Consider the following 59,837-nt stretch of genomic DNA (forward strand, 5'->3'; position numbering starts at 1 on the left):
GAACTCCTACCTGAACATTCTGGGGGATGGTTTGTGCAGAATATATATCATGCCCACTTCAAGGACTGGTCATTTATGAACTGAGAGAATAAATACATATATTGAAGTATGTAACAAATAATGTAAAGTAGAGTGACATGTATGAGAAAAGAGTACTTGCAAAGTTTCTTTGAATCACAATATTTCAAGTGTTACTAACCAGAGTTCAGAATTGCCACAGAATTAGCTGTGATAGAGTCATGAAGAAGGGAACAGTGGGCTGACAATACATAGCTAGGAAGGGTGACTGTAATCTTACCTTATGGGAGAAAAAGAGGAAAATTGCACACGTAGTAATCTCCTTTCCTAAAAAACTATCAATAACTTCTCAGCAAAATAACAGCATAAATCAAGGTTGGGGTTTTTATTGTTTTTTGTTTATGCTTGGGTTTGTTGGGTTTTTTTTTTGGAGGGGGAGGGGAATTTCTTTTTAACAGAAAGATACGAAGTGCTATAACGGAATAGGAATGTATCACTTCTTGATGCTATATAACCAAATACACTGAACTGACAGACTTGGTGAAAAGCATGAGTTCAACTGCCTTCTGTTGAACAAGAATTCTGCTATTTAGCATATCTCTTACATAGGAAGGTAAAGTACCATTAAGGTACTCCTAAAATGATTGAAACCTTGTTTAAAGAGAACTTGGCCTAGTCACGGACTTCCCTACAAGGTTCATTATCAAATGCCCATTTTAATCACCCTTCTAAAGACTGTGGAGTTCAGCCAGAGGACAAAACCATTCAGTAAACAACAGCTTACTTCATTAAGTATATAAAAGATTTCAACAGCTGAATTCTTCAGCCTTTGACAACCTTCCCATTTTCCTCTGTTTCACCTCTTTCCTCCTCTGAAGGACACTGCATCATTGTTTGATGAGCCTCTACTGTTATTAGCCTTTCCTCGCTCACAATTACTAAGAGTGTCAGAAGGTTTCCTTGGTTGAGATTAGCCTGGCTTTACCATCAGCTTTTATGGTGCTAGGGGGAAGAATGAGCTTGATCACTACTGGATATTTTAAACAAAACCCTTGTACTTCAACAGCCTCTCTAAAATCACTTAGTTTTGTGTGTTTTGTTTGTTTGGTTTTTTAAGTCAAAATAACTAGTAATTAGGTTATGGCACATTAAGTGATAAATATTCCTACTCATTGCAAGTAGACTAAATATACATTTTCCTTGCAATGGTCTCTACTTTAAAACACATTAAAAAAAACCCTCCATGCTATGAGTCTGAGATCACCTTGTGTTACACAGTTGAGTTCTCTGTATTTTAGGAAGGACATAGGAAGATGATTAAGGGAGTGGAGCATCTCCCTTATGAGGAAAGGCTGAGGGAGCTGGGTGTCTTTAGCTTGGAGGACATTTATAAATGTTAATGAGGTCACCCCTCAATATGTAAAAGCTAAGTGTCATGAGGATGGAGCCAGGCTCTTCTTGGTGACAACCAATGACAGGACAAGCAGCAATGGGTACAAACTGGAACACAGGAGGTTCCACTTAAATATGAGAAGAAACTTCTTCTCAGTGAGGGTGACAGAGCACTGGAACAGGCTGCCCAGGGGCTTGTAGAGTCTCCTTCTCTGGAGACGTTCAAAACCCACCTGGACACATTCCTGTGTAGCCTCATCTAGGTGTTCCTGCTCTGACAGGTGATTGGACTAAATGATCTTTTGAGGTCCCTTCTAAGCCCTGACATTCTGTGATTCTGTGACATTGGCCCTTCAGATTCATTCCTACTGTTACTATATGTTAGAGCATTCCTAATTCTCCTTCTGGTTTGAACACCTGTCACATTTAGATTATCTATACTCATACCTATATTAATGTATATACAGTATTGAATAATTTGGAAAGATTTGGTTTTTTTTTTTTTCATTTCATTTCATTAGCATCTTCATTTCATTATCAGTCACTGGAACAAGCTCCTCAGGGAAGTGGTCAGAGCATCAAGCCTGTCAGAGTTCAAGAAGCATCTGGATGATGCTCTTAGTCATATAGTTTAGTTTTACATAGTCCTGTGAGAAGCAGGGAGTCAGACTCCATGAACCTTATGGGTCCCTTCCAGTCATATTCTATGATTCTATGATCTACTTTGCAGTTATGAAGAAGGTTAAATTCAGGCAGACAGTCATGAAGCAGAAAAAAAACTATACAGAAAAGGACAGAACACATTAACATAAGCAATGATGGAAAACATTACGGGTAATGTCTTTAAACTGTGCCTGTTCAAGAATGCTCTTTAAAAAGGGTAGCTTTTAAGTAAAGGAATAAACTAGAACAAACTATTTTCACGCATGATCATTAAGGAAAGAAATCATCTGAAAAAAGATGCAATTATCATTCCTGGACATGAATACTATACTTTAAAGTGCTTTTTTTTCCCCTCCCCTCTCAGGCAGTACACAAGCATTCAAAAGACTCCAAGTAAGAGTAATGGAAAAATTACAGGATACAACACACTGTAGCACAAATTATTTTTATTTAAAAATTGTACAAAGCATAAAGATATAATTACACTGAGTAAACCCTGCTCTTCAAGTAATTCAATATTTAAGCAATGATACTGTCATCAAAAATGCCTTTATTATTTCTCATTAAGAAGTTTTATCTTATGGAGCGATACATCATGAAATCAATTGTTGTACATCTAGGGAATTTACCAATAGAGCTCTCTTCCACTGGGGTGTACACTTTGATTTGTCTCATGTGGGTGTCTCTTCCATTTTGGTGATTAGCTAGAACAGCAATCTGAATCATAAACGTGCGAATAGGCTTCTTATGAGTATCTGTTAAAGGAACATGAATCCAGCCACTTGGTTCCACTAGTTCAAGTTGCTGCCAAAAACAAGACAAAAAAGCAAAACATTCAGAAAATGTTAACATGCTTAATTATAAGTGATCACATATTAAACCTGTTTAATAGAGCAGAGTCTTGCAAATCAGATTCTAGTGACTTTTTCAAATTAATCTGTAACTGTTCAGTTGAATACTCATAGCTAATTTACCACTGACGTAACTGGATACAAATTGATTCACAGAATAGAATCATTTAGGTTTGAAAACACCTTTAAGATCATAGAGTCTAACTGTAAACCTAATTCAGTTGAGTAGATGTGTTTGCTTTTGCCTTTCATAATGTACCTTTCATTTTGTGCCTTAACCTTAAAAAAAAATCAGTATGAAAAAACACAGATTTGAGTATAAATTCAAGAAAGTCAAAGCAATACTATTTGGATCTTATTACTGAAGTACACTGCTCCAAGATGAAAGATATGTTAATTTATCTAGGCACTCTGAACTAAATTACATTGTAGTGACTTACATAGAAAACTAAATCCACACAAAGCCTGAGTTTTCAAAAATTTGTTAAGCGAGCTGGGGAGGAGGAAGAGAAAGGTGACAGAGGAAAAAATACAGGATAACTCATGACACTCCCACCTATGTGTCAAAGCAGATGCCTGTCCAATTTATAATTGCTGCAGAGCCATTTATTCACATTCAAAGGTCCGTTTTTACTTTTATTCAACAAACCAAGTATAACATGATTTTTTTTTTAAATTTTAATCCTACAGAAACCAATGTCAAAGCAAGCAAGAATTGCATTTTGTTAACTCTAGACCACATCACTGACACATCATCACGCTGAAATCAAGCTAGATGCTACGCAGAAGCATGGTAACAGCTTCTGTTTAAAGCTAGTTGCCCAACTTCAAAGCATGGCTCAAAACATATATGGAAGAGAAAAAAAACACAAACAAACCAACACCATGCAGAATCGAAAACAGTTCTCCACAAGCGAGTGGATTCCACACAGCTAAGCAAAAAAGACTGCTGTTCTTAGCAGCCGAGTTTCTCTGTGGAAGACCTAAGCTTTGAACAGCTCAAAATTCCTGTCTTTCTCCTGAAAACACTGTATGACAAGCATCCTGTCAAATGCCTTGCCTTTGCTGAAGTTTTCAAAAGACCCATCTGAGATCTACTGCTTCACAGGCTGCAAACACCCTCAAGGAATGACCCAAGAAACAAGTAAAAGAGTTTGATCACTACTTCAGGTTTAAAGAGACAAAAAAAAAAAAAAAAACTCTCACATCTCCTAGGAAAAACAAACAAACAAACCAACAACAACACAAGAACAAAACCCACACAACCCAAACCCCTCCACTGCTGCAGGCTCTCTAACAAATAATTTCCAAAGCATTAAATTGACTAAACCTACCTATTCATTTCACTCCTGGTGCTAGACACTTCTACAAACACATTCACTTGTTTGTTGTAACCCTGTCTTTTCAAAAAACCTACAACTTTTTTTTGCATAGGAAACATCAGGTAACAGTTGGCTTTACAAAGTGATAAAAATGATGTGCTGTTGAAGCAGCTTTAAAAAGGGGAAATTTGTCATGGTGAGGTAGCAGTCAATAGTTTAAGCAAGTACACTTTCCATCTCCAAAGTGAACAGAAAGGAAGAAGATCGCAGTAATATTTTATTCAGCTAGTACTGAAGGTAAAGTGGCTATGATTTAGAAGAGAATGAAAAAGTTATTTCTAATGAAACTTGCATTTTAATATTATTCTCATATATTACAAATTTTGACTGCTCATTTGAAGTGGAAAATTTAAGTTCCCTAGCTAGGGTGGTGTTGTTTTATGCTTGGATTGAAACGAAATGGATTAGTTAACACAGTTTAAAAAAAAAAAAAAAAAAACAAAAAAAAAAAACCAAAACCAACACATGTACCACCTTCTATAGGTTGACATCATTGGTTTCAGACAGATCCAATATAGTTTGGGCTTGTATGCTTTATTGGGAAAAATTGCAGAGAGTGAAATATTGACTCCATCTCCAGAACGAAGAGAGCTACCAAATGACTGGCAAAAGTAGACTATTTGTACAAAAAGAAGTGAGATGCTTATTAAATTCACAGAGAAACTAACATTTTATTTTAAGACAACTAGTCATAAAGGTAAGCACTGGAAAGAGGTGCAAAGGTAATTTTATTAATGTAATAATATACTCTATGTGATAAGATACAATTTTTGTTTATATGTTTATCAGAGCCTTGTTTCATCCCTGATCAATGGGAGGCGGTCATAAACTTATATATTAACATTATATTTTTCAGTCCTGCTAGAAAGGCAGTCAATTTCTTTACAAGCCTTTCTACAGAGGTAGGGCAAGTAATTTCTACATCTGTAAAACAGGCAACATTAAATTAATTAGATTAAAATATTCCCTAGTTCCAGATGTCATCTACTTTGAAACTGATTTTTCCTCTCCTTAGTAACATACAGTATGTTACATGAGGTTTAGCTCCCACTGAGCTCACTTGCAGTTGTGTCTGGATTTCTGTAAATTGATGAGTTCAAACCAGCCACCAGAACAAAGTATGAACAGCCACCTAGGAACAGTTACTTAAGTTCATCATGTAAAAACACCATGACTAAGCACAGATCATACACAATTCATCGAGCAGCAGTCAAGCTGTCTCAGCCACAAAGCCTTTTTATTCCTGAAATGTCCTCTGCTTCACTTACTCCACATGTTCCAACTTTTGTAACACAAGAATATGCATCCTTTACTGTACAAATCCTGGACTCATCCTCAAAATAGACCCCTTTCCCAATTACAATCAAATAGTTGCCTCTTGGACAAAGCATGTGACACTTGTGATGAAGTTAGAGGTTGTACGACAATGCATTAAGTACAAGAGGTCTGAGACAAATGTTTGAAAAAAGGTAATTATTTTTGCCCTCTAAATAACATTACTGTACTGTGACATTTGAGGCTTTTTTTTTTAATTGATACCTACATAGTTCAGTAAAGTGATTAAAACCTTGAGACCCACTCAACTACTGTCGTTTAAATACAACAAAACCTAGCAATTATTATCCGAACATCCACTAAAAAGTGAAATAATATTTTGCCAGTATGACACACACATTTTCTGTGACCAAAGGAATGGTACAAACCAGACACACACATACTCCTGAATTCTTCTTCCTCCCCATCTGTCATGCTCTTTTAGATGAGTGAGACAGTCTCTTTTCCCAGAGGACCCAGGTCCCTCACCAGGAAGAAAGAATAGGACATGGGAATAGGCAGTGGTGGTACAAGACAAAATGCTGCCCACTCTGCTGCTGAACTCTAGTTCTATGTCAGCACCCAGATCCAGCCACTACAATTCAGCACAGAAGTGGGATGAAATATGCAGCTCAATTCTGCCTGGAGCATTCCCAGTGTGAACAGAATCTAAAGGAAACTTACTGTGAAGTTTGAAGAAATTCCTATTAAGCCCATGCAAATGGCAATCTTTCAAAGCCTTGTAAACCGGTCTGGAAATTTGGGTGGATTTTTACAGGGAGGCAAAAGGCACATCCTCAACACAAAGGCTGAACTACTGCCAAATTTCAAATCCTTGCTTCAGAGCTTGGGGGCACTGGAGCATCAAAGGAGGACACCAGAATATTCTCACACAAGCAAAATAGCATACTTTTCACTAGCCTTGTTCTTGGAACAGAACTGCTTTGGCTGAAACTTTCAAAAAACAAATTCAACCCAAGGCAGACATCTGGCATGGAAAAATCTCAAGTCTGAACTGAAATCTGGCAAAAGTTATAAAGCAGCTAAGAGTTACACCTTAAAATGGAAAGGGCCATGCAACCTTACGTACAGGTGACACTAGCAGCTCTGCCTACAGTAAATGCTATACTTTAAATTCATTTTGGTTGACTTTGCTGTCAACCCTGTTCTTTAAAAAGTATTAAACACCATATATGCATAAGTTTCATCCCAACTCTACAGCATAAGTCCACTATAAGAAAATACCAGATTAAGTTTCTTCCTGTATTTTTTCCTCTTAAGTAGGTCATAAGAATCAGTCACAACTAACTTACTTCCAGAAAAGTTTTAAAATCAGCTATATTATTAATTACCTGAGTGAGAATCAGAAGTTTTTCTGTTATGTGTTTTACCACAAAAGGTTAAGAAAAGCAAAACAAATAAATGAATCAAGGCAAGCTCAATATTAGTAACCCAGGATGGTTCCTGCAGCTCTAGACTAATCTTATGTACATTATACTAAAAGCCTAGCATTGATTTTGTTGGTTTGTTGGGTTTTTTTCATGTGTTTTTTGTTGTTGTTGTTGTTTGGTTTGGGGGTATTTTTGTTGTGTTTGTGGTTTTTTGTTTGTTTGTTTTTTAATTTGCTTCTTATACTATAAGAATTTGCAAATAAGAGCATGAAAGTCCTAATAAAGGAACAAAGGGATAAAAATTGAAATGGAAAAATCACTCACCTGTCCTTTGCTGCTGTTATATGCTCTTATCTATCTCTTCTCCATTGCTTTCTTATTTTTTCCTGTCCTTTGTGTGCTACAGCTTTACCTACGGACATAGACTCCCACTCCAGTAATCCATGTTATTTTGAAAGCCAAAGCTGAAAGTGTTCTCATTGGAAATCTTTTCCCCAGTCAATTTAATAGCCCTGTTTCTTCACTTTATTGTATAGTCCAGAGGGTCTACAGAATTCCATACACTTTTGGCAAGGCTACTAAAGCAACTAATGGGTTTTCTACCATAAATGATGCAAACCACACAACTAAATAAAAATTAAAATCAAGGCCAGAGCAACTTGAGGCTACACTTCAGAAAGATGACTGAACACAAGACAAGAACTTTTAAGAGGAATATTGTTCTACACTGGTATTGCCAGCATCCTTATAGGACAGGAAATTATTTATGCAAAGAAGGTTTTTCTGTTCTACTTAATCCTACTTACATTGAATATTGACGTCTCTTCCATACTCTGTGATATCTTACTTAAATTCTGTGGTGTCTTCAAAGCAGCACATAGCTCAAACTGCTCCTTCTACTACGCTTATAAGCCCAAAACAAGTTGTTTGCTATATTTACAGTAGACTAACATCCTTGAAACAATACATGACTTTTGCTACTCTATGTAGGTACCTTTTGTGAAGATACAGGAAGAAGAAAAACCCCACTGTAAGTAGCTTCATATTCAGGGTAATTACAAACACCTCAGAATGTATGCTAGACAAGGCTCTGAGATTTCAGGAGAATAATTTTTTCTGTGCATATAATGGAAGAAAAAGCAGCCAGTTTTCTTCTCCTGGAAAAAAACATCCTTTTCTGTATGCATGGACTTACAGAGAAAATTACTGCTGCCGCCACAGCTTCATCATGATAAAACATGATTCTCCAAGACATTGGTACCTCACCACACTCACATTTGATCATCTGTACTACTAGATCCAAATGACAACACATTTCCTGTGACTGCCTCTGAAACATGCTGTGAAACTAAACAGCATTTAATTTTGCTCCTACTTTTCTCATAGAACTGTCAAAGCTGCTTCTTTTCATTTTAGTGACTTACCTTTGAAATTAAAAGCAGTGGCTAGACTCCACAAATATAATTTTGCCTATGTGCTTCACTAGTTCTTGCCATACAGTTATATAAAAATCCAAAGCTTTTCAAAGGAGGTTTTCTCAATAAATAATACATTCTTCCAAGGAAAAGACGATCATAAAGTTCCAGAGGAAAAAAAAATGCTATTTTCATAATTGAAGTATTTATCAATATACAGCCTTTCTCCCAGTTGAGTGATCAAATATAGGAAGGGCTTTTCCTTGTTTAGATATTGGTTTTTTACAGCTACGCAAATGTTTCCACAACAACTGGCAAAGAGAAAGAAGGCTGGCTAAATTTCCAAAATTGCCTTTACATAACTGCCATCCTCTACCATATAGCTACCAGGATTCAGAATCAGTAGACCTCTGCATATTCCCAGTATTGGAACTGTCAACATATGAAGCAGCAGAGCTTGAGCCTCAGCCATCACTTCACTTAGGAAGGAAGAGAACCAGTTAATGGCAGTGATGCACCAGTTCCAGCAGAACGAAGCATGTCCAAAAAAAACTTAACAAGTTCCAAGTGAGTCAAAGGAGGGACACCACATTAGCAGCTTAACAAGAAATACAGAAACATACTCAAAGGACTCACTGTGAAAAGCACACTTCTTCTCTCTAATGAAGCAACGACCACCTAAGGAGGTGACTCTGTGGTCTTAATCAGTCACCTCCTTAAGCAGTCAAGAAATCTAACTTCAGTCTATTAGGTAAAAGAAGTTTTCCATTCTTCCAAATAGCAGTTCCTGAAGAGTCTAGAGGAACACAGTCCATCCCTCCGGAAGATTCAACTATGGGATTTGGGCAGACAGGAGACTAGTTGCAGAATAAGCAGTGAAACCTGCAAATACTAAACATTCCTATCATATATAAAAAGCTTTTTGTTCAAATGAGCTGCAAGAAATAACCTTTGGGAAGACTGGGAAGGTTGAAAAATAGAAAGGTCAAAAAGATCCCTGCAAAAAGTTTTATAGAACCTCCTTCTTCAGATCATTCTACTCTTGATTGAAACAGTAAAAATCAACCAATGTCCAGGTATTAGGAAGTTCTAATTAAAATTAAGTCTGATTAAAATAAAGACAATTAAACACACAAGCCAAGTTAGAAAGAGTAACTTTATAGATTACCAAAATAAATATTTGACACAGAATATGTATCTGAGCCTAGCAGTAGCATAGAAGTCAACCAGACCACAGAGACCCTGAAAATATACTAGAGGAGTGCTCGATCAGCTCAATAAAAAACAGGGAAACACAATGGAAAATGACAAGTATATTAGGCCAAATGTTCATGAACGCACTAAATTTGACTTCTTTTTGCACCAATCAGCTTTCAATACATCTTGACAAGTTCCTCTCAGAATCATTTGTACCTGTATAAATAATCAAACATATCAAGTGTGACAATTCAGTTTATGCAATTAAGTTGTTTGTAAGTGACAGTGTGTATATATCCAGAATCACCCATAGATTGTCCTCATTTCACTTATTTCTGAACTGTTGAATGAAGTGGTAAGAAGTCTGGCAAAAACTAAATATTATTGAGAAAATGCTTCGTAAGGTCACACTTCTACTTTAGTATGTCAAGCAAAAGCACTGTGGACTTCCTGCAGAAGATAAAAACTGGAGTTATCAATAACAATGTTATATCTCATTATGAGGATCTCATCCTTTCAGATATGATCTGTCAAACTTTAAATACATTTGACAAGTTGTAAAAGAGCAAAAGGCCAAGGTGCAAAAATGATACAAGCAGAGTTTTGTGCTGTTTTTTGTTTGGTTGGTTTTGGTGGGTTTTGTTTGGGGAGATGTTTTGTTTTGTTTTTTCTTTTAGTACTTGTTAAATACCATAAAACAGTGAAATTGCAGTCCAGTGCAATGCTTGGAACCAAAAATATAGTGCTTCTACACAGGTATCACTGAAAACTTGCAAGTAGTTTTTACATAAGACATGTGACTGGATGGATGGGGATCTCCCTGATACAAGACAAACACACCCCACGACCACAAAAACAACATGCCCACCTCCCCCCTACCCCAAAAAAAAACACCCCTTAAGCAGCCTGTCTGAAGTCTGATCTGAGATCTATTCCAACCACACTCCCCTGCCCTTACTTCCCCAGCTCTTTGCCACCATTACCAGCCTCAGCATCAGTATGAGTTTGTCATGACTATCCAAGAGAAACTGTGATAGAGAGGGCATCCCCTTTGGGCATCATCTCAAGGACACAAAAAAAAAAAATATTGAAGAATGTGAATTCCTCAAAACAGTGTAATGTGTAAGTCCTATACTGCCTAGTGATCCCCATACATTAAGAAAACCAATCTTGATCCATTCTCATTTCGTTACAATTTAACACCCGAGTTCCTATGGTTTCTTAAAACAATACCAGCTCAATCATAGCAGCAAAACTACAACACCTCCAAGAATCACAGTGTAAGTAAATAGCTACTCTACAAATATGTACTGGCAGGTTACCAGTGTGGGTAACCACCAAGCCATATCCTCCTTGCATGCTGGCCAAGGTTTAGCATCTATGATGCTCTAATAGAGATTCTTACACTGCCTTTCCAAATTTTATGTTTGGATTACAGAAGCAGCACAACACATGTTGGGCAATGTCAGTGGGTTATATCACACAGCCACCTTGTAGATTACAGGAACAGAAATGTTCCTTAAGTAGACAATGTCAATTGCACTAAGACAACCTAAATTTGATTCAGCAGAAGTGATTCATCAGCTAAGTCCAGAAGTGGTTTCATTGACTGGTCCATTTTGATATTCTTTAGAATAGAGGTGTCCCAATTAGAATTTTCCCATATGAGAAGCCACTTGATTTGATTCTGCTGATAAAACAATGCAACCTCTTCCCAGACATACTTCATTGATTCAGACAGAATTTCAATGTTACAACAGGAATAAAATTAGGAAGAATACAGTATTGAAATGTAATCGATTAAATGTTAAACAGGGAAAGTCAGATTTTTGCATTATTATAGCCTTCATAGTTTGTCTTCAAAATCTTCTGAGATAAGCAGCATATAAGAAGACAAGAATTAAGCCTTAGATATAAAGGGAGTCTCTGGTGAGTAAGTATGCACAGAAAACTACTGTCAGTTGGGAGGGAATGGGGTGGAATTGTACATGCTGTGGAACACCAAGAATTTTGTGACATGGACTCACAGAAAAAATAGCTGTTTCAAAAGTATCAAGTGATCAAGAATCGTAAGTACTGATGTCTGCAAAATGGTCAAGGCTGTGCCGAACCGCCCACATGGTAAAAAACCTCCAGACAGATGAAGTCACCTTGGTGGAAGTCCAACAGGTCAACACATGGATGGGTCTAAACAGGTTTGGAGGGGCCCCTGTCCATGGTACTTAATCAAGCACCACCCTGGCCATCACACTCACACCACTGCACCTGCTCACAGCCCTTGCCCGTGACACCAATCAGGTACATGCAGCCTGAGACAAATAGCCTTCCAAATGCTCAGCTACTGTGGATGTGTCAGCCAAAACTGTCCCAATTGCAATTTCAGGAAATATTGTCTGCTTAACTCTAGGTGGTGGAAAAAGAGCAAAAGGAAAGAAAAAAATAATCAGACAAGAATATTTGAGTACTTCATCCTCTAGAATTTGGATGAAAACAACTCTTCATTCTAGAAAACATATCTGCAGAAAATATCAAATCTGTCACAGATTGTTTGCTAGGAATGTCTCTCTGGAAAGAAAGGAACACTGTTTTCACATTTATTGTGCCATATATTTTTTTGATATCCTGTATCGGACAATGAATAGGCAGCTCTCAAGATTCATTACAAAGAGATGTCTCAAGAGTTATATAGTTTCAGAAAAGGCCAAAAATGTCAAACAGGCTTGGACAGTTTGCTTTTGCGTGCCACATCTGTAAAATCCTATTTTTCTGTTGAACGAGTTCATGTGAACTTTTACATATTAGAGCTAATGCATGACACATCAATAAATTAAATCTCATTAGAGAAGGACTGCCTCTCTATGTACATTTTAAGTGGTAGCCATCCTATCCCACTGGAACTTAATGAAAAAAACCTTCTCCCTGTCCCTTTGGCAAGCAGAGGGATTGAATCAGCAAATAGAGTGGCAACACAGTCTAACACAGCTTCGTATGTTCTTATATGGAAACAAGGTCTAAAACTTGAAAGCAAATCTTCGACCCACAGCAGGAGGTCATCCAATTTTAGTTTGGTTTCAGCTAAAACAGACTCCATCTTAGCAGGAACCTTTTGCTGCAGAAAAAATACTGTCTCTGACTGAAGTCAGTCATAACAACTGTGAAATTTTGGATCTCTGATTTGATGAAAAATGGTATTCATAATTTATTTAAAGATCAGTCAAGAGAAGAAGGGAAGGCAAACATTCTAAGCTCATTAGCATTCTCCTGCTGGGATGTACTTCTCATTAACCAGCTGTCACAATAGACAGGAATGCCATACCTTTGCAGGTGCACTGCTATTAAACTGAGAAGACTCCTGGAACCAGGGGAAATCCTTCAGACCTAGAGGGACTTGGCTCCAATGTGAATCTCAGTTACCTCCCTTGGGACTGGCAGATAGCATGCTGAAGCTGAAAAAGCAACAAAAAAAATAATCTTGAGCTTATGCTCTAGAGTGGTGGCCTGACAGTGTCAAAAATAGGTAATGCAGCCCAAAACAAACTTCCTGCTTCAGTCGGCCTACTTCTGGTACCTAAGTCATTTAAAGTCTAAGTTGCAGACATACTGGAACAGACTGCATCTGGAAAGTCTGGTCCTAAAAATGAATGGTAGAAAAAGCTACGGTTTGCTGCAAATCTTTAAACTTTCCAGAATTCCAGTATTCTGAAAAAAAGTGATGAGGAATTTTTTTATTTTATTTTTTTTTTTAAATCAGGGTACTATCCAGTTAAAATATCAGTAACTCAGAGTATTTATTATACATGCAGATGGGAGAAAGGAAACAGGACATAAAAACCAAAAAAAGTTACCAGAAAATATATAGCCAACATGATACATCTAGAAAGAAGTGCAAGTCTAATTTAGTGCAAACATTTTGTACCTTTTGGGAAGCATTTCAACCATAAAAGCTTCTCGCTTGAATGTTTTTCATTTTATGGACATGAAAGGAGAAGACCTCATATACACAAGGTAATAGGTAAGTATCCTACTAAGTAGGAGCCTGGCAGATGATGACCAACTGATACAGGTAATTTTTGGCATGTTGTGTGATGATAAAGAATAGAACCGGAAGATTCTCTAACAATTAAATGTTTAAATGATCATCTGTTGTAAAAATAAACAACAGCATTAATGTGGCAAATGTGATTAATGAAACTGTTTATTTGAAAACCCTCCCAGTAACTTTTACCTGATCAGAAGACAGGGAGACTGCTTTACAACACAAAAAAAAAAAAGCGTCAAACAACAACTCCCCCCCTACAATTTCCCAGGTTCATTCCAACAAATGGCACTATCTGCATTCAAACCTTCTCACAACCCAGAATACCCTTTAGTGTCAGAACTTTCAAATAAAGCCATCTGGCTAAGTACGTAGACCAAGATTTTCATAAAAAAGTGGGGCACAAAGTTCCTAAAAATTACTTAAGATGACACATTACTAGCCTTGTTTGCTTAAATGCTTATCTTAATTTCAGTCACTTTGCATCTCACCCAAAAAAAGCACTGAAAAACCTTATGATCTTCCAATTCCTGTACTAAGATCTAAAAACTTTAGTTGCTCTTCAAAGCAGTATCCATCCAAAATAAGGACATAATCTCCTACAACTTCCAGGTGAGTCAGGCTGCTCTCAGGGAAGACAGTAGCACTTCAACCATCTACTGAGGTAAGGGAAAACGCAGGAAGTAGAATAGCAGAAAGTAAAAGAGCAGACCGCCATATACACAGAACAGGAAACAGACTGAGCGAGAGCAGTGAAACATGTTACAGCAAAGAAATCAGAAAATATATTGAAAAAATATAACCTCTGAAGTTCAAGTGAATTTACATTACAAATGAGACTGTTGACTGAAGAATGGCACAAGTTATTACTACTGGCAGCTGCCTTTTATGAAAACTAACACTACAGAATCCTACAAGAACGGAGAAAATGAGCAATATTTCCTGTAAGCAAAAAAAACCAATGGCTTTAAAAGAAAATCCTACAATAGTTTCTTGTTAAGAGATGACTTTATACAAGATAAACTTATGGCAATTTGAATTAAGACATCAGAAACCAGGAGACAGAAGAGCATAAAGAAAGAGGTCCTATCAGTTTTGCTAACTAGAACTGCTGGGAAGCTTGAAACTTCACTTCTATCAAATAAAACAAGCAGAAACAACATAAATGGACTATATAGATGAACTGCACAAATTCATTGCAAATGGAAGCTAAGATGATTCTAAGCTCTACTGGGAAATAAGTAACCTTACAAAGGTGCAGAGGTTTGCAAAATGGATGAAAACTGTACTTCTGATGTCTGCAGTTCTCATTTATTCTAACATATATAATGGAATGATATTTTGTTTGTATGAAAGTGTAAAAAAAATCAGCTCATAATTTACCTTCAAAATTGTTTAGCCGTATCCAGGAAATATGTCTAGACATAGCCACAGTTAAATTATACAAAGAAAGTATTTGAAAAAAATCAGATTATGCAATGAGTACTAAAGATTTAAGTGTCTGAAAACTAGCCACACTGAGTTAATCCTATGTCAATGTCAAATCATCTTGAATAACTTTGTGGAGATAGCTTAGTGATTACACTTCATGTCTTATATTTTGCATCCCAGAGAATACTGGAATGCTTCAGGATAAATAATATGGGAAACAAATAAATATAAGAAAATGGGCATATCGTGTGATTTAAAAATAAGTCAATATTAGTAGCAGCCAACAGCTTTGAGCTCTCAAGCACCCTTTATAGGTGTGGGGAAGAAAGTACATCTAAAACAAAAGAAAACCATTCTCCACACTGAAAACGGCTCTTATTGAAGAGAACTAGATATCTGATCTTCTGCCAGATAGGCCCACAAAACCGCACTGCTGTAACATTTTATCTACTGTATGAAAATGTAGTTCCAGAGTGACTTTAAATGTTAGAAAAAGGCTGCAATAAGTCATACCTGAGTGCTACCCAATTTAAAAAATCCTACTTATTCTTTACCAAAGGGACAAGTTGTTGCTTTGTAAGACAAAAAATACTGGGGTTAAATGAAAGCATTTGTCTGGTTCCACAGGAATGGCTTGTTTCTGAGGAAACAGAAAATGAAAGCAGGTGGCCTTTCCTAAAAGCAAGGAATTTAAAGACCTTAAACCTATACAAATAATCCCAAGATCCTGCACAAGTATAGTATACAAACAAGTAAAACATTTTTTCATCTGGATAAAGACTGCAGATGCAGACACTCAGTAAAGGTGAGTGTGGCAAAACCTGACAAACTGTAACATTACTGAAGTTCATTATAGCATACCAGATTTCAGTAAGCAAATGCAGAGTAACATATCACAGGATCCAGAGCAGATGTAACGCTCAACTCAAGGAATATTTACTCATTGGAAACAAATACAAGAGACTGTTGTGAAAACTATTTGTGGAAATTTGAAATGCAATGCTATGTCTCATCTGAGAAAGATCCCAAATTCATAAACATGTCCCACTGGAAATATATTTTCAGATGAATGAACTTTAAAAGAGAAGAAATAAGAGTATATTTGTCAGAGGTTCAGCTGGGTAGTTTTCTATGAGCCAGAATACACTTTCATAAATTTGTGAGGCTGGAATCAGGACTGTTGCCCAATGGAAGCATTTAATTTTACATCTACACACAATTTCTTTTTATGTTGTGTATGGAACAAATGCAGTAGAGTTTTCACCTTTTGCTCATGCTTTCTTATGAATCCATATGTGTGTCCATAAAATGCAAGGCTATGTTTCATTGTTTAACATGGAGGTCAGACTCTGATCCTCTCAATCTAGAGGAATTCTATTTCTTGACTTCTTTCTAGGAGTCAAAGATTCCTGAAGTCACCATTTACTCAAAGAATGTACAGTTCAAAAAGGCATTTAGATGAGCTAATGACTAGCTTACTGCCACACCATGTCTACTATTAACAGCAGTCTTGCATAGGCTTAATGCTACATTCAACAGGTCTAAGAATATCATCTCTCCAGCACAAACTGTGTGAGAATCAAAATAAAACTAATTGTGTATGTTCCTGAAGAATGAGGGGGCAGTGGGAAAAAAACCCAAAAAACAAAAACAACCAACCAACAAAACACAAGAATGACATAATTGAAAATTTGCTTACCAACGGGACCACTAAGTCTTAAATTTAGAGCTACTGTTGGATATCATCTTACTCCTTAGAGATGTAAAATCATCAACAAGCTGACGGAACTGGATTACAAATGTCTGCGACTTACTGTATCTCTTAAAGTCCCATGGGTACATATGCTCCTCTGTTTAATTTAATTCTGCTATGTGAGTAAATCTCTATCTCCTCATGACAGTACAAATAAAAAGAAGCCTAATAATTCCACAATAGAAGTTCTTACCCCAGCAGTGCTGGATTTACCCAAAGCCTATTTATGAAAATCTACCTGTTAAATATGGTGACTATCATAATCACAGAGACATGTTCAGACAGAGGGAAACCTACTTCAAAGTTTTATTAAATCATTGCTCCTGATATGAAACTACAACTCTTTTCCCAACAATGAAAAAACAAAATATTATTTAAGCTTCAACATCCTCAGCAGCATTGTTTGCTAAGAAGTAACAACAGAAACTCAATTGAAGAGAAACAAAATTAGGATTTTCTGCATTTGCTAGTAGAAATTATAAAAAAGTCCTTCATACACACAGCTGAATTTGACCACTAACAGATACTGACATGGATTTTTTTTTTTAAGAGCATAATACGTATAAGGGGCTAGATTCTCACGGTTCACTCAAAGACTGACTGAGAACAGCATTCATAAAATGCCTCAATAAAAATTGTATTTGGTAACATTCCTTTAACATAAGACACAAACGATTCCAGAACTCATTCTGAAATATAGTAGGAGAGATAAACCTAATTTAGGATTTGGACTAAGAAGGCTAAAGAGCACAGGCCCTCAAGCCAGACACATACGCTACATTATTACTCTCACTCCACCCTCTCTTGTGTGTTCCTGCAGAAAACTGGAAAAGCCTGGGAAAGGTTTCACCAATTCAAATGCATGATCTTTGTTATTTTATGACAGAATAAGACAGAGAACAGCACTCAAATAAAATAGAAACATTTCCATGCTCTCTTTGAGATAAGGAACAGGATAAAACTACAACTGATTCTGCCCCGCTATAAAACTTGGCAAAGAATACAATATAGATGCTCTCTAGAAGTATTCTCAAAGCTCCTACCAGAGGTGCAATCCCTGACCAAAATAACATTTCAACAAAGTAGCAACACCTAACTCTAGGGAGGACTGTCATGATGATAGCTCTGAAAAAACTCAATCCATTGCTCAAAAACTGTTTCAGGTATCTATCATTTACCAGGTGTCGTTTTCTTCTGAACCTCAAGGATTGCTTTAACTGGCCATGTGAACAGCATTCCTTTTCATATATTTTTGCCAGAATTCAGGTTATAAAACTACTTTCTTAATGATATTGTGAATAATCTCAGTTTTCCACTAAAATGTTAAGCTTCGGAAAAAAAAAAAAGAAAATGCAAGTATAACCTTAATGATAAAACCCCCTCAGATACCTACATGAAATACATTTGTCCATCTACTTCTCCCTGAAGAAAAAGAAAAAGCCTGTCTTTCAATTTTTAGAGATACAGAATAATATATTCTTACTACTGTTTATCCATGCTAACACTCCTTGTGAATTTATGGAAAACTGGGTTTTTTTTTTTGTTTTGCTGCTGGCGTAACAAAACATGACACACCCAGTGCGTTTTCTGGATGTGCTTTTTGGGTTTTGCTTGGGATGTTTTGAAAACTTACTTAGCAGCAGCGTTTGGTAGCTTTGCCACAAGGCAATACCTACAGTGAAACGTGTTTAAAGTTGTACTGATGTAAATAAAGATACTTGCCACATGGAAGCCATGCATAGGCCAGAAAATAGTAAGTTGTTGACCAACTGGCTCCTAAGTTGTTCTACACTGGGGCCACTTCCCCACTGTACCACTGAACTGTTAAAGATGAATGGTTAAGATAGTGACAGGATGTTCCCAGCTACTGTTCCCTAAGTCGTATAAGAGAAAATAAGGTGTGGTACGCCAGTTGACCAGCACAAGTTGATAGGACAGCACAGGACTTTCTTAGTTCTTGGATATCCTAGAGTTCCCATTCTGTTTATATCTTCCTATGCTTAGCCCAAATTAAATGTCAACTGCTACCTTAGAAAGATTTAAATACTGTGTTAGTAGTAGCCCCCAGAGAGGTCAGAATCAATCTTCAATTTGACCTTTCTGCACTTAGCACTTTTCACTGTTTGAAATAATCTAGCACTCCTTCTAAGAATTACTTCCCACAATTAAGTTTGTGAAGATAATCAGGTAAATCAAAGCTGATTATTTGTAATTCACTGGCTTTATCCTCCCAATCCTGATCCACAGTTTGTAGAAAAAAAATGGCTCAAATGCCACTGCAAGATATTTCCAACTGGCTAGCAACTGCTTCACTTCAGAAAGAGAACAGCAGAAGTTAGTGACCAACATCTTAGTGCCATCTTTGACACAAAAGAACTCTTTTAAACACCAACATCTTCCTTGAAAGATTTAGAATTGGACTCCCACAACATTATTTTACATATAAGATCCCAAAACAGAGTCAATGGCTTTGGATTTCTCAGGTTTGGGGAACTCCAAGGATGGGAAAGAGCCTGGTTATAGAACACAGGGCTGCGGGGTGGGGAGAAAGAAGGAGATAGGTAAACAGCCATCTATTTAACAATTTCTATGCAGTATGCAGGGCCCTCTACTACAGAGTAACATAATTTCCCTTTCAAGTACAGGTCTGCTGATATCAGAAGGCATTTCTGCAAGACTTCTTCCCTAGCATGCAGCTCCCTAGAGATGAAAGAAAAGTCCCTTATTCCAGACAATTTCTTCAACAGTACCTACCTTCTTGCTCTGCTAAAGAAATGGTAAAGTCAGATGTCTGGGTTCCTCGCAGAATACTCATCATTCCCGCTCACACTTCCCCAAAAACCAATAAACAATACAGCAGGCAAGCAAAGAAAGCAAAGGTTTTTCAGTTTTCTTTAACTTAAACCTTGAAGCCTAATATCACCAGGAGCCTCTTCAAATGTACAAGAAAAAAAAAAAGAAAACTGGCAATCCACACAGCAATTCCCCTTTGGGGTCATACACAATTAAAATTGTTACCAGAAGCTTCCCTTCAAATCTTTACAAGCAAGGAAAACTAAAGAAGATGCAAGATGCTGCTACAGCAATTAACACTGTATGGAAACTCAAAGTGCAAGCCTTCCTCTTGCCAATGATTAAAAAAAAAAAAAAAAAATCTAATTCTGCGCCCAGCCAAATTTTGACATAATTTCTGTCATGGATTGTAGCACAAGAAGTTATAAAAACAGGAATAAAATCTCCTAAATAATTTGCTGTTTAACATAGAACACACTTGGATAGAAAAGCATTATGCTTTAATCTGAAACAAGAAATTAAGATAACCTATACTGAAGAACTAGCCCATTACCAAATTAATAACAGTAAAACAGACATACACTTTTGCAGTTACTGCACTGAAGGAAAAAGATACACATGTATATAGTTCTCTGGTCATACGACCTTAACCACAGGTGAAGGGGGCAGGAACCGAAAAAACCACACCACTGAAGACAGACTATGTTATTTTTTTAGACAGATAACCAAAAGCATAATTTCTATACTGGCAAGTATACACTGACATCATTTGCCACTGGCAATTATACTATTAGAAGTACTTTAGCGGTGTTTAGACAGTCAGATAAATAGATAATTATCTTGAGTATCAAGGTAAACTATCACACTTCACCTAGCTTGAACCTTATAACCTGGTTTAGAATAATTTCCTTTTCTCTTAAATTTCATGAATCTAGCAAAAGACCAGAAACTGTAATAATCTCTGCCTGCATTAAACAGTTTGCCTAACAGGGTCTCCAACAATATGCCCAAGTGCAGACAGATTAAGAACTATGGAGAAAACAGATGTTGCTACATACTACAGTTAGCAAGTGAACAGTATTACATGTTTTGTAAACGATAGTTAATATGAATTCTGATCCACCCTGTCAGGGTGATCTGGTCAAGCACCATGAAGACATTCTATAATAAATAAGCCTGAACACTGAAATCCAGTATCAGTTGTAATGCTGGATGCACTTCCAGTTAGACAATATATTTGTATTAAAAGGAGGAGAGGAGAAAGAGAAGGAGCTAAAATATTGATATAGGGAAACTAAATATTTCAGTGTCTTCAGTCATGCCCTCATCTCCCTCTCCACCTAGCCACCTGCATCCTCACTCCCATGTTCAGTCTTCAAGCAGAATGCTTAAATGAAATGAAGAGCATCAAGTTCTTTTCTGATATGGTTTACATGCTGCCAAAACCAAATATCTGCTTGCTTCTCCTACTTCTGAAGCATTAACAATACCTGCAAAATTATCTAGCGAGTCTGCATTGGTGAACTGTAATTAGAAATCCCTACAAAGTTTGAAAAACCATTGACCAACAAATATTCCAGTGCACTATCCAAACACAGAACCTTTATTCCAGAAGAAACTTTCAGTAAAAAATGATGTGTGAACAGCAGACACTGATGTTCACACAAGCATATTGCATACAACCCAGCAGGCGATTTTTCTGGGTTTTTTTGGATTATGCCCTGGAGGTGCTGGCACAATGGAATTTCAATACCATAATTGCTTATTTCTCTGTGTGCCAGCCTCTGAAATAACAGGTAAAAAGGAAAAAAAAATACACGTAAAACAAATGTTCCTTTTTTAAATTACGGGAATCACAAGTAAAATGTTTTTAATTCTCTAGTTCAAACGATGTAATTTATAACCATGACACAAATAGAGAAGAAGCACAAAAGGAGGGAAAATACAGAAATAACATAACGTTCCCAAGGTTCAGTTTACAAGGACCTCACACAAAGTTGTTGGTTTTTTTTTTTTTTGCAACTCTTACTAGAAACAGTATTATTTGCTAAAAATGCAGTAGCTGCCAAAAGCTATGATCCATCTAAAGCAAACATGTTTAAGATGGAAATAGAGTGTTAATGCTGAAGAAAGACGGAATTGAGTATACAAGTTTTCTTTTCAAAAGTGTTGAAGCAACTGCAGTACAGTGTTAAGTTTGTTTTTCATCTTCTGAGCAAAAATTGATTGCATTTGCAGATAAGCACCTAAATTAGAGAGAAGTACATTAAGACAATAACAGAAGTAATCAAATTTCAAACTTTCTAATTAAACCTCTTTTTCCTGCAGAAGGTTATTGGGAATTCAACACTAGCCTTGGTTCACATGATAGAACAATGGGAAAATTTTCCGAATGGTTGAACACTAACCCTGACAAGTGTGGAGAGCCAACTACAATACATTATATGGTAGCATAACCTGCCACCCACGTTGCTGAGAGAACAGCTTTCAAACACATGCACCGAGCTGTAAAACCACAAAATCCCTTATTACACATTGTCCCTTACTTAAGGTGAAATACACTATTCCCTCCCTTTTACAAATCTTGGTGCTTTTTTTAAACTTTCATCTCTGAAGTTTATTTAGCAGCTAATTAGACTATTTTTCAGACTTTTTTTTTCCAAATGCCATTTTTCCTGTTTTGTTTTCTAACCAATAAAATCATCTTTTTATAGCGCACAGTGAAGCCTGTTATGTCTTTCAGTGGTGCTTTTTTTTTTTTTTCTTAAATACTGCTTCCACCTGTGTGACATTTCCAACTTTTTAAAAGGAAATGTCTGATATATGACTAACTCATTTGTGAAGACTTATTTCTGGAGTGAAATATTTTCCTTTTCTTTTAGTAAGATACATGACTCATCACTGGTAAAGTAAAAAAACGGTTCCATCATGCTTTTGATTGGAAGACCAGATATTCTGTTCTTTACTGTGATTCTTTTCCATTGTTACACAGTTGAATATATTCAAAAAGATAAACTGCCACAGTATGTGTGGTTATAGACACTTGCATTCATGTAAGTCAACCATTGCTGTAGAATGACAAACATACTCCACCCTCATTACAACACGCTGTGGTTACCAGCCAAATATCTTTGCCTTTTTTGAAAAGGATACATTATAATAAAGGCAGACTAGCAAAACAAATAATACAAAGGGACCTGAGATATCGTAAAACTAATAATGACTGTTCGGAAACATAATTCTGAAGATGGAAAGTGAACTACTTAACTATTTTATAACCTCATGCTACAAAAAGAAAAAATCATTAGAAAATGCTGATATAGAAAACTTTCTTAGTTAATGATTCCCCCCTTCCGTCCCCCAACCCCACATGTCTGCTCCTTGAATCATTGCATTCCAAGATAGAGGATATACACAGTTTCTTCAGGGGTTTTCAGTTGCAACTTTGCTGGCAATGGGAATTTTATTTGCAAGTGTTTCTATTCTACTGACAAGGTCAATTAGTCCAACGAACTATTGGTTGTTCTGTCTGATAGCTCAGTGTATTTATTCAAGCAAGCACTTTTATAACCCACAATTGAATGCAGACAGTTGCCCTTGTAAACACGATTGTCCACAGGGATTTTCACTACATTTTGGGCATGTAAAAGAAAAGCATGCTTTTCTTCCCTCAGCCTGATAGCACATAACTTTGATTACAGCTTGAATTTCAGGGAGCGAAGGGTGGGGGCACTACCATTTTAAATATATATGATCTATTGTATCTAAATATACATGTTTGGACCAATTCCTAGGAGCTAAAGAAGACAGACATTTGATTGATCTCTATAGGAGCTCCAAAAATTTGGTAATGCTATCAAAGAGACAGATCAGCATCTCCGCTCTATCCAGGCATTAAAAAGAAAAAAAGCCATGGTTTAAAAGAAACAAAGAGACGCTATATGTAGCATGGAGGGTTAAAGGCTACATAAAAAGCTTTCACAAAAGCCAGAAGCACATGGGTGTGGGGGGGTGAGGGGTGAAAATCAGCTGCAGAAGTTGCCAGAGTTAAAAAAAAGGAGGACTATTCCACAGCTCTAGCTAGAATTTTTGTAGGTCAGCAGCACGGCCACACCACTGGCAAAACTCACAAAGTGGCAGAACCTAGTCTCACACAAGTTTTAATACCACATAGCATGTATTGCCTTCACCCTTCATGCAGAATTTTCTTGCAAAGTTTCTTCATTTGTACTAATTAGGAATGGTAAAGTGACTATTCTATTATGCTCTTCATTATGCAAGTCTTCCCTGAATAAATCCTTCAGGGATATAAAGAAGCAAAGAAACTATCATGGAAAACAAGGAATCTTTCATGGCTGTATTCTACCAGGTTGTATATTATACAAAAATGGAAAAGCCTTCCAAAACCATCTGGGAAGTCTGTAGTACGGAAGACAATCACAGAGATCATCAATAAGGAAATATGGATTCCATAAAGCAATGAACTTCGTGAACAACACAGAAGTATGCAAAGTATATTAAATCTCCAATAGCTATTTAATCATTATCAAAGCACCACTGAAAACAAATAGCTTTTCTGAAAGATGTTACCAAGAACAGTTGAGTCACTATAACAAACTGATGAACAAATGGTAACAATAGATTTTAAGGACTGGAAGGACTATACACACATGTGTATGGTGCTCTACCTCAGGTGTTTTTTTCTTTTTTGTGAATTTGTTTTGTTTGTTTTGACTTGGGATATTGGTTTAATAGCACAGATAATCTGCACGGACTACAAACTAATCACTTAATATTTCTACAAGATGACTAGTACTATTGTAATTCTACAACAGTATTATCATCCTACATACTTCAAAAGAACATTGGAGAATATGCTCACCTAAATTTGCAGTTGGTTTCCTTATACAACTCTATAGTGCTATAAGGCCATAATTTTATCCCTACTTTAGAAAAAATACTAATATAAAAAGGTTTGGGTATTTGGCTCTGTCCTTCCGGCAGACAGAACACTACCTGCAACCTGCTCCTGCCCACCAGGAAATGGACTGGAATTTGTTTATAGTACTGTAATTAGAATACAGTGGTTGAGGCTTGCAGCAAAGCCTAGAAAAAATTCCCCCATCACATAGAGGGTAGTTTCCTTGCATTGATAACACACTTTAAAAAAAAAAAAAATCTGCAGTTTTAAGCCATCCATACCAAAGATTTTTTATAGAAGTATCTAAAACCTATGCTTTTTAAGAAATCCCTTCAAACCCTCCTACTAGAACTTCATGCACCACAAAAAGAAAAAAAAAAGAGAGATGAAAACATGTAATCAAACATTTGCTACAAAGAAGTATTACACAGTATAATGGTATAATGTAAATGATTAATGTCACATTGACTAGTAAGTGACCTTGCAGTTTCTCATTGGCAGTGGAAAGAAAAGCTCTTTCACTTTTACATGAGAAATCATACACATTTTCTAATCCCTTTTCCATGGTGGAACTTTGACTGAACAATCATGAAAAAGCTTATAATCCCAGGAGAGGCTTTCACATACGTAAAATGTAGTGCTTCAGTTCCTAGCCTCTCTATAGTTGAGTTCCCTTGAGGAAAACTTTGTACTTCATGAAGTTTCTGCCTTTCATGGAACTGTTGCCACTTTCACATGGCTTTTCCTCTGCTTCCGAAGAGTCGTGGTTTAACCCAAGCTAGCAATACAACCACAACAGCTGCTCACTCACCCCTTCCCCTACCCTGCCCAATAGGGGAAAGAATAAAACAGGAAGAGAGAAACTTGGATTGAGATAAACACAGTTTAATAAAATAACAAAATACTAATACACTACTAGTAAATACATATATAATAGGAAAAAAAATATACTCAAGGCAATTCCAAACTAATTCCGTCCACACTGAGCAGCCAGTCCCAGGAAACGATACCCCAGTCCTGAACACCCCATCCAAAAAGAGAGAAAAAGGGAAAAAAAGGCAGAAAAGCCCAAGGGCCTCTGCAAAATGGCAAAAGGCCCAACTAAACGTCCTAACCGAAACTCCCCTGGCTGCACCCCAAAGAAAGCCAGAGTCAAAAGTAGTCAAAAGACTATTTCAATAACTGCATTTCTAATGATTCCATAGTAAGCTCTGTTCCAATGTACTACACTACCAGGGTATAAAAAGCAAGAGAACTGTAATCCTCTTCAAAATTCCCACAGTTTGAAGCATATATTAGTTTATTTTCATAAGCAAAGGAATAATGAGTAGGTCATATCATCTACACTGATGATGAAATTTCCAGAGAACAGTGATGTTATGCCATTAAATTAGTCTTTTTTTTGCATAGAAGGCTTCATGTGAACACCCCAGTTGGTGACTTGCAAAATATCCTTTCTGTTGGAAGGTGGAAATAAGGAGTACCAGCTGCATCAAACAAAAATAACCTTGCCTCCTAAACTTGACTCCTACCCTTGACATCAAGCACAAGGCTTAATAACTCAAAAATACCAGGTGATCATGTTCCTCCCCCACTTTGCAGATTTCCAATACTGGTAAATTTCAGATGTACGAAAAAGATACTGTCTGCATCCTGATGAACTAAGTACATATCTAACCAGCAAAACAGCAAGATAACAATCAAAATGCACAAGCTGATGTGCTGACCTCATCTGCAGAGCCTCCTAGAGACAGATAAGACAGACTACAGTTCAAAATTCTATAAAACTAAAGCTTGCTCAGCCTTTTCTTAGCATCAAGTATAGTTTGCAGAAAGCAGACTGAATATTTTTATTTGACATTCTGAACTCAAGAAAAAACTTGGGGTCAGAAATACATCTTATAGGGGAGAAAGAACACAGAGGAAGGGTTTCTAATCAGTGTACTTGAAGCCTTGCCAGGAATCTAAATAAAGCAATAACTCAGTACTCCATATTCAGATGAGAGCAGTTTAAAATGCACCTTAGAGATGTTTGATCAGAGACTCAGCAGTAGTATACTTTCTTGATTCATTAGTTTGCAGCAGTCCTATGACAAGTTAGGATCTCCTTGTTCCTCGGTATTTAAGTTCACTCCACATACAGAAAACAGGTTGAGATTAGTAGCTGGTGAGTTTCAGAAAACATCTAGAAAAGTCCAGCCTCTGCACTACAACCACTTTACACTGTAGGAGTAAAGAGATTACAATAAGGTCAGACTCCCTTAAGTACCTCTAGGAAAAGCTCCCCAGTTTGGCCATTCCTCTGGGTGATAATTCCCTGCTCTAGTGCAGAAGGTCTTAAAGCAGGGAAGAAGTGGCCCTGTCCGTGGTGCTTGGTCACAACACTGTGCCACCAGAGACACTGCTGGGCTTGCTGCAGCTCTGGAGCACCTGGTTGCAAAACACCAAAGCAAGACTAAAAGGGCTAGAAAACAAACCAAAACCAAAATAACCAGCAAGTCAACAAGAGAAAACAAAAAGCTGAAACAAAGGATTCGCACTATTGCTGGCAAAGCTGTATTAAGATAACCAGGCTTTGAAGACCTGTCTTCAAAGTCATCTTCAGAACTGAGTCCTGTCAAACAGGCTTTTGTTCCAGGAAGAGAATATAGAGCAACTGAGTAAGAGCAGGCCTCTACCAAAACAATACTTGGTACCATTCTCTGATGCAAAGTCTGCTACATAGGACCTCCAGCAACAAAGTGTCTTTTCCTCACATTAGGTCTATTTACCACCACCTAGCAATAAGTCATATATCTATAAGGTTGTTAAGCAAGGGAGTTACCCTGTGCCAGCAGCACTGCTTCAGACAGAATGGCTTCCAAAAGAAAGCATCTTGCTTACCTAGGTTATGCAAAGCCGCAACACTGTTTGCAGATTTGCCCTGCTGCATAAAGAACACACATTCATAGGCAGCAGCTTCCTGTCCCCCACCTCCATTGGGGTATTTCTGATCATTCCCTTTTAGGCCTCAATGTTAATAGATCTTACCTGCCTGGTGGATAATTACTATCCTTAAGCAATTTGACAGACAAAGTACACATAGCAATGCCACGCACCAGAAATCGTTTGGTTCTGTCACAAAGTCTGCTAGTTTCCCTGAACTACACAAACAAGTAAATGAAAAACATGTCCTACTACAAATCAAAAATGATAGGAAAGTCTAAAAAGTGTGCTGGAAGAACTAACTCCTATTGGAATAGGAAGCAAATAATACCTGTCTAGTTGCATCTTACCTATTTACAGCCAAGACATGTATACCGCATTCTGTGGCTGGGTCCTCTACAGGGCACAGCAGAACAGAAGAGACTGTCTCTTTCTAGAAGGGGGTCTGCCTCTTAAAGCAAGTTTAATTTTGAGATTCAACACCAGTGGCTTGTCAGACATGAACTAATGTGAGAAGTGAGTAACTACTTTCAGAAAGCCTGACCCACACCTTCCCAGAGTGTCTCTTATATCAAAAGATGTAGAAGTAGCTAATAAGAGAGTTCACAGGTATCTTGCTTTGCTGTGTGAAGTCCCCACATTATAGGCTGACAGGAGAAGCCATTGAAACGACTAGATTAATATAACCTGAAATCCCACCTGCACTTAGCATCATAACAATTCAGTTTTTTATGGCAAGATGAACTGCTGACAACCTAAATGCCTTGAAGAAGCAGAAAGGCAACAAGCAGGTAAGCATTATTTGAAGAGACCAGAAATCTCTTGCAGCCAACATTTCACTCATATCCTGGGTTATTTTCATATCTTGAGAAAGTATAACAACCTAAATCACATACTGAAGTCTGGATGCTGTTCCAAAAATGCCTCTGTAGACTCATCGTGCCCATTCAGACTGTTTGCACCATTACATGGGAGAACTCTTAAGTATGGAAATGAGAAAATATTTGCTCTCCAAGCTTGACAGCTGTGATAAAAAGACACTTAAGTCAGAGGAGAAGGCTTACTGCACACATCTTAACTGTAGTTCCTCCAGCTGAGCAAGGGAATAATACCACCAGATTATGATGGCTGTTCTCACACACAGATGGGGTAAAAATGACTTGTTTCTCAGAGGGGGAAAAACTTTTATTCAGAAGACACGCCTTCATAACAGGCCATAAACTAAAGCTAATCTCATATTAGTGATAAAACCTACCCTAACAGCACATTGCATTGTTTTGAAAATTTCACCATTAAGGAGAAAACACATGGATGCATCATAGGACTTTCATTAAACACTATGAGCTGGGCAAGCATCCATGGAAAAATATAAAATGATTTAGCTGGATTTTCCACCCAGTTAATCAGTCCTGAAGCCAATGGAATCATTGTATAATTAAGCAGATTTCTCTAAAGAGCTCATAATAGTTCTCTGCCTATGTGTCAAAAGCTGAGGAAATTAGAAAGTTTCAGCACTGCATAAAAATTTACTAAACACATTCTGAGTATCAAGCAATTTAAGAAATATGAAAACGTATAGCACTATTGAACATTACAGTGACAACAAGTCACTTTATTTTACAGCATTAAAGTATTGTATCTCATTAGTAAGCAGCTTGGCCATATTTTTTTCTCAGTTTTGAAGTTAAGGCATATGAGTATGTGTTATGCATAAGGATTATTGCTCTCATGCAACATATTACAGCCATATTAATATACAATAAACGATACTAGCAACTTGTTTAATTTAGACGTCTTTTTTAAACTAAATACATTATATATAGAATCCTGTGTTGAGCAAGAAAAAAGCTAAATAAATACTGCAGAAGACAAACACACTTATTTCACATTTTATTGTTTCTGTAGATCTTTAGTAACACATATAACCTCTAAAGTGGAAGCCTACCACTGTAGAAGAAACTTAAGTTATTGTGGTTGTACACACAATGCTGTACTAAACATGATTATAAAAGGATAATCATGTACTTATTGCAAGAGCAGACTACATGCACAAAATCAAACTGATAATTAAGGACAACCGTGACATCTAGTGGACACTCAGAAAACAGACCTGTAGCCTAACAAAATATCCAGCTGCTTACTGTGTTACTGTGTGCAACTCCTTAATTGCTGCCATGCAATTAACATTAAAAGGGAGAATTTGCAGCTGTTGAAAGTCAAAGTAATATGATTATTCATTGCTTTTTGAAATATTTTTTTTTTTAAGTGCAAGACTGTTCCATTTAAGATTTAGTATAAAAGCATAGTTCAAAACTTGTGAGGACATGACAAATCATTGTAAGGATATAGACAGATACAAAGCACCAACATAACAGAGGCACATGTTTACTACACTTGCTATCCCCACTGCATCTACAGCCTTCTACTTTAAGTTGTTCTTGTTGGGACTTCAAACACTGAAAAACAAAGTGAAAGTAATAAAAATCCCAAAAGTAAAAATTAAGACCAGTATTTAGCACCTCCCTTTTCTCATCATTCAGATCCTTCTGTTACTGTAATTCCTGCCATATAAGGGAGGTAAGTTAAACCTTCCCAATATATAAGCCATTAGCTTCTGAGCTCCAGAAAAGAGGAATCTGAAACATTAGGCTATGGTAACTCAAAATTAGCAGATACCCACTCATGAGTAACCCAATTAGTTTGTAAGGTGGAGCTCTATCCAGATCACAGATTATTTTAAATCTGCTTTACCTACTTACCAAAAGGCTAGCAAAACTAAACAGTCAAGGCAACTCAAATCTGATCTCACTTGTTCCAACAAAAAAACTTTCTTCCGGCTAGAAGTATCACCATGAAAAATACTGGGTTTGACTACTACACTTTTGTAAATAAAAACATTAACAAAACACTAAAAATATATGTCCTATTTGAAGTCTTATGCATCAAACATCATCTTTACAGAAAAATAAATTGAATTTTGCATCATATTGTTAACAAAAACACTCCCCTTCCAAAATTTCCACATCTCAGTGACTGTCCAGAATAAAAAAAATTGCAAAAGATCAGAAACTATACTCAAAAGTAAAGCGTAATTTATGAACACATCTGATTGTAATTTACATTAGACTTCTAATTTAAATTGTCATCTTGCTTGGTTTATATATTATTTTTGGAAAAGTTAGTGTTGCAGTTCCCCTAGCTCTCAACATCAGTAGTGGTTAGAGTCACCTGTTAGCAAGTATGTAACAGACTATCACTTAACACGAAGATTCTCTAACCAGTAGAACACAAAGAAACCTTTGCATAACTGATGATTAGGCCTTGTGTCCCAATTTCTGTTTTGCCAGTCTCAAAGAGAGTTTTGAATCAAACACTACTAGTTCATAAGAGCACATGCAGCTTCCTGAAACTAAAAATCCAGAGTCCAAAGATATTGATGCACCATACACAGCCATAACTAAAGCCTGCAGTTTTAAAATCTGATTCCTAGTAAGACTCGATAACTGAGCAACCCATTCACAAAAACTTGAATTTATGTGTTTTTTAAAGTCTAAAAATGCAAGTATTTAAAAGCTAAGTCTCCCTTTTGATGTATGCAATGCATTTGTTTTTCAGATGTTTTAAGTGAGATCAAAGTTTAATAAAGTTTAATAAATCCTAAACAGTCCTGTTCTGGAAGACACCAGTCTTTTTTCCATTACAGGATCTACATATATCAAGCCTGTTATAACCACGTTGGTAAGGGAGCCTAATACAAACAGAAAACAGCCTAGTGAATTTACAAGATAAAAACTAAGAGTAAAAACCAAAATAAACCCAGTCATTTTCCCCCTACAAGCATGCTGCCATATTTTACCTTCAAAAATAATTTTACTACATCAGATGCCCTAATGAGAGAGGACAGTTTTGAGACAGAAAGCAAAGCATCATTGACCTACCCGGATTTCCTGGAGATTATGAAAATTATTTCCTACTCTTACAGAGATTTTGCTTGGAGTGTAACTTTCATCAGATTTGTAGTCTGCATAAATACATAATGTCTTCACTGTTGTTTTTCTTCTGCAAGAAAAAAAAAAAAAGCTATGTAAGCATCATAAATACAAATATTCAGGATGAATTTGTTGTTCATTTGTAATAAGATTGAAATGTTTTTAAACTAAATAAAAGTGTGTCTACTGATAAGAACCCTGTTGTTAAAGCAACTGGTGTTTTTTCACATGAAGTTATTCACAAAGTTGATTTTCACTTTTCTCCTTTGTCTGCCTTCACAAGTGTCAGTATACCAAGAAATACAACAAAAGGCCAACATGCCAAATAAGCACTTGTTATGCAATGAAGCATATGTTTAGCTTATCAAATACGGGCTCTATCACTGTACCAAAGAGATGTCCAGAAGGCAAATAAGGTTAGGTGCTTGTCACCTTTTTTTACCTGAAGAGTCTGAAAAGGAAAAGGACTGAAAGTATTCTAGAGCTAGTCTTGTCTGTCACAGCAGAACAGAATAAGAAAAGGTTTCTCAATCAGTTAAGTCATACAGGACTTCTTTAAAAACTATCATCTACCCTTCAAATTACACTCAAAGACAGAAAGGACAAAAATTTTACTTCAGGTAAGTAAATGGGAAACTGTTACAAATTACATACCATTAAACATTCCTTTTTGTTGTTTATTTGGGCATTTAGTAGCCATAATATTTGAAAATCTCATTTTTATAAATGCTATCTAACTGGCTTCTTACCAGCTGGGTAATAGGATTGACAAAGGAGTCCTTGCACTTCCAAAATTCCTATCTTGGTGAACAGTAATAAATAAATTATACAACACACCCTAACCCATATAGAGTATTTTTTAATACCTAAATTGGATGTTCACCAAATGAGGCTGTGATCCATCTGATTGCCAGTAAGTTTCTAGATTATCATCTCGTAACTGATCCACTCCAAATCCTAAGAAAAAGAAAAGGTGATAAGTCTTGAGTATCCCATTTCTGTAATGTAGACACAGACATAATTTTTCTGCAGCTGTTACAAACTCAAGTATGTATCCTAAATTACAGCATATAAGTAAATAAATCTAGATATCCCAGTTGTGCCCATGTTTTTGTGACATAAACAGGGCATCTGTCAACCAAAGCTCAGTACTAGAGTGTCTTTACATTCTTCTTTCCTACTGAAATCTATGGGGTTTGAAACAATTCAATATGTCCTGGAATTCCAAATGGTTAAGTAGTAATTCATACTAATTGCAAGAACAGTGCTTAACAGTTAAGCTTTTCTACCTATTCTGTAATTAAACTGCTAAACTGAAGGAAAATCATTAGCAGAGACCATTCAGGTACAGGTTGCCCAGAGAAGCTGTGGATGCCCCATCACTGAGAGCGTTCAAGACCAGGTTGGACAAGGCTTTGAGCAACCTGGTCTAGTGGAAGGTGTCCCTGCCCATGGCAGGGGGCTTGGAACTAGATCATCTTTAAGGAGCCTTCCAAACCAAATCATTCTATGATTCTATAATTTTATTTTCAAGTAGTTTACTGAAATATTATTACTTTTTCAAACTAATAGCTAGAACAAGCAATAGATGCCAAAAGCAGTATTCCTGAAAGCAAATGCTGTCACATTTTAAGAAACAATTCCAAATCTTTATTCTTCCATTCCCTCATTATCTGTCCTTTTACTAATCCTTTTATTGATTGCCTACACTAGCTGCAGCTTTATTCCAACAGTCAAAATTTAATCTGGAATGAAAAATTACCTTCACTCTGTTTGGAGTGACTAAACTATATGGTATTTTTCTCAGAGTAAGATACCAGGATACCAGACCAAAGATGTTCAGCCTGAGCACAATATTGTGACATAAAGGGATCACTGACTCTAGGCTGCAGGAAGATACCACATCAATTCCCAACAGATGTTTCCAAAATAAGCAGTTCAACCACCTCAAATAAAAAGAATACAGATTTTCAGATATTTTGAGCAGTTGTAAGCTATCATTAACTGCAGCTCAGGACCTTTTATGATAGTTTACTACAACAGCAGAGTCCAAAGTTTGGACAAAAAATTTAGGCTGCCAAGCTGCATAGTTTTTAAGTTAAAAAGTCAAAGATACCTAGGCAAAATGTCAAAGCATAAAACCAATTCCATAGTGTCAGCTGTGTTTCTGCTCACATGGTTTAGTTTGACCACTGTTCAAGTAAAAAAAAAAAATCAGTTTAGTATAAAGATCAGTAAAAGATTTGTTTTTAATATGAAATATGTCTTCATTGTAGGATTTCTGATATAGTTATAACTTGTGTATTGCATCAAATACAAAGTAGGTCAAAATTATTTGTACGGCTTCACTACAGCAGGTTTACTGCTACCTTCTGTATTGTCTTATCAAAACAAAATATTATGTATTCTAAGAAGAAAAATGTACATTCCGCTTTACACACAATTTGTTGTGATTTTACCTGGCTTACAGGATGAAAGAGACCAAACTGCTTGTGAGCCTATTTCTCTAACAGTACCAGTCCTCTCTAACTGCTTTGGATCAGCACCAGGTGGAGTCTTGTTTGGGGTAGTCATTTCTAGTAAAAGAAAACAAACGAGTTAGCTGACACATTTTTAGTTTGATGGGAAAATTAAAGGATTCTGTTCATTCATATAGAAACTTTAAATCTTCGGCATCACACTTATAGAATAGCCTATAGAATATGTTGTTTATACATATACACATACGTATACATTTTTGCATGTCTGTAGAACCTTTTATTTATATATAAAATAAAATATATTGAAGTAAAAACCAAAAAATATTTAAATAAGAGGTTCCAAATGTAAAATTTGTGTCCTTAAAAATTCAATACCCATTTGGAAGGAACATTCATAAGACACATTTTATCATTCTAATTCACACATACAGAATTAGGGTTTCAGGTTCTGGGGTTTTTTATGGTTTTGTTTGGTTTTAAGAAATTAAAACAGACTCTGTTGATTTAAAGGCTAGCAATACAACTTCATTTCATACACACACACACACACACACTTAAGAGTTTTCTCAATCTGCAAATTCAGAAGCTAGAGCAAACCTATACTCCTAGAGATAGTTCTCCTTAAAAAAAGGAAAGGAGAGTTTAAACAAATCACACAGTCCCTAAACTGGTATGGATTGGCTATTGCCACACCCATCCATGGTACAATTCCCTAACTTCACAAGTTAATCTGGAATCATTAACCTGTGACTTACACTGCTTAAGTAATCACAGTCTCAACAATTAGACTACTACCATATATACTACAACATAATCATGTTAGTTTTCACATAGTATAGAGCACCTGACCACTTCCTAGAAAGTAGCTTATAAGAATTTTCTTTTGTCAGAACAAAGGACTCCAAAGAAACATTAAGTTCCATGCAAGAAACTACATTAAAGCTTAAAATTAAACAAAAGCAACTCAAAAGTCAGGAAATTAGAGCTGACTTGTAATCCTTTGCTTACATGCATGATAGCATATTATGCTCAGCTAGATCTCAGAAAAAGTAGAATAGAACAGAATGGACTGGACTAGAAATATTTCAGTTGGAAGGGAACTACAGCAATCACCTAACTGACTAATTCAGGGTTGACCAAAAGTTAAAGCATGTTATGAAGGGCATTGTCCAAATGCCTCTTGAACACTGACAGGCTTGGGGCATCAACCACCTCTCTAGGAAGCCTGTTCCAGTGTTTGACCACCCTCTTGGTAAAGAAATGCTTCCTAATGTCGAGTCTGAACCTCCCCAGTGCAGCTTTGATCCATTCCCACATGTCCTGCCACTGGATACCAGGGAGATCAGCACCTCTCTCTCCACCTCCCCTCCTCAGGAAGCTGTAGAGTTCAACAAGCTCAATGAGCTCAACCCTCAGACTCATTTTCTGCAAACTAGACAAGCCCAAAGTCCTTAGCAGCTCCTTATAGGACATGCCTTGCACCAGCTTTGTAGCCCTCCTCTGGACACCCTCAGGTACCTTAACATCCTTCTTAAATTGCGGTGCCTAGAACTGCATACAGTGCTCACAGAGAGGTTGCGCCAACAGCAAATACAGCAGGATAATAACTTATTTTGACTGGCTGGTTATAGCGTGTTTGATGCACCCCAGGATGTCGTTTGCACTTCTGGCTACCAGAAGTCTTCTAGTACCTCTCCTAGATAGCAAATGAAGTACTGAACTACACTGGTATCCACAGGATCCCAGCCTTACCCATCACAGAAGTGACAAGTCAGAGACAAGATTTCCTATGCAAAAACAGCTCTGCAGCTAAAAACTCTTTGTTGGACACAAGTAATTTGAATTCTGTAGTGTACATTGCTTCTGCAACAAATATTTTCTACTGGCCCTTGTCTAAGTGGTTTTTTTTCATTCTGTAAACATGGTATTGAGACAGACTTCCAAGTTTCTTTGCTACTTTCTCACATACAAGACTGCAATCCTGACTACCATAAAAAAAAAATAAGGAAATAATTACATATGTAGTAAAATCTAAGTACTGATAAAAGCAGGCCACAAGCAAAGTCTTGCTCAAACACAGTCTTCTCAGAAAATTGGGTTAAACACTATACAACTAATCTGACAGATACCACATATATATTAATATAATACACAGATATACTACCCCTAATGCCGTCCAATTAGAAAAAAAACACACTCATGCAAAAAGATGTTTTAAAGTCTCGCCTGTCCAGAAGAGTTCTGTTCAAAAAACCAAACTATTAAAAATTAAACAGTCAATCCATTTAACAATTCCTATAGTGAGACACTAGCATATAAATCTTCCCTAATTACTGTATTTAAATATTGCATTTTTGGTTTTATAGCTTTTATCAGGTATTTACAATAGGCTCTTTAAAAATATAGCTGTTCTCTATTGAACTGGCTACACAATAAACCTGTTAATCTGTTCCACAGATTATACACTAGAATAGAAAATAAATAACTTACTCTAGTTCAGGGTTGTCAAACTCACTTTCACCAGGGGCCACATCAGCCTGACAGTTGCCTTCAAAGGGCCAAACATAATTTTAGGACTGTCTAAATGTAACTACTCCTACATTTAGACAGTCCTAAAACTACATTTGGTCCTTTGAAGGCAACTGCGAGTCTGATGTGACCCCTGGTGAAAATGAATTTGAATTTGACACCCCTGCTCTAGTTGCTGGTTAGCACAACTTTAAATGTAGTGATAGCAACTTCAGTAAAACACAATATGACAAGTATTCTAATCTAAAATCTCAAACAGTGGGGGGGGGGCATGGAGGAAGAGGGGAAAGGAATAATTTAAAAAAAAAAAAAAATCACAAAACACTTAGTTCACAGCTACCTGAAAAACAAACATTTTGCACAGAATGATTTGGCTTGCAAGGGACCTTCAAAGATCACCTAGTTCAACTTGCATCCTACATCAAAATTCAAATTACATTTATTAAGCATTGGGGAGACTATTTTCCTGTACTCATGAATTTTAAAGCTCAAATCAACTACTAGTCCAAACTCTGCACTGTTTTGTTGCTTTTGTGACAACAAACCAATAAAAAGCAGTTGAGTTACACTGAGTTGGGAAAAACTCAACTTTAAGACTTTTTTTTAGAAAAATTACTATGATTTTCAAGTATGCCGAATCCTTTAAGACAATGATGTTGGGATATCTTAGAAGCTTTACTGCACACAGGGAGGTCCTAAATAACTTTACACTGCCAAGATTTGCATTGCAGTGGTTCATGAAAGCTTGAAGCACACATACATTTTGGGGGTTTGCAATACACAGCAAGAAAAGCCATCCACATTTCCTACTGTCTTAAACTGGGTGTTTCCTTCTGTCTAACAGGCAAAGCTACTCAAGACCCAGCTCTCAACTCCAAAGCACTGCTGGCAAATAAGTTAGCCACAAATTGTGCATTAGTGACATGAAAGACTGAAAATCCTTACTATTTAAATGAATATGTTGAAATAATCATGTCAGTTTTTCATGACAACGTCTGTTAATGAGCTTTGTAACAATACATTCTGGATAGCTTTGCTGAAGCTTCCCTACTCTCTAATAATTTTTAAAAAGCTGATAAAAGTACTAGGGAAAAATAACACTGCAACAGGTCAGACTACTCAAGCAACACTTTTGGACATTTCACTAGCAGAAAGTACAAGTACCTCATTTTGGACAAAACACAAATATTTGCCATTAAAAGTAAAACCACACTTGCATCTATTTAAGTCACCAAATAAATAAACACAAAATAAAGGTCAACTCCCCCACACATATATTTTCTTAGCTCAATAAGATAATAGAATGAGATTTTTTTGTTTGTTTGTTTATTTTTTTCAGGCTGTGTAAAAATAAGTGATCGGTATAGAAGCTTTTTCATCCTTGATATGTGCTGAAAAATAGAAAGACACACTGCACCTATAGAAGCATTGGCTGGAAACATCTCCAATTTTCCAATTCAATTATTCCAAAATATCATTAATAGGCTGCTGTTTCCTTATTAACAATATTAATATATTAGTGTCTTAGTGACATGATTGATGCCACACTTTCATTTTGCCATTTTCCGTTATATGGTATGCATATCCTTTGATCAAGACAAGAAGGCAGCTAAGTTTTTGCCCCCCTCCTTCCTTGAACTCTTTATCCCTCAGGATCTTCCTCAGAGAAGTTTGCTCCTTTTCTGAGAACATCCCTGTGAAGTAACAGCCATTAAAGATGTTTTAACAAATACACAGTTTATTTAAAAAATGGACTTACATGGTTCAACAGTCTGTCTTCCACAGTCAAAGCAGACAGGTCATTCTCAGTATCCCAGTGGAAGACACTTTTTAAAAAGATGCATGCCTGAAAGCAAACCCTTCACTAATGCACACACTTCTTCCACAACACACTGGACAGGAGACAGAGTAGGATACATTGTGGTCCTTTTCCTATTAAACCTCCATAATAATCCAGGCTCAAGGAAACTTCTGCAGATTCCAAAGCAGTTTTCTGCAATTAAAGTTTCTCATTCCACGGCATTAGTAAGACAGAGAGTTGTTTAAGTGCACACCTGTATGGAATTCTGAGAGAGCAGACTGTCCTCAACAGATGTTTGTGCAGCCATTTACTTGTCTGGCAAAAAAGATTTCACAAACTTTGTGGACAGCCAGCTTCAGTGTTTTGTCAATGTAAAAGCTAAACATTTTGCTCTGAAATTCAACCTAAATATAAACCTCATATTCTTGCAGAGTCTAGAGATCTACATACTGTGGTTTAAAAAACGCCATACCATTTTAGCTAAGGCCCTTCGGCCCTTCTTCAACAGAGCAGAAAATCACTTTCCTTGTCCTTATATTTAATCGTGCCTGCTAACATGCCAAAATAACACTTGTCTAGTTGACAGGACATCATATTATGGATTAATATTTAGTTTACTAGGCACTAGAGATCTCAAATGCTTTTTTTGGGGGGATATTGTTTGCTGTTCAGTAATACCCTTTCCACTAATTATGGATTTGATTTTTCCTGTGTTCTCTTCCTCCGTCAGTTCTTTTTAACTGAGCTTAACTACATGGATCTCCAATCCACTATTAATCTTCTCAAGATCATTTTGAATTCTGACCCTGAGCTGTACAGTGCTTGCAAACCTTCCAACTCATCAACGCATCTGTTTTTGTATTCACCATTACAGAAAACAATGAAAATACATTCAAAAGAGAACTCCCCAGGAGGACACTTTGTGAAACCCCTGTTTAAAAGTGAATTATTTACAAATCAGCTTCAAAAGCAATTTTTCAAATAGCTGTACAAGACCTCACAAAAATTATATTTAGCTTGTTTTTAACAATGTCAACCCAGACAATGGCAGAAACCCTGTAAAACTCAAGACAAACCACTTATATTCCTTTTTCATTAAGTCTATTGTTTACTGTCAGAAAAAAAAAAAAAAAAAGAAAAAAAAAGCTTTGATCCAGACTGCTCTTAACATAACAAACCAAATTAGTCCATTTCCTGTTTGCATGTTGCTTTTATTTGTCTTCTACTTACTGACAAATTGTCCTCCCAACCCACCTGTGCAGAATCAGGGGATCAAAGTTTAGCTAGTTTTACTTTGTTTTTTTTAAATGATTGTTCTGATTGAATTCCCATCATATAACTTTATTCAATTTCAGCAAGTATTTGACTACAACTTTTCCATCAAAGCTGAACAAAAGCTGCACTGACTACTCCAGCACTTTTGCTATATCTGTGATTTACAAGACTGCCTTCCCCATTCTACTTAAGAGAAAGGGATTTCATACCTTAGATTCCCTGACTTTCATACTTGCATGACCCATTTTATCTCACAAGGTCTTTTTCCTGCTCTCATTTTCTTTGTACGGATCCTGGTTGATTCAAGACATTTAAAGATCTCAAGATATTTCCAGAAACTAGCCTCTTACTATGCTTCCTATTTTTTATTCAGCTGTTTCAACTACCTCACCTGTACATTTGATCCCTCAGATTATTCTCTCAACGCTTTTTTTCTTTTACTCTGCCTTCAGTATATTGCTTTTAGGCTATCAGCAAAAAAGACTTAGGTCTTTCATTGTCACAAAGATATCTTTAACTAAAAATAAGGTAATTAAAACAACTGTACAAAAGAAGTTACATTAGCAATTTTTATACACATATCCCTAACCAATCTAAATAAACACATTTAAAAAATAATTTTTGTAGAAACCCAGACTTCCAAAGTTACCTCATAAGGCTATAAGTTGTTCTTTAAAGGATGCAATCAGTTCTTTACGAGAGCTTGCATTAAATAAAAACATTCTTTAGAAAATACAGTAACCAGAGGATGAAAGCAGTTTGACAAATCAAGCTGCTTTCACTCAGGCCTCCTTGGTAGCTCTTCCCCAACGGTTTCTTTGAAGAACTTTTAATTACGCTTTTAAGCATAATTAACTAGTTTTACAACATTGTATTATGGCCGTGTCCCCCAGACCTAAACCCCCCTTAAATATTGGGAAATAAATCAGCAACACCTACGCACGAAACACACGGGCTGCGCTTAATCGCTAAATGCGCTTAATCGCTAAATGCACTCAACCGCATGCTCCCCGCTCCCAGCCGGGGGGTCCATGCACGCACACCGGCACGCACAGAGGGACAAACCCGCAGTACGTACCCGGCCGAGCAGCCCCCAGCCCGCACCGGGAGCCGGCGGCTGCTGCAGACGCCGAGCGAGCACCCCCCGTCAGCTAGCGCCCCTTATGCCCGGGCACGGCCGCAGCTCCGGCGGCTGCCGGAACACCCAGAGCCGAGCCGCGGGAGCAGCCGCCCCTCAGCCCGGTGCCGGCTGCAGCTGGCGCGGGGCAGACTGAGGAGAAAGCACGAGTTACACACCCTCCCGCTCCTCCCCCTCAGCCCCCGGGCCGGTCCCGAGCAGCGTCCCCACCTGAGCCTCCAAGCCGCCGCAGCGAGTGACGGAGCGGCCACGGGGCAGCAGCGCCGGCGCAGCGCGGGTCCCCTCAGCGCGGACGAAAGGCGGGCGGGGGCCGCCACCGTCGCGAGGGCCTGACGCCCGCCCAGGGCGCCGCGCCCACCACGGGAGCTGCCGAGCTCCGGCTCCCGCTGCGCCGCTGCCGCCCGGCCGCGCACGCGCAGAGCCACGCGCGCCGCGCGAGCTCGGTTTAAAAAAGAACGGAGCGGGGCGGGGTGCAGGTGCCCGCGTGCAGCCGGTGGGGAGGGACGGAGCTCGGCGCGCGCTGGGGGTCCAGGGCGGGGTTTGCCGGCTCAGGGATCTCCCTCAGTGCCGAGCCGGTAGGGGCCGGAACGGCCCGGTCCCCGCTCACGGACCGCCCCGGCAGGAGGGTGGGGACCTGAGGCAGCGGACACACCTCCTGCGTAACGTGTTTCTCTGTCGGCGTCACCCGGAGATGGCGTCACCAACCGTCGCGTCCGCAGCGCAGGGAGTGACACAGCCCGCGCCGTGCCTCGCCCCGCCCCGCGCCAGGAGGTGTCGCTCTCTCTCCCTCTCTCCGCACGGGCACGTGTTCTCTATGGTGAGCTTCCCTCCCTCCCTTCCTTCCTTCCCCTCCGCTCTATGGTGCGCGCCCAGGCCCCTCCCTGCGGGGGCGGCGGCCATCTTGGCCGGGTGGCGGCGGGAGCACGTTGCGCGCCGGCCCACGGGAGCGGGGACACCGTTCCCCGCTGTGGCTCGGCCGGGGAGCGGGGGCGCCTCGCTCTCTCCCCCACCTCCCGGTAAGCGGCCTCTGACAGGGCGGGTGGGGGGACGCTGGCGTTCTCGCACGGGGGGTAGAGAAGGGGCTCCCCCTCCCCCTGCCGGGAGCCGCCGCCGGCTTCCCGGCCTCCTCCTGGTGTTCGGCCCCACGCACCCCGGGAGAGGCGCCGGCCGACCGGCCGCTCCTCACCGCGGCGGGGGCCGCAGCGCCGTGTCCCTGGGCCGGGGCTGTGGGCGGTGATTTCCTCCTGTGGAAGCGGAAACTTGATCTGCTAGAGGCAAAAAGCCATGCTTTGCCTTATTTTGAGGAAAGTTGATATCCATATGTGTGGTGGGGAGATCGAGACTTCTTGCAGGTTTGATAAGGTGATAGGGCAAGGCTGGTTTTTACAAATTATGTTTTTTTTTAAAAAAAGCACCTTGGCAAGGCTTTTCTCTAGAACCACAGTAGTGTCTTCCCTCCGGAATGCACGTAGGTATTTCACCTGCAGGTTTCTGTGTCTGTTTTCAAATTCTAATTTAAGTCTCTCTGCTGTGGTTTCCCAAACTCCAGTCCTAAGCGAGTGGTCTTGAAATGCTTCTATAATCTTCGTCGCTAATTCGTGGGTTGATTCTCATGCTTTTCACTTTGTGTTAAAAAGGAATATTAAAGATTGAGTGATAATTAATGTTCAGCACCAGCTAAACACACCCACTCATTATGCTGCGTCAGTATGTTTGACCATATGCTTTTCATGTTAACGTTGCATTTATTTTCATATTCATGTTGTACCTTATGAGTAATATAATGAGTTAAATACAGTATTGAGATTTGGGACCTGTTTAAACTTCTTTTTGTAGCTCGTTGTAGTTTACAAAAGAAATGCCAAAACCTTAAGCATAGACCACTTCTTAATTTTTAGTAAATTTTGTTTGTACTTGTAGCATTTACTATTGTTTCTGCTTTGACATCTATAAACATAGTGATCTCCCATATGCAGGTTGAAAATATACTCTTTGTCTTTCATTTAAGTTTTCTTTGGGTGTTCTGGTTTGCCACATTCTTGTTATGGCGTGACTGTATGTAGTCCACTAGCAATGGATTGAGAGATAATTCTTGAGGTTAAGTATTTTCAGGGAAAAGCACAAATTCTTCTCATGCTCACTTCTTTCCACAGCCTTTATCTTTGAGGTCTGATGCAGTGTATTTTAATAAAATGTTAACTGTTTTTCTGTGAAGTAACTATGACTCAATTCTGAACACAGATCTCTATTGTCTGTGGTTATGTTTCAGTCTTCATTTACATTTTTTTAGTATCACAGTGTCACAGTATGTTTGGGATTGGAAGGGACCTCAAAAGATCATCTAGTCCAATCCCCCTGCTGGAGCAGGAACGCCTAGGTGAGGTCGCACAGGAACGTGTCCAGGTGGGTTTTGAATGTCTCCAGAGAAGGAGACTCCACCACTTCCCTGGGCAGCCTGTTCCAGTGCTCTGTCACCCTCACTGAGAAGAAGTTTTTTCTCAAATTTAAGTGGAACCTCTTGTGTTCCAGCTTGATCCCATTACCCCTTGTCCTATCATTGTTTGCCACCGAGAAGAACCTGACTCCATCCTCATGGCACTCACCCTTTATATATTTATAAACATTAATAAGGTCACCCCTCAGTCTCCTCTTCTCCAAACTAAAGAGACCCAGCTCCCTCAGCCTTTCTTCATAAGGGAGGTACTCCACTCAATCATCTTTGTTGCCCTAATGTTTTTGTGTTTAAGTCTGAATAATTCAACACAGCTACACATCCTTCTTGCTCATAGTTGACTTGACTTAGTAAACTCTAATATAACTTTAATGCCTGTGAAAGAAAGAAATATTGGTATTTCTTAATGCAACTACATTACATTTGTTCTGCAGACTGCGCATTACTTTCAGCTTTTGTGACAGGTAGCAGGGTCTGCTTATATGCCTTTTTTAAAAATTATTATTTTTTCTGTTGTGTCAGAGATGGCAGCAGCTATGTCAGATCGCCTGAGAATGCTGACTTAAAATTCTTGTGATAACATCTTTTGTGTCTGATTTTTAGAGATGTTTCTATTAAGTATCATAATTAGGCTTAATGGACAGCTTTTGGCTTCAGTAAATTATACTGTCAGAGGTTTTAAAACTTCTACCTGTGTCATCAGTCCATCATTTCTGGAAAGATTTTCAGTTGTCACTCCATCAGAATTCACTCATTCAAAATAATGCTTTACTCTGTAGTTAGCAACAAAGTAATATCTTCACAATGGTCTTTGTTCTGCTCTTCTTGACTTGGAAAGCAGAAATACAGACGTGAACTTTAATGCTTCTGAATACCAGTTCCTCTTGCCCTTAAACTGCTGACTATTCCTAACCATTACTGGTGTGCTGTATGCATGTATGTGCCTATGCATGTTGGATGTGTTCTGTGTTTTGAGAGTCCTGCTGTCTGCACCTGAAAAGCAGGCAGTCCTATTTGGTATGTTAAATGCCACTGAAGTAACTACATATAAATATGTAACTTGAGTTCAGTCTGGTTTTGGACAGTGTTGTTTAATTTGCTCCAAACTGTCAGTTGTAAGTAGAAATTTACTGTTGTTATTATTGTTTTGTGGACAATAATCATCATGGGCATCAGGACAGTCATTAAAATGTTACAGAAGTCACAAATATGTTTTCTGAATATGGTTTTAGACCAGTGCAGAGTTTTGGATGAACTCTCCCAGGCAGTTAGCAATAGGACAAGGGGGCATGGGCTTAAACTCTGCCAGGGGAAATTTAGGCTGGATATTAGAAAGAAATTCTTTACAGAGAGAGTGGTCAGGCATTGGAATGGCCTGCCCGGGGAGGTGGTGGACTCGCCGTCCCTGGAGGTTTTTAAACTGAGATTGGACATGGCACTTAGTGCCATGATCTAATAAACGGACTAGAGTTGGACCAAGGGTTGGACTCGATGATCTCTGAGGTCTTTTCCAACCCAGTCAATTCTGTGATTCTGTGACACTTCTGTCATGTAGATGGGAGCAGGGGGGCACAGGTGTATGTCTCTATGCCCGTTCATAGATTCTATTCCCCACCCACCAAAGACGTTATAAATGCTTGGCATACTTACTTCTGTGGCCTCTTCAAAAATTCTTCACCATAGATGGGCTTTTTCCCATGTAAGTAAGTTAGAAGAAAAAGAAAATCTTAGGCTATTTTATTACTTACCAACCAAGGTCTGATTCAGCAATGGGTAACAGTGTAAACTGTGGTGTGATTATCCCACCAAGACTGGGCAGAAAGCTTGATAAGGTAGGTGGCAAAAGCTAACTGTTTCAAGACATATTTGACTGCAAACTGCAGGACTTTTATGAAAAGTACTGGGATGTATTCCCAAAAATGTGTATTTCAAACACTGACAAAATCCAGTATCTCCCTCCTAGAAAATTACATTGACTCAAACATCCTTACAGTTTTTAAGAATAAGACTTTTAGTTTCTTGTTTTCTTATCTAAGCAGATTGTATTAAAGTGAGCATTGCAAGTGGATTATTCCATATCTTTTGGCTTGGCCTGTGGATGTCATTGCAATGTTCAGCCCTACTTTGTCAATCTGGACTGACACAGAACTGTAAAATTGGGGTTTTTAAAAAAAACAATATTAAATCATTTATTTGAAAACATTTACTGTGTTATTAGGACTTTTTGATTTAGGGAAAATTAAAATATTAAATAAAAAATGAATTATTAAAAGTAGAAACTGCCACAATATGGTTGTCAGCATGACTAATAATTTCATTCATTTATATCTGATGAAGAATATCATTAGACATTAATTTAAAAACACTCTGGAAATTGAAAAGGGGAGTATGACTACCACTTTTAAAAGAAACCACTTGAAGTATTCCTTACTATGGTAATAATGGATTTAAAGATTCCATGATGTCTTAATTTCAGACCTTTGCTCCCTGTTAGATGCCTGTCTCTTGTTTTCTTTCACATTACAATAGTATCTGTAGGATTCTTTCCAACTAAAGCTCACAGGTGGGTTTAGGGAAGGATAGAGTTTAGTGTGGAAAATGTGCCATCCTCTTAATTTATTTTTGCTTCGTTCAGGAGGTTAAAATCATAACCTTTCTTTGTATTGTCGCCATGTGTAGTGAACAGTTTCTAAACCACTGCAGGATACTTTAAACCACTGCAGGATGGGGCAAAGATGAACTGAACACCCATCAGAAGATACTTTCTTTAACAAGAAATGTTGGAATCCTTTCCTTGGAAGGAATTTCTTGTGCAGACTCTGTGGAAACCTGAAGTATTTCAAGACTCCTTCCCAGTCATGTCCTTGAACTACTGATACATATTGCATTAAATTGAAATGATTTTGCATTGGTATCGTCTGTATTGCTGCCATCACCTTATTTAATGGTGTTAAACTGGAAATGCTTTGTACTTCATTTATGATCTTTCTTTAGACCTTAAAAAAAGTCTGTTTTTCATCTTTAATGTCTTGTAAACTTCCAAGACCCTCATAATTTCTGGATTGGTAGCACATGGAGGGAGTTGTCCTTTGGTGTGTGTTGCTCAAAGAAAGTCATCATTATTGTTATTCTCAGTACTATTTGTGAATATGGTAAAGGAAGTAGAAATGCACTTTAAAATACATTCCACCTTTATTTATCTATCAAGACTTAAATTTAAAAGTCTTTGTCTTTCCATCCCCTCGGCTGCAATTGATGACATTTTAAATTCCCAGTACAGTGCAGTCCTTGTCATTGTGAACTGCTGTCTAAGCAAGAGAAGAGATAGTCATGTGGAGGAATACAAGTTATGATTTAACTTCAAGTGCCTTTATTTGTGATTTCAGGAATATTTGTCTAGTACTCCAAGAGCTTCCTCTTCTAAAAATAAAAGTCATTTTATAAAGAATTGTGCCTATTTTTATTGGAATATATTATAGTCATTATTACCATATTAGGGAATGCAGAATGTAAGTGTAGTTAATCTACTAATCTACTGGAGTTAATCTACTAATGAAACTCAGTAAAATCAAACATTATCACATATGCCTGTACACATTGTCTGGATTACTTTGCTGTATGCAACTGGATTGAAAACTGGTTTAAATTTTACAGTATTTTGATTACTTAATATAGAATATTGGCATAGAGTTTGCAAAATTATTATTATAATCAGATTATTTGAGTAATTGCAGTCATAATTTGATTTTACTAGACACTGTACCTTGAACAAGATTAAACAAGGCAGCCTGTGAAACTGAAATTTGCAGCAGTACAGATTCTTCTGTTCTTACTACAACACACTTTTCTGGGGGACAAATACATTCTCAGATACAATCACAGTTGTAGTTTACAGTGGATAAATAGTAATGGAAGGCTGATATTAAAGATTTGTACACTTATTTAGACATCAGTACTCTTACTACTAGTGTCTGAGTCTTTGCTGTGTTTGCTGTTTAGTTTAAAGGAGGAAAATGTAAAATAATTTTGCTTTTTACATCTCTGAACTGTGCAAGTAATATTTTCAGATATGTACATTCTTCTCTGTGCTGTCTAATTTTATTCTCCTTATGTTTTGTTTTGGGTTTTTTTTAAGATCTGGAAGACTCCCACTACTCCTCATAATTGGTATATGTGTATAACCCTAAATTGTGCATTATGGCAGACAAATTAACAAGAATTGCTATTGTCAACCATGACAAGTGTAAGCCAAAGAAATGCCGTCAAGAATGCAAGAAGAGTTGTCCTGTGGTTCGAATGGGTAAGAGATGCGATTTAACGAAGTATTTAAGCAATTGGAGAAGTTTTAAATAATGTTCTACTAGAAGGACCTAGTGTTTTATAACTGCTACTTTTTTGTTTATCATTTATGCTTCATTTCCTAAAGCCTTTAGAAGCTGGGTATTGCTGAAAGCTTGAACAATTCCTAGTAATAAAACTGCTTTTCAGGTCTTTGGGTGATCTGAAGCTTTAGTGAACGTTAATTAGTTACATGTTCCTCTGTGGAATTTAGTAGTAATGGCAAGAATTTTGATTCATCGGAAGCTTCCTTGAGTTAATCTTCCTCTTTTTCGCCAGGAAAACTTTGCATAGAAGTCACATCGCAGAGCAAAATAGCATGGATCTCAGAAACACTCTGTATTGGTTGTGGGATTTGCATCAAGGTAAAAGATAGGCTTCTTTATTTAAATTTCCTCCTTACGCTATTATATTTAGTAAGGTATATTGTAACTTCCCTGAATAATCAGACCTTGTGAGCTGTTATTGTTTATATAAGTGAAGTACTGTGTCTGTTTACTGAGCTGGTTGGGTTGCAGGGTGTGGGTTGTAGCTTTTTGTTTGTGCTTTGGGTTTTGTTTGGTTTTATTTGTTTGTGGCTACAGACACATAACAGTAGAAAGGTATTTTTGTAAAAGAGCTAGAGAATTTATGCAGTGTATTTATTTGTATTGTAAACTGGCAGTCTAAATTGCTAACTATTTAATTTGATAAATGTGGTATAGAACTTCTTTGGAAAGTTGACTGTGTAAATGAAAGTGAAGTAATTTTTTTTTCTAAGTTATTTTAAAAATATCTAATTGCTCAGTTGATGCATTACAGAACATAGCATTTTGTTAATAAATTGTTTCTGTGCACTAGTAATTTATGAATTTATTTCAATTACAGAAATGTCCTTTTGGAGCCTTGTCAATTGTTAACTTACCTAGCAACCTGGAGAAAGAAACAACACATAGATACTGTGCCAATGCCTTCAAACTTCACAGGTATTTTATTTTCCAAGGCAATGTAAAAGTGACAAAAATTTCAAGTTTTTCACAGTTTAAATGTAGTGCACATTAAGGTGTTCTTGGTTCTTACCTCAATAGCTTCATTTATGAATGTGAATTACTTTTTTCGTATTAAAAATCATTATAATGAATTAAAATTGTAGTGCTTATTTTACAGAGCTCCTTTCTTATGATCTTCTGTTTTTAAGGAATATCGATTTAATTTGAGTTATATATTGGCAGGTTAACAGAGTAGATTGAAATAATCAGAAAGTCTGAAAATGGGTTGTAACATTTACGTTACCAGCAAATGTTCGTGTCTGATGGCATTAATATAATCCAAAGTTATGAATGTTGTGTACAGGTTGCCTATCCCTCGTCCAGGTGAAGTGCTGGGATTGGTTGGCACCAATGGTATTGGAAAATCAACCGCCTTGAAAATTCTAGCAGGAAAACAGAAGCCAAATCTTGGAAAATATGATGTATGTATGAGCAATAAAATAGAGTTGGCATTATAGATAGCTGCAGTTACATTTTTTCACTGAATTTTCATATCTGTGCGTGCGGTAGAATTTGCAAGGACATTGGCACTTTCCTTATTGCCAGCCTGTGACCTGGTCCACATAGAAACAGTAGTAGAAGGATGTTGTTAACAATGGATTTTTTGCGAATTCTGTGTATCTTTCGGGAGAGATAACAATTGTTACTCACTAAAGATGAATATCAGAAGTATGTTTCTGTCTTTAAGTCATACTAAAGGCTTGGGGTTTTTTTATACTCGTATTTTAAAATGTCCGCTTTTTCTTTCCCCTTTGCACAATTTACCTGTTCCCCATCAAGGGATATAGGTAGCTCAAGTTTTGGAGATTCTTTTGAGTTCAGCATTGGTTTTATCTGGATAGCTCATGTCTGTGACTGCTTACCATGCATCCTTGTGATCTCTTTGGCTTTTTTATCTTTGGTTCTTCTGAATATGATCTCATCTAAAATATCTTGTTATTATAAGTTATTGTTGAAGATATTTCCCAGTGTACAGTTTAATACTGAGTTCTGAAAATCCTTAGTTTCCTTATATTGCTAGATACTTATAAATTTTGATAGTATTTTTTGAGAACCAGACACAGAACAACTTGTAATCATCTCCTGGTCTTCATGGGAAATCATGACCCATTTTCCTCTATATTTGCGCTCAGTCAAACTGTGCAGCCAGCAAGCAAAATAATTTACAGGGGTTTGTTTATCTGCCACTACTCCAAGGAGTGAATATTAATAGAGAAAAGACACAAGTAATAACTGCTGTGACTCATCAGACAGTATTTCAGTTATCACCTCACCTTCAAATCATGTGGTGACACTTGAATTCAGATGCTGGCTTTAGTTCTTCAGGAAGGATTGTAGGGACAAGTGTGTTCAAACTTTTTTCATAATTTATTTTTTTAATTTGAAAGTAACATTTTAATAAATTATTCATTTCATGGCTGCCACCTAAAACGGCAAAGAAATAATAATTTCCCAGCTGCACTTTCCATTCTTTTTCAAGTTTGATTTATGTTATTTTGTGGACTTCTTGTTTCAGGTGGTAGTATTGCAGAAATAGCAGAACTTTTGAATTTCTGAGTGTGTAGTTAATTGAATTACCATGCTTCCAAAAGCAGACTTTCCTGCAAAGAGCCAAGTCATTATGACCACAGAAACAGGTGGTATGGATCTTCCGTGTTGCTTCTGCTCTGAAACTTAGCAAGCATTTCCTCTGTGTATTTGCTTGGTTTGGAAATACGGCTGTGTCGCTCTGTTTCTGTGTTGTTTAGCATCAAAATAATTAATTTGTCACCATTCATAGTATACTGCATAAAACAAAACTGTACAAGTTGGGAATTTTTCCTGGGTGATTTCTCTGAACAATTCCTTATTTTTTTGGGGGGGTCAGCATTTTTCTTGTGTCTTCTCCTATTTCCTTGGAGATGTTTGCTAGAAGCAGAGAAAATGGCCAAACGTTTTTGTATCTTTTGTGAAAGTTGATTTTATGAGTCCAAGCCTCTCTCTTCCCTTGGATTGGCTGGGTCAGATAGCTTATAAGTGCAGTTACACTAATCCGCACTAGCATTTTGCCCATGAAGCAGTTTCAGTCGTAGCTTCTTCATTGTCTGATGACGGTTTTGGATGTCCAAAGTGCAAATTTAAAATGCTTTTTCTTGAAAGGGCTAATGACAGTGCACCTGGAAAAAAACCATAGTACGAACTTCTGCCTTCCACTTTGCAATTCTATAAATTTGGGGATTTTTAAATTAAAACTTTGCAGGGGCAACATAAGAGTTTGGTAACTGGCTTTTACTCAGGCTTATTTTAAGTCTTGCAAGCATATTCTATTTTTTGTATTGATTAGACTTTTAAATTTAGACATTTTTTACAATGATTTTAGAATGGTATAAGTAAACATAGGGTTTAATTTTGTTGCAGGATCCACCTGACTGGCAAGAAATTTTGACTTATTTCCGAGGATCTGAATTACAAAATTATTTTACCAAGATCCTGGAAGATGACCTGAAAGCTATCATTAAACCTCAGTATGTGGACCAAATCCCTAAAGCTGCAAAGGTAAGAAACTTAATTAACTAATAGAAAGCTGGGAGCTTCTCCTTTAATACTACTTTTGTATTTAAAGATAACTCAGTGTCAAAAATCCACTACTGTTTGAAATATTTGATGTTGAAATAATGTTGTGGTGTTTTATCTATCATGCAGGGAACAGTGGGATCGATTCTGGATAGGAAGGATGAAACTAAGACACAAACTGTTGTGTGTCAGCAGCTTGGTAAGTAATTTTGTGAAGTCAATCTTTAAGGCATTTGAGAAATTCATATTTACTGAAAAAGTTACTACTGAAGTAATAGTAGATTTAAATTATACCAATTAAAAAAATAATAAAAGTTAAGATGCTTTCATTCAAAGTGTAGGGCTTGCTGTAAGCCTACCTAGATCAATGCAAGTACTATTTCCTAGCAGCAAAGGCAAACTAATTGATACATGCTAATTAACATACTCTATCACAATTTCTGTTTCATGGTAGAAAGTGTTTATTTTTAAATCTGGAAAAATTCTCATTACCATCTCCTGCCCTTGCTTGCTTACAGCTCTGGCAATATCTTAGCATCCTCTCTTGTGAGAACCATTTCATTCGGGGGACTTGATTTTCCTGAAAATCAGAACTCTTCAGCCAGCTCTAACAAGAAACACTTTTTAAACTGGTATAGTTACTTTTTAGGGCCAGAAATCTTTACCCAGTATATGGTGGAAAAAAAGTAGAAATGTAATTCTTCTGCATGATAAGAAGCAGCCATACAAATTAATCAGCTGATGGTGCAGAAAAGCCATAACTTGTTGTGACTTACAAGTGGCATGATCTTGCTTCTATACAAACTGAATATTTATTTTACTTCTTTCTGTGTTTTCCTCTGTGCAGGATGCCTGCTGTGATTATACGTGTTTCTGTAGGTAATAAAAATACGGATTGTTGTGTTGGCTGTGACATATCTATAACTAACCTCTTATTTGCAGACTTAACACATCTGAAAGAAAGAAATGTTGAGGACCTTTCTGGAGGAGAACTTCAGAGATTTGCGTGTGCTGTTGTTTGCATTCAGAAGGCTGACATGTATGTTTAATTTACTTCTGATACACATTGCTGCTAATAATCTGTCTCAAAGCATGGTCTCCTAATTTAAATTTATTGTTAGAAATAATACTTTTATTTGAAATATTTGAACAAAAGGATTTTTAAAAAATGGCTTTACCAACTCAGCAGCTGAGATACAACGTTCTTCCATATATAATCTCTGGGGTTATTATACTTAAATTCATGTGACTGGAAACGGCTCATTTCAGAGGCTGGTGTTAAATTTCAGCATTACAACTTCCTAACCTTTCCTAATCCCACATAAATATATGTTCCTGTTTGACAGTGTACCTCTCTCAGCCTCTCTGAATAAGAAATGGATGGTTCTTTTCCCACCTTGGGGAACTTATGTCCCTCTTTTCCTGTCTTGCAACCAGGAAATTACCATCCAGTCTATGCTGTTTCCTGAGTCCTTGGGACCAAAAAAAGCAAGATCAGAAGTGATGGGTTTTGGTTTGGTTTTGTTTTGCTTTGATTTTTTATTTATTTTTTTAATTTAGTTTTGGTTGGGTTGTGGGTTTTTTTGTGTTTGTTTTGCTGGTTGGTTTTTCTCTGCCGGAAGATGTCCTTCGAGTCTCCTAAAGTATTTTTGCACTTTTCAGTTCATGTTAAATTTAAGCTGAATCAGAACTGAGTGCATGGGATTTCTAACTGATGCTGATTTCTTGTAACATTTGATAACTTTGTCAGAGGTTTTGGTAGAATAATGCTTGACTGGAATGATTTAACAATTTCATGTGACAGTCATCAGAGATTCAAGGTGTGCGTCAGTACATTTTTCTTTTTTTTGTCTCAATATAAATAATGATAATTTCGATTTCTGTGTATTTAGTAGTTGAAGTGTTATTATTAGGTTTGAATGTGTGGGAAGTTTGTATTCACTAAGACTTCACTCTTCTTTTGGGGCCAGCTTCATGTTTGATGAACCATCTAGCTACCTGGACGTCAAGCAGCGCTTGAAGGCTGCCATTACTATTCGATCCCTAATCAACCCTGACAGGTAAATACAAACTTTAAATGTTTTGCTAGACTGTGATAACAGGTGACTGTTTACAGAGAAAAACAACAAACAAAAAAAACCCCAAAAATCCAGTCCATCTCTAGAAGTGCTAACTTCTCGGTATGGTACACTAATAGATGTTTTAAATATTTTAAGTTATTTTAATATTCTATTCCTTTGCATTTTGGAAATTTATTTCCCATAGTTTCTATACTATATTGGGGTAAATTTTGTAATCAGGATTTTTTCTTAAAATGCACTAAGTATTTTCACTCCAGTCTATCAATATCCTTCCACTTACTGTATGTAAAGATGCTGCCAGTTTACACTGAAAATGAACTTCCAACTTGCAATTCACAATATCTCTTTATTGGACAGTTAAACAAAATGCTTATTGGAGATTTAAACTCTGTCCTTAGAAACCATATGAAATGAAAACCATGTTGATAGCTTTTGCTTATGCAAGACTATAGTAAGAAAAAATGGTTTGTATTGACGCATAAAAGCATCTCCCTGACTCTGTTTTTCAGGTACATTATTGTTGTAGAGCATGATCTAAGTGTGTTAGACTATCTCTCCGACTTTATCTGCTGCCTGTATGGTGTGCCAAGTGCTTATGGTGTTGTTACTATGCCTTTCAGCGTAAGAGAAGGTAATTCTTGCTGTATTTCTCTTTTTAAACATACAAAAAAAATTCTATGGAAGGAAAAAAAAGGTACCAAAATGCTAGTTGTCTGTCATGTGAACATGTCTTCTTCCTATTGTAGTTCAATAACTAAAAAAAACAGTGGTTTATTTTCTTCAGAATTTCCATTTTACATGATCCTGAAATTTATAACTCAACTCAAAAGTCTTAACTGTAAAATGCCCTTTGTCTCTTGCTAGGGACATGATTTCGATACTTGGAGGTGTTTTGTAGACAGTGGAGTTGCACAAAAGACTCCTATAAATAGTAGAAAAAGGGCAAGAGACAGTTTGTACAGTACAGAGGTATGTCGTGTTCAGCGGAATTGACCACACTGATAGCACTGAGACTCAGTAATAAATGTTTTTATGAGAATAGGTCCAACAGCCGTAGTTTCTCTAAACCCTACCCACATTACTACTACTACTAATTTTTCAGAAAGAGCTTTTATAGCCTTCAGTTTGCATAATTTACACACTTAGAAATATGTTTTTACTGCCTCTTTTAACATGGCATTTAAAATCTAATGTTCTCCTTATCTGACTGGAATTTACAGGCAAGAATTAAAATCCGTCTTGTCTTGCTTTGTTGTAGACCTTTTTTTAATGATCTTTTTTTCCTCCTTTCATAGGCATAAACATTTTTTTGGATGGCTACGTTCCAACAGAAAATCTAAGGTTTCGAGATGCATCGCTGGTATTTAAAGTGGCTGAGACAGCTAATGAAGAAGAGGTTAAAAAGATGTGTATGTACAAATATCCAGGAATGAAGAAAAAGATGGGAGAATTTGAACTATCCATAGTAGCTGGAGAATTCACTGATTCTGAAATTATGGTGATGTTAGGTGAAAATGGTAAGTGGGGTCCTTGTTGGGAACTGTTTCTACAGCCCTAAATATGCTCCTAATGGCCTTTTCCAGTCTTGAGATCAGGCTTCAAAATTACTGGGTTTGGGTCAGGTTGAAGTGCCTGTTTCCTAGTGAAGGTGTTGCACCATGAGCTTGCTCTCTAAATGGTGGGAACTTGAAGTTTCTGAATGTTAATGATGTCATCAATTTGTCTGTTACCCCATTTTAAGAACTTAGATTGGCAGGATGATGACTGACCCAGTGAGCTTAGCCACAAGTCAAGACTGGCAGCTTTAAATGTCTCTTCCATTTGAAAAAGCGAATAATAGCGAGTGCTGCTTGTTAAAGTGAACGCAGGAATTCTCAAAGCAGTCTAATTTTAAAGTGTATACTTTATTGAGTCTTTGCTTTGTATCAGTGACTTAATTACTAGAGGTCTAAGTTATTAGAAAGTCTAAAATAGCTTGCATTTTATTTTAGGAACTGGCAAAACTACATTTATCCGAATGCTTGCAGGAAGACTTACACCTGATGAAGGAGGTAGTGCTTAATACCTTAGTTGCAATCTATTTTGCAGATACTGGAAAGGCTCTTGTTTTGATTATAAATTATGTATCTTTATAGGTGAGGTCCCGGTTCTAAACGTCAGCTACAAACCACAGAAGATCAGTCCTAAATCTACAGTATGTTTAAGCTTTATTTATCAAGTATTGCATTTGATACAAAAAGCACGTTCTTAGTACACATGTAGAATTTCTCTATGCCCAGAACAAAAAGCTCTAATTCTATTTCTTCTTGGATTTTTTTTGTGGTGTGGTGCATAAAACTGAGTGGCAACATTTTTCTTTTAATAGGGAAGTGTCCGTCAGCTACTGCATGAGAAGATCAGAGATGCCTATACACACCCCCAGTTTGTAACTGACGTAATGAAACCTCTTCAAATAGAAAACATCATTGACCAGGAGGTATTAATTGCCTGAGACATCATCCTAACTTTTCTTCTTTAATTCTCTACCTGTACCTGAACTAAATACGGCCTTATTACCCCTTGCCCTAATAGGTTCAAACGCTGTCCGGTGGCGAGTTGCAGCGTGTTGCACTAGCTCTTTGTCTCGGTAAACCTGCAGATGTCTACCTAATTGACGAACCTTCGGCGTATTTGGACTCTGAACAGCGTCTAATGGCTGCTAGAGTCATTAAACGGTAAAGTTGACATGATGGGAAAAAGGCCTGAAATTATCAGTAACTTTACAATCAGTTTATATTCAGCTCTCTCTTTTTTTTGTTATTTCCATTTCTGTTTCAGTTTCATTCTCCATGCCAAAAAAACAGCTTTTGTGGTAGAACATGATTTTATCATGGCTACATATCTTGCTGATCGTGTGATTGTTTTTGATGGTATTCCTTCCAAGAACACGCTTGCGAACAGGTAAGAGATTCGTTTGGATTACTAAGCAAGATAAGAGAGGACAAAGTAGAAATAAATTGTTTATCAGAAGCATCAGCAAAAATAAGGAGGTGAAGCATTCTTGCCTATGGAAATATAAGCTGCAGTTCAAGTAATCCAAGAGTGTCCTGAAGGGTTCTGGCTTCTGTTATGGAGTGAGGAAAAGAAAATGGGGTTGACCCATACATAGAGGCTGCCTGAGCAGAGCTGGGGCATAGTTGGAAAAATGTAACCAAGCCCTCAAAAAGCACACCAGCTCCTGCCACAAACTGGCCTTGAGCAACTGCTCACCAATTAAACTACAGTTGGACGAGAACAAATAAGTGACATTGATTTTTGAGGAATAAAAAATGGAGCAACTGTAAACTAAGTGCATTTATGAAAATAGCTTTCAGCTGTATCAAGAGCAAGCAGCGTACTAAGAGTACATGTCTGCAAATGTTGTAAACTGCAGGTCTTGACAGCAACATACAGCATACACCATGATTTTTACTCTTTCAAAGCTGTCCCTTTTGATGTGTGTACTTTGTCCCTGAAAATCACTTTGTGTAAATTACAGAGGCCGAGGAGTAGCCCTGTTAGAAACCAGGCTTTTAGAACAGTGTAATTAGCAAGTGCCTAACCTGAGCCAGATGAAGTAAACACACTGGTCTAGCTGTGCCTTGACAACACAGTGCTAGCCTGGTTTTGACAGCATTCCTTTTAAGAACATACTTGTTTGCATAAAAAAAATCATTATCACATAATCACATTTCTTAGCATCAGTATACATTATGATTTTTGTTATATATCTTGGCTAATGGTGCAGTTCTGTTTTTTTTCTTTTAATGTAAGTAACGAAGCGTGCCAGCACACACAAATGTGTAGATACAAAGTAAAAAGAGAATGTAAAGGTAGCAGGCTGAAGACTTGTAGTGCCATGCTGAGATAGAGCTGAGAGTAGTAGGTACCACTTCTTGTTTGACAGGTGGACTGAAAATGTAGCCAAACCTGGTGTGTCAATTACATCTCCCATAGGTGGTACCAGACCTGAGTGAGCTCAAGATGGACACCAAAGCTGCCCTTTATCTGCATCGTATAGAACTTCTGAAAGTTTACCTTGAACGTTCTTTCTCTCTTAACAGTCCGCAAACTCTTTTGGCTGGAATGAATAAGTTTTTATCTCAACTTGAAATCACTTTTAGAAGAGATCCCAACAATTACAGACCAAGAATAAACAAACTCAATTCAATCAAGGTAAGAGAGAAGCACCTTTACAGTAATGAAGCTATAGTGTTTACTATAAACCCAGGTTTTAAAATAAGGAATAGAATGAAGACTGCCCTAGTAGTTTTGCTGTGCTGGAAAACAGCACGTGAAATGAGTAGTAAAAGTAATAAGTAGAAATTAGTTTAGATAAGTGTCTCTTAATTCAGCTGTGTTTGAGTCTGCCAAAGACTACTTCAAGTAACATGGACCTTTTATTTTCTCTTCCCAAGGATGTGGAACAAAAGAAGAGTGGAAACTACTTTTTCTTGGATGACTAAATATTGAATCTGAGCATCTTTTGTAACTGGCATATAGAAACACATATTGGAATCTAAACATTTGTGGATGAGAAGCTCAATCAGGTTTTAGAACACTTCATCTTCTGGGAGCTTAAACTCTTGCTGCGTGTAACATCTGAGACCAGTAGCAGTATAAATCCTAGCCTGAGTAAAACTGCCACTTTCTATAATTTTCGTAACACAGCCCTGTTTTCAGTGTAATAATTTGAAAATAGACCACCTTGAAATTGTGCAAATGAGTGTCCAGATTTTTCAAAATTTAAGGGCAGTTTTCAAGTCAATATATTCTACTCATGTATCAAGTACTGACTGAACTTCCTTATTTTAAAAACCATTGAAGCTATTTTCTGTGTAAGAGGGAGGCTCACCAAGAATGTCAAGCTACAGAGGCAACTCCTCTTTTAAAAAGGCTGAATCTCTCTGGATGAGGGTTTCATAAATAAATGTCCTCTTAACTTACAGCTCCTCTGTGACACAGTGCAAAAATTCTTGAATTACGAATTCAAATGTGTGCATATTTATATGATGTTGTCATATCATAGAAAGGAACACACAAAAAGATGGAGTACAAACTATACTAAAAATATAAAGGAAGAGATCTCCACCTTTTTTAGTCATGTATCCCTGTGCATCTTTTCAGACCTCGTAAGAGGAGAGTAATTGGATAAATAAAATCTTAAATACTAAAATCCTTTCACTCCTCTGTAACTTAAGCTTGCATCATAAAGAAAGCTTAATGGCTGTGTTTTCTAGCTGCTTGTTCTACAAGCTCTACCGCATACTATAGGTAGTAGGTTTTTGAGTGATAAAGCCATGTTTCATACAGTACTGACACCTTGTTAGCAAAACCCTCCTCCTGTGCTTGAGCTACACCAAGGTGAAGAGAACACTGACCTAAAAGCTTGCACCAAATCAATAGTCTAGATACAGCTTTGTCAAGGATTAAAAAGGGTATATATAGCAGCTTATCTGCCAGCACAGGGTCTACCTCAGATTTAGGGATTTTCTAAAAAGCTCATCAGACTAAGGTGTCTCAGTTCATATAAACACAGCAAAGCAGCACCATAACTAAAAGAGGATTTATAGAACCAAATGCACTGTTTCAAAGACAACAGCTAAGAGATCCCCTTCTGTTGTACTAACTGAGAAGAAAACACGTTTCACGCTGCAGACAGCTAGTGAGCTCGCTTAATAATCCATACTGATGACTAAGATCCTATCTGCTTTTAGAAGCACATTAAACATCATTTAGTAGATTAAACATCCTACAAGACCTACCATTTTCAGGGACACACATAACGGCACTTCCAGCAACAAAGCTGTGGTTTCTATAAGTAAAGGTAACCAGTTCTCTTAAGTAAGGAAACAGACTAAAGTTGTTATCCCTTCAGACTTATTAGCAGATTGAGAATTCTTCCATCTCTAAGTGCTGGCATGCGCCATCTTGAAGTTTTTACAAGGTTAAAATACAAATACTTTTGCCTAAAGCAAATAGACAAAAGTAAATAAAAAATAGCTTGTTAAAAATCAATAGCCATATCAAGTAAGGTCCTTCAGGGACACAGAGGGAAACATGCCTATATTTAAGGAGGTTCCTACACAAGTAAGTTTTCCAGAAATGTAAAAATAACTTTCAGCGGTATATCTTAAAAGGAAGGGCATTTTCCTTGCAACAATTGCCTATTCTGCCTTCATTGGCATGTGAAAAACTGTTACAGCAGGTGAAAGAAAACACAGCTTTGTTCCTATTGTACATCTTTGCCACATAACTTACAGGAGAAGGCAGTGTTTGGAGGTTTTCTTAAGCCATTATGTGTGTTAGTAACTTGGATATTTCATAACCTTGGCAGCATCAGGTGTTCTATACATTCCACCTGGCTCTGTTGAAGTGACAACATAAACCTATCTATATTATACCAAAAATATTACATCTGCACAGCTGTCCTGGAGCAGCAAGGCAGCACTAGCCCAGCTTAAATACTTTAAATCACCTTTTACAAGTAAATTCTAAGAGCACAGCCCTATCAGTCACTGTGTTTTCCATTCTTTTCCCAAGTTTCTGTAGGAAACACACTGCCTTTGTTTTTGCAACACAGCTCAGGATTAAATGCCCACTGCATTACTGAATGATTGTTTCAGTGACTGCTGGACAGATACGGGCTACAAGTGGAGTTACAAGAAGCTGC

The 59,837-nt window shown here is 37.4% G+C and overlaps 2 protein-coding genes across 4 annotated transcripts; one reads left to right on the forward strand and one right to left on the reverse strand.

Annotated features, from left to right (window-relative positions):
- Positions 1-2,502: 2,502 nt before the first annotated feature.
- ANAPC10 (anaphase promoting complex subunit 10) lies at positions 2,503-41,371 on the reverse strand. Of its 2 annotated transcripts, XR_014183837.1 has the most exons (6): positions 40,905-41,371; positions 33,931-34,047; positions 32,338-32,428; positions 31,421-31,541; positions 12,940-13,069; positions 2,741-2,877 (listed from the first exon to the last, which is right to left on the reverse strand). XR_014183837.1 is itself a non-coding variant. In XM_082050373.1 (5 exons), exons 2-5 carry the CDS (start codon positions 34,043-34,045, stop codon positions 2,647-2,649), a joined length of 558 nt encoding a protein of 185 aa, XP_081906499.1. In that variant the 5' UTR covers positions 34,046-34,047; positions 40,905-41,361; the 3' UTR covers positions 2,503-2,646. The 2 variants fall into 2 exon arrangements, 1 of the variants encoding a protein (XP_081906499.1); XM_082050373.1 differs by lacking the exon at positions 12,940-13,069 and having other exon boundaries at positions 2,503-2,877; positions 40,905-41,361.
- A 121-nt stretch (positions 41,372-41,492) lies between these two features.
- On the forward strand, positions 41,493-58,112 carry ABCE1 (ATP binding cassette subfamily E member 1). Of its 2 annotated transcripts, none has more exons than XM_082050367.1 (18): positions 41,493-41,511; positions 47,282-47,446; positions 47,764-47,849; positions 48,352-48,449; positions 48,817-48,934; positions 50,910-51,047; positions 51,195-51,264; positions 52,008-52,104; positions 53,036-53,125; positions 53,656-53,777; positions 54,442-54,663; positions 55,138-55,197; positions 55,282-55,340; positions 55,512-55,622; positions 55,718-55,860; positions 55,964-56,086; positions 57,229-57,340; positions 57,583-58,112. In XM_082050367.1, exons 2-18 carry the CDS (start codon positions 47,344-47,346, stop codon positions 57,628-57,630), a joined length of 1,800 nt encoding a protein of 599 aa, XP_081906493.1. In that variant the 5' UTR covers positions 41,493-41,511; positions 47,282-47,343; the 3' UTR covers positions 57,631-58,112. The 2 variants fall into 2 exon arrangements, with proteins under 2 accessions (XP_081906493.1, XP_081906492.1); XM_082050366.1 differs by lacking the exon at positions 41,493-41,511 and adding an exon at positions 41,552-41,710.
- Positions 58,113-59,837: the final 1,725 nt, after the last annotated feature.

Source organism: Streptopelia decaocto (genome assembly GCF_964273445.1).
Source record: "Streptopelia decaocto genome assembly, chromosome: 4".
NCBI classification, from domain to species: Eukaryota; Metazoa; Chordata; class Aves; order Columbiformes; family Columbidae; genus Streptopelia; species Streptopelia decaocto.

Bases quoted from the DNA above. Each gene is read 5' to 3' on its own strand.
- ABCE1 (XM_082050367.1), top strand. From the start codon at position 47,344: ATGGCAGACAAATTAACAAGAATTGCTATTGTCAACCATGACAAGTGT. The intron at 47,447-47,763 runs GTAAGAGATGCG...CTTTTTCGCCAG, and splicing joins TTGTCCTGTGGTTCGAATGG to GAAAACTTTGCATAGAAGTC. The intron at 54,664-55,137 runs GTAAGTGGGGTC...ATTTTATTTTAG, and splicing joins GGTGATGTTAGGTGAAAATG to GAACTGGCAAAACTACATTT.
- ANAPC10 (XM_082050373.1), bottom strand. From the start codon at position 34,045: ATGACTACCCCAAACAAGACTCCACCTGGTGCTGATCCAAAGCAGTTA. The intron at 31,542-32,337 runs GTATTAAAAAAT...TTTTTCTTGCAG, and splicing joins TTGGTGAACATCCAATTTAG to AAGAAAAACAACAGTGAAGA. The intron at 2,878-31,420 runs GTAGGTCAATGA...TGTTTTTGGCAG, and splicing joins ATAATCTCCAGGAAATCCGG to CAACTTGAACTAGTGGAACC.